Here is a 72089-nt window from a genome sequence, read left to right as displayed (position 1 = left end):
CGAAGCTACAACACCTGCCCCGTGAATCCAAGGGCGTCCCAGCAAGCAGGAATAGGCAGGACGAATGTTCATTACATGAAAGGTAGTGTCGAAGACTTGAGGTCCTATCTTGATAGGGAGAACCACTTCACCATGGACAACACTTTTCGCACCATCGTAAGCACGTACCACAATGTCACTAGGCTTCAATTCAATGCTCTTGCAGTCAAGTTTATCGAGCACGGCTTTTGGCAGCACATTCAAAGAAGAGCCATTATCGATCAATACATGAGACAAGGTGATCCCCTTACACTCAATGGAGATATGCAGAGCTTTATTGTGATTCTTCCCTGTTGGTGTCAGGTCAGCATTGGAAAAGCCTAGGCCATTGTCAACAGTCAGGTGAGCAACATAGTTCTCGAACTGATCGACGGAGGTCTCCTGAGGTACATGAGCAGTCTTCAAGAATTTTATCAAGGCATGGGCATGAGATTCAGAAGATAACAGCAAGGATAACATCGAGATCTTAGACGGGGTATGCCCCAACTGTTCTACCACATCGAAATCACTCTTGCGGATGATTTTCAGCACTTCTTCCATTTCCTGTTTGGCAACATCCTCAGTAGTAACTTCAACCGGTGCCTCCGACTGAGAAGGGCTGACTGGTTCCTTTCCTCGGTTTTCGGGAACTTGAGGTGAGATCTCTGGAGAGAATATCCTTCCGCTTCGGGTAACTTTACTAGTCCCAACAATGTCATTAGGATTAGCAGAATTATCAACTTGTTTTACGCCATGGATGTAAACATCACCTCCATAATTCCACGGAACGGCTTTGCTTGAGGAATACGGTACTGGGCCAGGCGCAGTAATGATCAGGGGAGCGACCTTGGGCTCAGCAGTAATCTTCACAGGTACTCTGGGAGCAATAATCCTCACCGGACCTTTGGATCTTGCAATCACAGATATTTCTTCAACAGTGTTTCCCACCTTAGGAATCCTTTCAAAGAGAATTGTACGATCATCTATCAGCCGTTGAATACCAGTTCTCAACTTCAAGCAATCCTTGGGTCGGGATATGCAGAGATCGCAATTTTCCGCACAACCTGGAAATAAACCAGCTTGCAACAACTTCTTCTTGATGGCCAGGAGAGGAGACGTTAAATCAGCTACATTAGAAATGTGAGGATTGTTATCCACGGCATTAACAGTCTTATCATGGTTAGGCATAGGTGCAGTGATGACATTAGGAGTCTCCGGAGGCTCAAATTCAATTTCTCCAGCTTCGATCATATCCTGAATCTTATTCTTCAATGACCAGCAATCGTTTGTATCATGTCCGGGGCTATCGGAGTGATACGCACACCTGGCATTGGGATTATAACGAGAAGAAGCAGTGTTGGGTTTCATAGGAGGATCTCTGAGGGTGATCAGATCTGCCTTTAGCATACTTTGCAGTGCTTGTGCCAAGGTCATATTGATCCTGGTAAACTGCCTTCTTGGCTTGTCTTGTTTGGGCTGGAAGTTTTGAGATGGCGGTGCTGCAATCGTAACCGCTCCAATGGTATGGTCACGATTTTTCTTGTTACGACCCTTTTGACCGTACACAGCATTTGATTCATTCCTCCCCTGATAGGACCTTTTGGTGCTGGCAGAGGTAGCCGCCTGTATCTTTCCACTTCGGATGCCGCTTTCAACACGTTCACCTGTCAATATAAGCTCAGTGAAACCGGATGAAGAACTTCCCAGTAGATGGCTGTAGAATGGGCCAGTCAGAGTGCCCATGAACATGTCCACTAATTCTCGATCAGTCATGGGGGGTTTGACTCTGCCAGCCAAATCTCTCCACTTTTGAGCATATTCTTTGAAACTCTCTTTAGATCCCATAGTCATACTCTGCAATTGTAGCCGAGTAGGCGCTAGTTCAGAATTATACTGGTACTGTTTATAGAAAGCTGTTGCTAAATCAGTCCAGGTGCGGATGTCAGAGCTCTCGAGCTGATAATACCATTCCAACTATGTGCCAGACAGGCTCTCTTGGAAGAAGTGGATCCATAGCTTCCTATCAGTGGTGTGCGGCTGAATCTTTCTCACATAAGCCCTTAGATGCATCTGAGGACAGGATGCACCATCGTACTTAGTGAAAGTGGGGATCTTGAATTTGCGAGGGATGGTCACATCGGAGACCAAACCCAGACTTTCGAAATCCAGACCGGGCGCCTTCTGACCCTCCATGGCTAGCATACGTTCTTCCAGCAGCTTGTACTTATCATCTTTTGGAGAGTACTGTTCATTTTCATAATCTTCATCGTCGTCCTCAGGGTTGAAGAGATCGACATTCTCCTCTTCTGAATCATTCTCTGCCTCCTCTTCTAGACCATTCGGGATCCCAAACTTGACTCCCGCGGCCTGTCCTTTACGCCTTCTTCCCGGGTTAATGAAACTCACAGCTTTCTTGTCTTTCTTCTTTTCGAGCAAAAGAGCCTTCAGTTCCTCCTGCCCCTGGATAAACTCAGCATCATCTCCTGGAATTGAGCATTCTGAGCCTGGAGATCTTTGACAGTTTGTTCGAGAGCCATTTTTTTTCTGTTTTAAGAGGAAGACCGTGAGAATATGGTCTTTTGGGATACCTGTTATGCAATGTTATGTTATGCAATGCAATGTATGAAATGTTTTCAAGGACTTTTGGAATTTAACTTTGCGTAAACTACCAAAAAGAGAGGAACTTTTATTACTAATTTCTTAATCAATGTTCATTACAAAAGAAAATAGTAAAATACAATGAAAGCTTAAGTCTCCCAGGGGCGGCTTCTTTTTGGGCGAAGATATGTATTGAGTCTTCGTTCCTCATTAAGCTGGCTGGTGAGCTCTAGTACTTTCTTCCTTTCTGCATTGAACTGAACTTCGAAAGTATTCCTTTCCTCTCTCAACTGGATCCAGGATTTCTTCAACTCTTCAACATCGGTAGGCATATCTGGATAAGGAATGATCTGGGAAGTACCTCCTTCGACCCCTGATTCAACAATCAATGGTCCCACCGCGAGATAGGGCATGACAAATTCACGAGCTCTTGCGCGTACCCATCTGAGGTAAGGCTCCATAGGAATGGAGTTTTTCTGTCCTAAAGTGCTTCTTTTCACCATGCCCCAAGCTCGTACAAACCTTTGACGGAGACCTTGATAGTCATTGTCATAGTCAAACACTGTACCTTGAATAATCATTTCATGTGGACCATCTCTTCGAGCATACCCAAACTGGCGTAGGGCTAAAGCCGGGTTATAAGTAATACCTCCTCTTATCCCTATGAGTGGTACATTAGGGAATTCTCCATAACGGTCGATGAGGATAACATTTTCTCTGAGATTAGAACACCAACGGATGTCTGAATGGGAGAGTGCCATTATCTTTTGAGACCATTTCAAATTCTGATCATTCTTCAAGACTGATTGAGGAATGTGCGAAATAAACCACCTAGACAATAAGGGTACGCAGCACATGAGAGTCCCTTGCCTTTTCATAGTACGAGTGTGAAGGGAATGCAAGATGTCTCCAAGCAAGGTAGGCACAGGGTTATGAGTGAGAAATATCTTAATAGCATTCATGTCTATGAATTGGTCTGGATTAGGGAATAACACCAAACCATAGATTAGTAACGCTAGAACATCTTCAAAAGCATGGACCTTCATAACTTTTAGGAATTCTCGGGCCTTATTTGTCAGGAATTTGGCAAGTAAACCCTTAACTCCACTCCTTGTTACCCAATTAGTTTCAATGTCAGACTTTGTCATGTGTAAAGTTGCGGCAACTTCTTCAGACTTCGGAACCTTTTCTAAACCACTGAACGGTAGTTGATCAAGGATAGGTATCCCAAGCAACTTGGAGAATTCTTCTAATGTGGGTACCAACTGATAATCTGGGAAAGTAAAGCAATGGTGTTTAGGATCGAAGAACTGGAACAGAACTCTCATCATATCTTCCTTGAAACCAGTGGTAACCAAATTGAGGATAGAACCATGTTTCTTGATGAACTGAGCATGATCGGGAAGTTCTGACACTAAATCCTTGAGTTGAGGAGAGATTGCTACAAGATTAATCCGGATAGTCTTCCTGGAAGCCATAACCTGTTTAACAGAGCAAAGCTAAATCCCTAAGCCCTTGAAATGGCTAGTACAATGCCATGATGTTATGATGTTATGCAAATAATAAGCATAAACAAGTCACACAATCATTCCTAGGTTTTAAGGCTTGCATGAGTTCCATAGGTAATTACCCTCCCCACTGAAGTTTGGTTGGTTTAACCTGTCCTAGAATAGTAACCGGGTTCTAGAAGGATCTCAAATCATTGACCTTTCTTTAAGTCCACTTCAGTGCAACACCAAGTGGTTGACCAAAGCTTCCCTAAAGTCCAATCTCAAAGAGTGTAGTGTCGAGTATCAACCAACCTCAGTCGGAACCGAAGCCAGTTATCTCACTACTTTCTAATGGCTAGGATGAGTCAATTAGGGTTCTAAAGGTCTGGTTAATGCTTTGATGACACCACGCGAATGCCAAATTTTTCCTCAAGTAAACATGAGGAACATCAGGACATCCAAAGTGTCACATTAACCGTAGCTATCATTTTAACCATTCCAGTATACGCCGGATAGTCGCGATGATCTATTGCTACTTACCTAAGGCACACTAGATTCGGGTGTAGGATCTTTCACTCAAGAATACCCAAGCAATCCCTTAAAAGTAAATCAGACAATTTTAAATAAGTGATCTTGTTTTTTAAGGTAACCTCTCTTGTAATATCCCCAGCAGAGTCGCCAGTTCTGTCATACGGTGAACTGACTTGGGGTGTTTTGCTTTTTATCGCAATGTCGCGGATAGCAAGAGTCGCCACCGACTTTTCTTTTATCCAATAAGGAAAGGTGGAAAAGAACAGGAAAGACCTCAATAGATTTTAGGTTCGGGAGGTACATTATACAAAGGGAAGGTGTTAGCACCCTTTGTATCCATGGTTATCCATGGGCTCTTAATTGCTGGATCACTTATATTTTTGTCTGAAAAGTGTTCGTGAATTGTTTAAAAAAATGTTTCGAAAAGAGAGTTTAACTTTGTAATGATTCTCGTATGAATGTATACAAAGTATTTATCTCGTTTGATTTTGAAAACGGTTTAGAAAAATGTAACTTGGTAATGATTCTAGTATGAATGTATACCAAGTGGTGATTTTCTAGGATTTGCAAAGTGTGAGGGGTGGGAAATGTTTTAGGTTATGATCCAGCAATTGAGAGTTATACCTTCCTAAGGTCGTTATGAACGTTTCCTATCCTTATGAGGGTAAAACTGTCCTTACTATTGAGAAGTAAGTAATTTTACCCTTTGGATGTTTAAGGGTCATCGTAGGGTCATCGACAGGTCATTGAAGGCAACAGTTGTAAGGATACCTTAGCCTTCGAAGGGACGATCATCATTTAACTGTAGGCTACACCGAAGGGTCATCGAGGGACGAAATCATATATTCGAAGGCAACATCCGAGGGACTATGATTTATTTTATGATGATTTAACCGAAGGGTCTTTGCTAAGTGTATCCCTACATTCGCGGGACATGACCGTAATACCGTAATCGTGGAGTAACAAAGAGAGGTCCGATATCACTTATTTAAAGGCAAAGTTTTACATTCAATTAAGTGGCCGTAATCAAGTAGGTAATTAGATCCATGTTAAAAACAATACGTTAAGAACAATTAAGCCATTAGGGTGGATCTTTGCCATGAAATACATTAAAATCAATTGAATAATTCAGAGTGAATCTCCATAAGGGTATCCCACACATAAAGTGGAATACCTGGCCGGCCGTTTCTTCGGGAATAAGTAAGCCCTTACACAATTCAACACACGGATTAGAGCATCGAGATAAAGCATAATTGAAATTTGCACCATAAAATAAACATAACAGTCATGAATTCAGGCCAAATGATGCAGAACTATAATAAATCATGATTAGATGAACATAAGATAGAACGGCAAAGAGACCAAGCAGCCACTGTCCCGTTCGCCTCTGCTTCGCCTAGCGAAGGCCTAGCGAGTACTCGCTACCGGCTCGCTTAGCGATGTGCTAGCGAGCGGCTGCTGGTTTTGAATTTTAGAACAGTATAATCTCAGCATGCTGCAAGCCTTGTGGTATTCAACTACAGAAATAACATGGTCGCACATTCGGGATAGGCATGCATATTTAAACTCACATGCAAAATCTAACTACATATCCAAAAATTCGATCATGATGCATTATGTATTTAGAGATAACAACTTGGAAACATGGAACAATAGTGACGCGCAAACCTGTTGCAGCTGAATTGTAACACTGAACTGGCGGATTGCTTCTGGTATCGGGCGGAGCTGGGCGGCGGTAGCTTCGGAGCGAAAGAGCGGCCTTCAGGGTTTCTTTACTCGGGAGCTTTCAAGTTGATCTCCAGGGTTTCTATGCCAGGGTTTCCGTCCGTCTTCGTCTGTCCATTTTCGTGGCTGAAGCTTGGCTATTTATAGTGATTATGATGACCTAATGGGCTCAGAATGAAGCCCAGAAATTCTGATATTCGCAAGCTTCACTAGGCGAAGGAATTGCTCGCCTAGCGAGCAAGCTATTTTGGGCTTTTACTGGATCTGATGCTTCGCTGGGGCGAGTGTCATGATGAAATGTTCGCTAGGCGAAGGAATTGCTCGCCTAGCGAGCAAGCTAGTTCGGGCCATTTTCTGGATTGGGCCTGTTGTGAGCTGGGCTTTTGTTCCTTTAATGTCAGTGCCTTGTAGAATAAGTCGGAGTGCCTTGGAAAGTGCCTTGTAATATCAACGGGCAAATTTTGGGGTATGACACCTTCGATTGTGTGAGAATCAGTTACCTCAGCGAGAGGATTTTCATCAGCAGCCACAGTCATGTCAAAAAATTTATTCCAAACAGCAGACTTATAGGATACCTTTATTGTGCCGATCCTGGAGTGAAACTTTTGCCCACGAAATTTGTCATGAATGTAGGCGTAGAACACACGGACCAGGTCTTCGCTGTATTTGGCATTGCATTCCAGGAATTTAACAATGCCGTGATGCTGTAGCAGAGACATGATTTCTGCGAGATGCATGCGTTCTGCGGTGAGTTTGTAGAAGGCATGTTGCCTCACAACTCCTCTTTTTCCGATGTCCTTGTTGAAGGTATCGACAAGAGTCGGTGGAACTAGTGATACATCAGTAATGGGTAAGGAGACAGAGGATGATTCCCTTGATCTCTTACCGGTAGGTCTGCGGGATGAGGAAGCCATGGGTGACGATTTTGAAGCTTTTTGTAGAAGTAGAGATTTTGAGAGGATTTTGATAGTGATTTGCAAGAAGGAGGTTTGCCCTTTTTATAAATGAGGATTTAGGGTTTTGGGAAGAGGAGAGGCCAAGAGACAATAGGCACTAGGTAGATGCAACTCACAATGTAGTGGGAAGTTTGAAATGTAAATGCACACTTAATGAGAGTTTGAATGTAAATGCATGGGAAGTTTGAAGGTTTTTTGCAGAGAAAAACTGAGTTTTCGTGCGATGCGTCGACCATACCTCTGCATGCATCGACGCATACTGTTTGATTTTTGAAAATTTTTTGAAGTGTGCGTCGACCATTCCCCTGTTATGGTCGACTCATACAGGAAAATTTTGCAGTTTTTCACTGTTATGCACATATGCTCACATGTTTGATGCATAAATAGAATGCCACACAACAATAAACATCCAAACAGATATGGTATACGAAACAAGACATATACATACAATATTATCATGTAATACAACTGTTTAGCCATGAAGTTTGCGAGAGAGAAAAAGGTAAAGGAACAATATCACCTCGATGCCGGAGTAACTTGATGAGCTATATAATTGTGCTTGCAACAACATTAACTTGTTAGAAGTACAAGATTATAGTGTTAAATGAAATAAGATAAAGCAAGCAATTTATAACGCCCGTTCAAAAATGTCGAGAATACCAAGTTCTCGGCAAATATGAAAGAAAGGCTCAGTAGCTAGCGGCTTTGTGAAGATATCCGCTAGTTGATTTTCAGTATTAACATGTTCGAATATAACATCACCTTTCTCTACATGATCCCGAAGAAAGTGGTGTCGAATTTCGATATGTTTGGTGCGAGAATGCAACACAAGATTTTTGGTAAGATTAATGGCACTTGTGTTGTCACAGAAAATGGAAATACGTTCGAGTTTGAGGTTAAAATCCAATAGTTGTTGCTTAATCCATAGGATTTGAGCACAACAACTACCGGCGGCAACGTATTCCGCTTCGGCGGTTGACAAGGCAACTGAAACTTGTTTCTTGCTATGCCAACTGACCAAGGGATTTGAAAATAAGTGACAAGTGTCACTAGTGCTTTTCCTATCCGATTTGCAACCGGAAAAATCGGAATCAGAGAAGCCTACCAATGAGCAATCATTACCTTTGAAATACCATAGTCCATACTTCGGAGTACCAGATAGGTATCGAAGTATTCGTTTGACAGCTTTTAGATGGGATTCCTTGGGACATGATTGATATCTTGCGCACATACACACGCTAAACATAATGTCGGGACGAGAAGCAGTAAGATAGAGAAGTGATCCAATCATACCTCTATACCTTTTTACCTCGATGTCCTTACCGTTTTCATCTTTATTCAAGTTTGTGCATGTTGGCATGGGAGTGTCAATGGCCTTGGCTTTTGCCATGTCAAATCTCTTGATAAGGTCCAAACAATACTTTGTTTGACTCACGAATGTTCCTTCATTGAGTTGTTTAATTTGCAAACCGAGAAAGTATGTGAGCTCCCCCATCATACTCATCTCGAATTCACCCTGCATAAGATCCGAAAACTCTCTCACGAGATTCATGTTAGTAAACCCAAAAATAATATCGTCAACATAAATTTGTACTAATATCAAGTGCTTTCCTTGACGTTTAATGAAGAGTGTTGTGTCAACCTTTCCTCTTGAGTAACCTTGATCAAGCAAAAATTTACTTAGTCGCTCATACCAAGCTCTAGGAGCTTGTTTGAGACCATATAAAGCTCTTTTTAGTTTGTAAACATGATCGGGATACTCATGAGATTCAAAACCTGGAGGTTGTGCGACGTAGACCTCTTCATTTATGTGACCGTTAAGGAACGCACTCTTAACATCCATTTGGAATAGTTTAAAGTCTTTCGCACAAGCGAATGCAAGGAGAAGGCGTATAGCCTCGAGTCGGGCAACCGGCGCATAAGTTTCCTCATAGTCGATGCCTTCCTCTTGGTTATACCCTTGCGCGACTAAACGCGCCTTGTTACGGGTTATTACCCCGTTTTCGTCCAACTTGTTCCTAAACACCCATCGGGTGCCAATTACTCGATGACCTCGCGGAGAAGGGACAAGGTCCCAAACCTCATTTCTAGTGAACTGATTTAGTTCCTCCTGCATTGACAAAAACCAATGTTCATCGAGTAGGGCTTCTTTAGGGTTTTTAGGTTCAATTTGTGAAACGAAAGCGAAGTGATAACAGAAATTACTTAGCTTCGATCGAGTTGTAACACCCTTTGATATATCTTCGAGAATGTTGTCAATTGGATGGTCTTTGGGAGACTTCCAAGCTTGAGGGAGATCATCGTTTGAAGGCGGATGAGCTACCTCGGTTTCCTCATGATGTACATCTTTATCCTCCTCAACTTTGACTTTGTCGGGTTGATCAATCCCCGGCTCGCCACCCTTGAGTATGTCTTCCGTAGATGTACCTGCACCATGAACAACACTACCCTTTCCGACGTTTCTCGGATAGGATTCATCAAAAGGGACATGTACAGACTCTTCCACAACAAGTAATCGTTTATTATATATTCTATATGCTTTACTCGATTGAGAGTATCCAAGGAAGATACCTTCGTCGGCCTTGGAATCGAATTTGCCCAAGTTTTCCTTTCCATTATTTAATACAAAACATTTGCAACCGAAAACATGTAAGTGAGAAACATTTGGCTTTCGCCCTTTTAAAAGCTCATACGGTGTTTTATTTAGAATGGGGCGAATGAGCACCCTATTCAAAAACATAACATGCCGTACTAATGGCGTCGGCCCAAAAATATTTCGGTAAACCACTTTCGTTAATCATTGTTCTTCCCAATTCTTCCAAAATTCGATTTTTACGCTCCACAACCCCATTTTGTTGAGGAGTACGTGGAGCGGAGAAGTTATGATCAATACCATGGTTACCGCAATATTCTTCAAATAAATGGTTTTCGAACTCATCCCCATGGTCGATTCTAATTGAAACACTGTTTGTATTTAATTTATTTTGGGAAAGCTTAGCAAACCTTTCAAAGGCGGCGAACGTATCGCTCTTGCTTACTAAAAAGATAGTCCAACAAAATCTAGAAAAGTCGTCCACTATTACGAAACCGTAATAATTTCCTCCTAGACTTTTAATCCTAGATGGCTCAAATAAGTCCATATGAAGAAGTTCGAGAGGTCTCGTTGTTGAAACGATATTTTTGGATTTAAAGGAGATCCTCGTTTGCTTCCCTTTTTGACAAGCATCACAAAGGTGATCCTTGGTGAACTTTATTTTTGGGAGACCTAAGACTAGATCTTTTGAGACTACTTTATTTAGTAAGTCAAAATTAACATGTGCTAAACGCCTATGCCATAACCATGAATCTTCACTCATTGTTACAAGGCATTTGTCACTTGTTAACGATACTTCATTCAAGTCTAACATATAGATATTATTCACCCGCAGGCCATTAAACATACTCTTCTTATCATCATTATGTACAATTTTGCAACAACCTTTTGAAAAAGATACATTGTATCCTTTGTCACATAATTGACTGATGCTAAGTAGATTGTGTTTAAGACCTTCGACAAGCAATACATCAGAAATAGTAGTGAAAGAAGGGTTACCTACACTACCTTTACCAAGTATTACTCCACGGTTGTTGTCACCATAGGTTACATATCCTTTCTTCTTAGCCACGAAGTCAATGAAGAGAGATATGTCTCCTGACATGTGCCTTGAGCATCCACTGTCGAGAACCCATCTTCTCTCGGTGGTCTCGAGGCATTGTACCTATGGAAATGCAATTAACACGAGAAGGTACCCAATGGCTTATTGGGTCCTGAATGGTGAGTAACGAAATGGTTGCATTTGGGCAACCATTGATAAATGCCTTTAGGAACTAAGAATCTCCTAAACCTGCATTTAGCAATGGAGTGGCCTTTCTTGCAACAATAAAGACAAGAGAAATTTACATTTTGATTGCCTTTGCTATCTTCATCCTTTATAACATATTTATATTTTTGATATGGATTAACCATACTTTTTCGAAAGTTTGATTTATCGATAGCAAAGGTAATCTTGGGCTCAAGAGCCTTGTCAAGTTTGGCCTTTAGGTTTCTTACTTCACCTTGCCAAATATAACAAGTATCACACCAAAAGTTGATCATCCTACTTCTAAGGTCCTCACAACCTGCTTTTGTGCTTTCTACTATAGAAGCTTTAAATGCCTCAAGTTTCCTTTCGGATTCTCGAATTTTTTGTTCCAAATGAGTAAAAAAATTGTTATTTGAGGCAAGCCTTTTAAAGGCCTCTTTAGCTTCACAGTGTAAAGTTTCAAATGCAGTTTGTAATTCATAATGAGACATACTGGAGGATTTTTCATATTTAGCATGTCGTACCTGTTTCTTTTTGTTCTTTTGATGAGTAGATAGGAAAAGGTTTGCAACTTCATCTTCATCACTAGAACTTTCATCATCGGAGGAGTCGCTATCGCTTTCCCAAGCTATGTATGCTCTCCTTGGTTTTGATGATTTCTTGTGTGATTTGTATGATTCCTTTTCCTTTGTCTTCTTGTTCATCGGACAGTCCGATTTGTAATGACCGGGCTTTCCACAAGTATAGCACGACCCTCTAATCATTTTACCTTTTGAGTCATCATTTTTAGAGTACCTAGATTGTTTTCGGAAGTTTACCAAGTTCTTCTCGGAATGTTGGATGCCGTTCTTTCTCATGTAACGATTGTAACGTTTAACGAACAGCCCCATATCTTCGCTCTTGTCCTCTTCTTCTTTGTCGCTCGAGGAATAATCACTTTGCTCTTTTGCTTGAGACTTCGAGGAGGAAGTCTTTAGAGCTATAGATTTCTTTTCACTCACCTTTGCTTTGTCCTTCTTTTCTTTCTTTTCGTGTTGTTCTAGGCTCAATAGTACTTGTTCGTGCTCTTGTAGTTTGCCAAATAATGTTGTCAAGTCTAATATGGTAAGATCATTTGCTTCTTTGATGGCGGTCACTTTCGGCTGCCATTCCCTGTTAAGACATCTCAAGATCTTATTAGTAGCAACATCATTGGAAACCGGCCTACCAAGTGAATGTAATCGATTGATGAGATGAGTAAATCTCTTCTGCATGTCAGCAATGGTTTCCCATTGCTCCATGAAAAAGAGATCAAACTCTTGTGTTAGTGTGTTGATTCTTGCCAACTTAACATCGTTCGTCCCCTCATGGGCAATTTGTAGTGAATCCCACATGGCCTTAGCAGTAGGACAATAGGATACACGATAGTATTCATCTACACCTAATGAGGAGATTAGGATATTTTTGGCTTTCCAATCATAGTTGTATTTTCTTTCATCATCATCGGTCCATTGTGCTTCGGGCTTTGGCACTAATTCATCATTCTCATTGGTCATGGTTATTTCAATTGGACCATTGAGAATAACGTTCCATATTTTTCTATCTATGGAATTTATGTGCACCCGCATACAGTCTTTCCAATAACTATAATTTTCACCATTGAAAACGGGAGCTCTATTATAAGCCCCTTTAGGTTCGTTAGCCATTTTCTATCAAAGTTATATTTTGAAGCACAGAGTGAACCGGAGCTCCTGATACCACTTGTTAGACTATGGCACGGATCTAGAAGGGGGGTTGAATAGATCCCAATTAAAAATTGAGTCGACACTACCAATTTAAAAAATTTGGTTTTAAAATTTGGTTTTAAGTGCGGAAGCGGCCGAGGAAAATATAGTCTAAAACGAACTGTTATTGGAAAACCGGATATGCGTCAAGCCTATGGATTAGTGATAATGTAGAATATGAATCACCACACTAGTCACACTATCAATGATTTGTTTCACTTACTAGAATTCTTAGTTCCAATGATTCAAAGATCAAACCAAACTAGATACACAACTAAGATAATTTTGGTTTAGGCAAATTATCAAACACTTGGTGTGCAAAAACACTCCAAGTGATATTTATATTGAGTAAGAGATTTCAATTAGTCTAGTACAATATTTTGTTGTACTTTGAATTCAAAAACAGAGTTTTAACTTCTTACTCAATTAATATCAAGGTATGATAAAAGTGCTTATACAAAAATCACTTAATTTTTAAGCTAAAAACAAATATGCAGAAAATTAGAGAAGGCAAAGATTTGATGAGGAAGTTCCCCCGCCGTCCTCGCGTCGGGGTACGTTTGCCCTTAATTCTAAAACTAGAATTGAGATGATTTAATAGATATCACCTGTTGAATTTAACCGTTTATACAAGGATTGCAAAGCAAATATGCAACAGAATCCTCAAGACGTTGAATGTTGCTTTCACTCCTTGTTCCTTGATTCAAGGTGAATCAAGTCCTTCGATTGTTGTTGATAGACCTCCGATTCTAGCCCCTTTGTTGAATAACCCTCAGTTCTTCAAACCCTCGGCCCGACTGATCTCAACTACAACGAATCGAACCCGAAATCTTCCCTTCAATATCACTGAATCCGCTACTAGATTGACAAAGACTTCCTCTTCTCAATCACCTTCGCTCAGCTGAAAATTGATGAAGAATTCGTCCAAAAACCCCCAAACACAAACCAGTCTTGGAGGACAAAACCCTAACGGTTTTATTCAAGAAAAAACCTGTCACAAGCTTCAACCCGGACCGGATTCCCCAATCACGGTTTCGAACCTTATCACCTTTAACGAATCACAAAGCACTTCAAAAATGGTTGTGTGTAGTTGATGTGTTGTGAGATGTTGAAGATGAAGATGAAGAATCTTGGTCACCTATTTCACTTTTTCTTGTTCTTTGAACACTTGAATCAAATTGTCAAAATGTTAGTTGATACAAGTAACTAAACTTCTATTTATAGTAACCAACCAACCAACCCAATTAACAGCTTTTCAAACAGAGTGGGAAACATTAAAAACTGAAATTGCGCACGAACGGTCGACCATAGCAGGACTATGCATCGACGCATAGCCTGCAGTTTTGGACAGACTGAAAAATACATCAGTATGCGTCGACCATAGGTCGACGCAAGCCTTTTGTGCGCTGACTCGTGGTTCATGCGCTGACCCCTGCGGTCGACGCAAGCCTTTTGTGCCCTGACCCGTGGGAAATGCATTGTTTTATGCGCCGACCCTACGGTCGACTCAAACCCTGCAAATCTGCAAAAATTCAGATTTTTGTGGTTTTCATGCATTTTGTCATGACCACATTTTATCCACATATGTTGTATGAAATATAACAGTCTAGATGAGCGTAGAAAAGGATATGATAAGTGATATGTTGCATTTGTTTTGTAGAAGTGGAATCGACAATGCCGATTCATCCATGGTGGTAATTTGTCATCATCGAAACCTATGATCGTATGTTGTATGACAGTTTGCCCTTACAAAGGAAACTAGGAATGAATCTCCTAAGCTCAAAAAATGGATACCTCTAGTTAGGTTAATTTTTGACATTTTGTTTGAAAGCAAGTTGGTGCAGAAGCTTATGGAAGCAGGAATGACAAAGGAAGTGGAATTTGAAATTGGGAAGAATTCAATGGACGTAATCAGAAGAATATGGGCATTATCACTGAAATGATAAGCGATATTGCTGAAATTCCCAAGGAAGCTATCTACAACAAGAGGATCCCTTTGGAAAACTTCCCAATCTTCCGAAACCCAGATCCTCTGAATGTTGTCATAGGCTACCTTGATGGCTGTCAAGAAAGTGTTGTTATCACATCCTTTGAAACTACGTCTAAGAAAAAAAGGAAGATTGCTAAGAAGCACTCTAAGAGGATGGCTAAGAAGTTCAAGGCTTCTGGTTCTTCTAGAAAGGCTCTGGAAAATTTTGTTGAAGAACCCAATGCTATTGTTGCTTCTCCTTCTGCAGAAACTATCCCTAGTAAGTCTGCTCCTTCTGATGCGCAATTTCATTCTATTGTTAACAGTTCATCCATTCCCTCTACCACTCTTATTTCACCTACCCCCAATCCATATATTTTTGAACCAGTTCACTCTGAACTTATACATGGTTCTGAGCAAGTTCACTTCCAAACTTTTTCTGCTCCCAAAACTATTGATTCAAATGTTACCATTCCACTATGTCATACCCCAAAATTTGCCCGTTGATATCACAAAGCATTTTTCAAGGCACTCCGACTTATTCTGCAAGGCACTGATCTTAAAAGAACAAAGGCCCAACTCACGAGTGGCCCAATCCAGAAAAGGCCCAAATTGGCCTGCTCGCTAGGCGAGCAATTCCTTCGCCTAGCGAACCCCTCGTCATGACACTCGCCCCAGCGAAGCGCCAGATCCAGTAAAAGCCCAAAATAGCTTGCTCGCTAGGCGAGCAACTCCTTCGCCTAGCGAAGCCTGCGAATATCAGAATTTCTGGGCTTCATTCTGAGCCCATTAGGTCACAACCAGAGCATTATAAATAGCCAAGCTTCAGTAATGAAAGGAGGGGGAAGACGGACGGAAACCCTGGCATAGAAACCCTGGAGAGTAACTCAGAGCATTCCGAGTAAAGAAACCCTGAAGGCCGCTCATCCGCTCCGAAGCTACCGCCGCCCAACTCAACCCGATACCAAAAGTGACTTGCCAATTCAGCATTACCACTCCATTGCAAACAGGTTTGCGCATCACTACTATTTTATGCTTTTAATTGGTAATCTCTATATCCATAAAGCATCATGATTGGAGTTTCGAATATGTAATTTGATTTCACATGCTAATTTAAATATGCTTGAATATCATGAATGTTTGTCCATGTTGTTCCTGTAATCAAATGCCATACAAGTTCAGGTTTTCGGAGGTCATGCTGTTGCCAAACTCCAAACCCGTGGCCGCTCGCTAGCACATCGCTAAGCGAGCCTGTAGCGAGCATTCGCTGAGCCTTCGCTAGGCGAAGCAGAGGCGAACGGGACAGTGGCTGCTTTGTCTCTTTGCTGTTCTATCTTATGTTTATCTAATCATGATTTATTATAATTCTGCATCATTTGGCCTGAGTTCATGACTGTTATGTTTATTTTTATGATGCAATTGTCAAATCATACTTTATCTCAATGCTCTAACCCGTGTGTTGAATGGTGTAAAGGCTTACATATTCTCGAAGAAGCGGCCGGCTAAGTATTCCACTTTATTTGTGGGATACCCTTTGTGGAGTTTCACCCTAAATTACCTAATTAATTTTAATGTATTAATTTTAATGTGGAAATCCACCCTCAATTACTTAGCTGATTTTAATGTATTGATTTCATCGATTTTAATATGGCCCTAATTACCTACTTGATCACGGCTATATAATTAATTGTAAAACTTTGCCGTTAAACATGCGATCTCGGACCTCTCTTTGTTACCCTACGATTACGGTATTACGGTCATGCCCCGCGAATATGGGGACACACTTAGCAAAGACCCTTCGGTTAAATCATCATAGTCCCTCGGATGTTGCCTTCGAAAATACGATTTTGTCCCTCGATGACCCTTCGGTGTAACCTACGGTTAAATGATGATAGTCCCTTCGAATGCTAAGGTATCCTCACAACTGTTGCCTTCAATGACCAATCGATGACCCTACGATGTCCCTTTACATCCAAAGGATAAAACTACTTACTTCTCAATAGTAAGGACAGTTTTACCCTCATAAGGATAGGAAATGCCCGGAAAGACCTCGGACAGGTATAACCCTTAATTGCTCATTCATAACCTAAAATACTTTTCACACCTCACACATTTCCAAACTATTTTTCTAAACTATTTTCAAAACTAAATGAGATAACCACTTTGTATACATTCATGCAAGAATCATTACAAAGTTAAATTCTCCTTTTCAAAACATTTTCTACACATTTTTCAAACACTTGTTCAAACGAGAAAAACATAAATGATTGAGCAATTAAGAGCCCATGGATAACTATGGATACAAAGGGTGCTAACACCTTCCCTTTGTATAACGTACCTCCCGAACCTAAGAATCTAAATTAAGGTCTTTCCTGTTCTTTTCCACCTTTCCTTATGGGATAAAAGAAAAGTCGGTGGCGACTCTTGCTAACCGCGACATTGCGATTAAGAACACATTAAAGTCAGTTCACCGTATGACACACTACCTTCATCATCACCATCTAAAATACTTACATCCATTCCCATACCAACAACTTAATCACAACCTTCAACCTCCTTTCTATCCCTACTCACTCAACCAGAAAACCCTTCATCACCAACTCTTTATGAAAACCATCAACCAACATTCACCAGTCACTATAAATCTCATGACTTTGATTCTGAGTCAGATGTTGAGATGATTGCCATCCCTGGAAGAAGTCCTCATCTTTATTCTGACCAAACACCATACCAAACCAACATCCTTCCCAAACCTCTGGATGAATTGTTTTTACAATTTGAAAGTGAGGATGTTGTTAGACTAAACATTCTCATTAAAGTTTGCACCTATAACGTAAACCTCTCTGAAGTGTGTACTATGTATAACAACTTTAGAAAATGGATTGACGTAAAGTCTAGGGATTTGAAATTTTTGTGCCTGAAGGATGCTCAAAGGAACTTCCAGGCCATATTCTCTGGTACTATTGAACCCTTGCTTCAGAAGGTTCCTCCAACGATTATCCTCCATGCACCAGAAGTGATTCCTCTTCCTCAACCTGAACAGTTGACTCTGGCTACTTCTGATAAGACTCTTGAAGTTGGAAATGGTTATGGATTTAAGAAGATATTGGTTTCTAAGGAAATCATTCTGATGACTTTAAAACATCTGAAGGCTAAGAATCTTGCGATCATAGAAAGGTTGGACAAACAAGATGAGATGTCTAAGACTCAATATGGAACAAACACGAAGATTGAAGGGATGCTCGAAGTAATCTTGTCAAGACTGTCACCCCCTTCTTAAACCCTAGTGTTTTAAAACCTTATGTTTTTTAAGTTTCAGTCTCTATCATTTTTATACTTAATGATCATTTTAATGAAATGGAAATTGTGTTTGGTTTTTAACTTTGTCTTTATTCTTTCTTTTTTATTTATGACAAAAGAGGAGAAGAGTGATTCATTTTGATATACCTAATTTTGACTCTGACACCCAAACATGTCTTTAACATTATTTTTGACATTGATAACTTTTCTGGGAACTTTGAATAAGTTCATCATGTTGCAAGTTGATCAATCTTTTTAGGAGTTAAGACATTTGTCAGAAGGCATTAACCAAGTTATTTTGAGTTCAAGTTAACCCGACATATTCATGATCTTAACTCAGTTCAAGTGAACTAGTCTTATATGAGTTCTGAACTAGGAGAAGTTCTGAATAAGGCATATACAAGTTTTAATAACAATCAGGCATACAACCAAGCATATGAAAGCTCTGACAAATCATGCTTTGATACAAGGCTGATGACTAGACTTTCTGATACTCAAACAAAGCCATTTATGAATTGAAATACTTCTTTAACCATGCCTCTGCATTTTGGAAAGTCATTACTTTCATGGTAACTAGGTTACTGCATTTTGGAAAGTTATTTCTTTCATGCTGATTGAGATATTTTATATGTGTTAAGGTTATTTTAACTCTTAAATTCAGGGGGAGATTTCAAACCTAACTCTGAAATTCTAAGTTGAAAAATATTTTTAATAGTATAAAATCCAAGGATTTCTTACAAAACTCACTCTGATTTTTTTATGTGATTAAACAAAGTAAAAAAATTTCATCAAAATACATAGTTTTGTCATCATCAAAAAGGGGGAGATTGTAAGAACAATATTTTGTTCTTCATCTGGCCTTTAGTTTTGAAAATAACAATACATTGGTTCTTATAGAATAATTTTGTACCCTAATGGTTTTGTCTAGTGTGTAACTTTTTCTATCAGGTTTTGATTCTGAAGAATTGGCGTGTGATATCATCAAATTCTGGACTTAACACACTCTGACTCTGAAGAGATACAAAAGTGCTTTACAAGATGATGTCAAGTACTAAAACGCTCTTAGACAACGATTTTGAACGACGTTTCTGCTAAAGCTTCTGACTGTGACTCTGATAGAAGAGCCTCTGAAGGATTGTCAAACCTTCAAGATTATACACTCTCAAGTTCTGAAGACTCTGAAGAACAAGATCTGAAGACTCTGAAGATCAGGTTCTGAGGAACTGTGTCAAGACTTTAAAGACCAAATTTCTAAAGATTCTCTCAACCAATCTCTTGATCCTTCATACATGCTTCAACTTCATTTATTCAGAAGCCTAAGAAGATTAGAAGATAAGATCAAAAGGTTTTGCATAAGGAAAATAATACATAGTACAAGATCAAATATTCCTTCCACTATGTTGATTTTGTGGGCTAATGACTGTACTCTTGTACCATTTTTCCTCCCATTATGCAAACTGTTATGAAAGGCTACAACTACATTTTGTTATTCCAATTCTCCTCTCTAACATTTCTTTTCATTCCCTATACTAAGGAGACTTGGAAGATTGGACAAGCTGCTCATTCACTTTGCTAATTCACGCTGCTATTCATTACGCTATTACACAACTCTTTTGTTCAACTATATATTATTGTGAATAGAAAATAGAAACACACATAGAGCTTTAGTATGTTATTGTGTGAGGAATTCATAGTACTAAACTTGTATTATTCTGCTTTCTTAGAAGCAATCTTGTAAACACATTCTTGTAATCTAATTTTGTTTGAGTTGTATTCCTTGAGTGACTAGGGTTTAGTCAGATAGACTCAAGAAGACAAAGACAAGTAGTCTTTATGTGTTTGTAATTAGTATCGGTTATAGTGAATTAAGTCCTTGTTAAGAAGGAAAAATCACCTTGGCGGGTGGACTGAAGGTAGCTTAGTTAATAGGGAACCAATATAAAAAATGATTGTGTTATTTTTCTTGTTCGTGTTTACTATTTGATTGTGTTGGTTTAAAAAAGCTTTCATATTTAGAAACCCAATTCAAAACCCTATTTTCGTGTGTTTCTTTCCACCTTCGCTCATAGCCTTTGAGGTGCTGACGAGCGTCAGCTGCCTGACGGGTAGACCGTAATGGTCCTCAGGCAGTTTTGTGGGGTGAGCGTTATGGTGATGATGTGTGAGATGGGGTGATAGGCGACGAACGTCACCTTTGTGACGAGTAACCCATCACGCTACCAGAATGAGTATCATTCTCTCAATTGCTTGGAATTTAGTGTTAGTTTCAATTTTTGTGGTTGTCCCGTGAATAGGCTAATGTTTGGCGCATGTTTGGAGATATTTTGGTGTTGTTTATTATTGATTGTTAAATTAATTAATTTTTGTGTAAACTATGATTTTATGGTGATAATTATGGTGACATTGCATGTTTTTTAGAATCATGCATCATGGTGTACAGACTTCGGTCCAGTTTTGGTGTGCTTTGGTCCGATGGTAGTGATTTTGGAGCGAGTATCTAGTTGTAAATGGGAACTGGTGAAGCCTTATTAAAGGTGTTATTAGAGATTTGGTGTGCTTTGGTTCTGAGGTGGTTGTGTTGTAGCATGCATGTAGACTCATGGTGTTAAGTACATTGCATTCATTGTTTGCATATGTCATTGAATGATTATGTTGATACTGGTGGCTGAGAATACTTATGTGGTTAACGTGAATGACTCGTGTTAATTTGATTTGTTGATGTTTTCTTTGGATACCCTTGCATACTCTTGCACCTTTAAATATTTAGAGTGTATTCTCACCCCTTTGTTGTTTGTGTGGTTCTGTGCTCCTTTTTGGAGTACAGACAAACGAGTAAATAAGTAGTTGCTTAGAAGTTGAAGGATGGCGTTAAGGCTATTCTTCCTTTTCCCGTTTTATGCGATATTTAGATTCTATTGCTCTTATTTATAACACTGGGCGGACAAACGTTATATTTTATTGCCTATTTTTAATTCGATGTTGTTGATGTTGAAGGAATTTTTCCATAACCAAGTTACATGCTTAAAAAAAGTGTTATGAGACTTAATCGTTTGTTGAGTTCCTTTATCTGGTTTATTTTCCACTACGATGAGCCTATGTAAAGGAGAAAATATGATGATAAATGTCCAGATTATTACATGTTTATCTAACTCGTGTTATAAAGCAAGTTTTTGTTCTATTGGCGTGACACTCTATGTGTATGGTTGTTTTAACTTCGCATTATTACACATTATTTCGCATCATAAGTGCACACATTGTAAAAGAATAGGTCACTTAGAACCTTTTTGTTTAGATAAGTTGAAAACATCTGAAGGAAACAACCTTAGATCTTTTATATCTAATGCAACTAGGCCCAGGAAAATATGGGCATCAAAGGTGAAACCTTAGTGTTTTGCTGGTATGCTTTGCAGCTTGGAGTTTTTCGACGATTATTAGCAAAGCAGTGCAAATCAAAAGTATACAATATTTATAAAGTCTCTTATACGAGCTTGAACGATGATGGGAAATATCGACAGTTATGATAAAAGCAAAGTATTTGAGAATATCTAAAATTTTATGATCCTTAATGATCAATTTAATGAATATAACTATAATGCACTTCTTCATTTTGCGGGTTCTACAAACTCTCGTATCCAACAATGTGTGGAGAAGGATACACCATATATATTGGGTGTTTTCCCTCTTGGGAAATATTTATCAAGACTTCTTGGTAAAAGAGGTATACATTATTTTAAGGTTAAAATAATCGAGAAATCTTGATTAAACCCTTAAAATGATGATTATTTCTTTCTTATCTAAATATATTATTTTATAACCCAAAAGATGATTGTTCTAATGTTTCATAGCAAGAGATGCAAATAAAACCAAGCAGGAGTGGCGAACAAAAAGCCCAAAATAGGATATGTTGAATTAGGCCAAAATTATCTATTGATACTTGCATCCAATCTATTAGTTGATTTGAAATCTCAGAAATTCGAACATTGGCGATCACCAAAATGACTAGTTTGGCGAGTAATTACGACCACAAATACTTTCAAAGGCTAACTCTCAAATTTTTTATTTCTAATCAATTAGCACAAGGGCCCAATCGATTAGACAAAAGCTATAAATAGGGGTAACCTTATCATTCTTCTCATCTCATCATTCTTTCACGTGTGCATTGCATTAGAAACACATTAGTTCTCTCACTCATCATTATCACATCAAAATGGGTCCAAAAATAACTTGTTCTTCCAAATCTTCATCCTCATACTTCTCCAAAGATTTCTCCTCGCAGGCTCAAGAAACCAACTTAAACCTCTACTACTCCAATAAAGAACTCTTTTCTTCTCACTATCTAGATGAAGATCTCTTCAAGAATTGCTCATTCGTTGAAGCATCACTGCTGCAAGGTTGAGGACATTTTTCTTTGAAAAACCTCAAGAGAGGTACCATAAATTATTAAAATATTTTACTCAAACCTCTCCTACACTAATGGAATTATCGCCTCTGAAGTCAAGAAACATCTCATCACCCTATCTCTTAAAGAATTCCCTTAAGTATGCAGCATACCCTTCATAGATTAAGATTATGATCAAATAGATCTTGAAGGTAACAAATTTAACTTTGACACTCTTGTCCAATCTCTCATCACTGATCGCACCTTCATAATTCCAACTCCCTTCAATGTTAGACTCATTCACCTAAACAATAGATTGATTCACTACACAATGAGTCGCGTGTTATTCTAAAGGAGGGGTAACTGTAACACCATCCAAAAATCAGACATCCATTCTATCTAGTTTTTAGAAAACCAAGTCATGAAAAATTGGGCATGGGCTGTCCTTCACCATATGCTAGACAACAAAAGGAAAAATAACACATCACCCTATGCCGAAGTAATCACCAAAGTCCTAAACTACTGCGACTTTGATTTTGGAGAAGAAAAACCTATATATGTACACACAAAGATATGTCACGCAGTCATAAGCAAAATGGGATATGCAATCCAAGAAGGAGAATTTGTTCCTTATCAACCGAGAAAGGCAAGGGAGCAAAGAAAAGCTCATTCGTCGAACACCCCCAATGAAATTAGTGATGAGTAAAGGAAAATGAATGCAAAAATAAACAAGCTCATTGAGAAAATGGCGAGAAACAACCTTATATCTCCAACCGTTTCTAGCGAGGATGATGATATTGAGATGTATTAAGTGTTTCTTAGATGATCCTTGTTATGCAATCTTTTTATTATGCAATTTTCTACCTTGATTTTTTGAATCAGTAATATCCTTTTTGTATCTCTTTATAATGTGATTGTTTGTTTCCCTTCTTTATATGCCTAAATTACCCTTGTTTGCATATTTATTTTTCGTAATGCATTTTTACTTGCCTTTTTTATTTTGAAAAAAAGGGAGAAGTATACTCTTAGAGGGAGTAATGTTTACTCTCTATTTAACTCAGGGGTATGAGAGATGTGTTGTCATCACTAGGGAGAATGTAGAACCTAGTTTTGCTGGTGATGTACTTTTAACAAGGACATCAACTTTTGATGATGACAACTAATGTCTATTGACAAGTCAAGCATAAACGGTTAACCGGATGAAGATGCAAACTAACTATTAGGATTTAATGGACTTGACTATTTGATAATGACAATCAAATGGAATGTAACTAAAGCCTCGTCCCAATCTACTCAAGCAAGTGTCTACAAAAGAGAAAGCATTTGGCATAGTCTTGAAGCATAAAGAAACCCTTCTAAATTAGTAGTGACTGAACCAATTGTAAATCATAAGGATTTTATCGTAAAAGTGCATGGCTAAAGCACACAAACGCACACTAAAATATATTTTCAAATAATTTTTACCAAAGAAAATATTTTCAAAAATCTTGAAGTTGTGCCAAATGAATTAGGAGCTATCAAATAGTTATAGGCAAATTTTTGACTTATCTAGTCGATTAACACTTTTGTCTAATAAGTTAGCTCATTTCAAAATTGAATCTCAAGCGATTAGGATAGTGCCTTAATGATGTACAATGGCTAGATATCTTTTCCTTCCTTTTTAAAACTTATAATCGATTATATTTGAAACTTCTAATCGAATGTAAACATGAGGCAATCGATTAGATTGTCATAAGACACATTTATTTGAAATTCCTTTTTGAGCCAACCTCTAGCCAATAAATAAAGGTCCCTTCCCTAATTTTGTTTCATCCAAAATCATGTTTTGACATCTCTCTCTCTCTCTTCTCTCTCTCTCTGTGTGTGTGTGTGTTGTGTGTGTGTGTGTGTGTGTTCAAAGAGACATCATCGACTACCTTTTATTAGTATGCAACCTAGTTTCCCTTCCTATCGTTGGACTTTTTGCTATGAGTCTCAGATAACGGTTCCTTCTGACTCGTCGTGCCTTCTTGCTCGGGGTGTTGTTGTGCTTGTTAAGAATTTGGATTAGTACCCTCCCTCGGATCCATATTTTTCATTGACCTATTAATATCCAAATTCTTGCCTGAAGGAGGAGTTGGAAGGGTATTCTTCAATAATATTTTCTTCCTCTTGATTATTTCATGAATGAAACTCATGTTATCTACAAATAAAATGAATACAATAGTTAATGAAAGTATTAATGCAACAATGAAGATATATATAAAATTGAATACCCTCTTCTCACCAAATATATCCCTAATTTCTTTTTCATCGGCTACATCCATTAGCATTTGTGTTTCAATGTACATCCTTTTTTGTTGAGACACCGGTACATCTGAAGGATCAACCCCTTCTATGAAATCCAAGCTCTCTCAAAATTCAAAAAGGTTGGTCTTTAGGCCCTCTTCTTACGATTACGATTCCAATACTTTAGGAATTTGCCCTCACATTTAGATGGCCCTGAACTAGGGGACAGATCGAAGTGCACTTCATAAGAACACATAAACTTGAATGTGCCTCATGACTATGAGGAACGACTAAAAAATACATATCTTTGAAGTTTTGAAAGCTATAAAAAAAACTTTAAACATTTTCTTTACTTCATGGAATAAAAGCAACCATTTCCCCCGCTCTGCCTCAGAAAAGTATGTTGCATGTTGAAAAGGTGGAAGTATACCTTAAGAATCGATATCTCATTCCTATACTCATGCCAATATTCAAATACCTTTACATATGCCCACTACACTAGGTGCAACATAAAAGAAGTTATATTTTTGTGATTTAAAACCCCCACTTCAAAGTCGCTGAAGAGAAGTATAATCTACATCCTGGAAAAAATAACTTGTGAAGAGGCAACGGAAATTCGTTGAAGGAGTTGTACAATCTCTTATAAAACTTTATGTGAGAGATAGACCGATCAAAAGACGAGTCAATGTCCCAATGACCATTTTCTAACCCATGTGCCTCGTTAAAGACAGAGGTCGTACTTAGTATTTCTCTTTCCACCCATGGATACTTATCTGCATCGAAAGGAAACTTGAGATCTTATTATTCCTTTTGAACCATCTCATATCATTATTAACAAAAATAAAATCACAACTGCGAGTTATAGAGCATGCCCGAGATTCAAGGTACTTCCTAACCTTGTCATCCCTTGGTTCTTGACCATTTAGAGTCCTAAAGGCTTTAATATAACCACGAGCCCTCGAGTCACCTCGATAATTCTCAACTATTTTCGGGTTCACCACGGGTACTTCAAAGAAAATGAAACCACCACCAACATTTGTAATGTCAAGCCTAAATGAATTAGCCCCTAGTCATCCTCCATGGGCACCTTCAGATCCTCGTCATCCTAGTACCCCTAAATTCATTACCATCATCGCTAGAAATATGTATAGAATCAAAGTTATCATTAATCTGGGTATAATTCATAAGGGTATGTATCATCGCTAAAAGAACCACATCCAACACTTATGGGTCAATCACTCCACTGTGTGAGGAAGTATCACTTATATCATCCCCACTAGATAGGTCCACAAATTTTTTATTTGGGTTTCCTAAATTGGTCACTATTAAAGAGGAAAAAAATGGAGCGATAATAATGGAATAAAAGGGGAAATATTACCTTAGAAAAACTTCAAAGATGGAAGCGAATGAGACGTGGAGGAAATCACCCAGAAACTTAGAAGATCATTGTGGAATGCGAAATCGAGGAAAAATAGACAAATGAACAGAGAAAAGTGTCATCTAAACTCAAGGATGAACAACATGAAATTGATGACAAGAAGGGCATTTGAGCAAAGAGACGGAAAATAGTTCGTGGAAAGAGACTTCCTTTATATAAGGAGACAAAGAGGATGAATCTACAACTCATAACAAAAGGAAAGTTTTATAGATAAAATTAACGTGAAGTTCAAGCTCGAGATTCCAATATCACTTAAGTGCTTTAAACTCCAACTCCACACCCTACCCTAGAGACCTAGAGCCAGGAGTATAAGTAACATTGTGAAATATTTTAGTGGCAAGACTAGTGTTTAATATGTTGTTCTTAATGTCGCCTACTCCTACTCATTTAACTTTTCTGCTTCCCCTCCCGTAGACCAAAATCTTACCCCAGAAGCACAAGACAGTAATAAGGGGCAATCCGATAATCTGAATTCTCATTTCACTAAATGATGACAAGGACTTGGGAGAGCAGTTGCTTCTAACTGATCAAAGGCCTAAAATAATATACTTAATTATAAGCGTACGACCCATAACGCCTTCAAGTATGAAAAATAATCGGATAGAACCACATTAGAGAGTTAGACATGTGATCCTAGCCGCCCAAGCATCATCTACCATTCGATCTAGTCGAACGATTTTCTACATCACACGTCGAATTAGATAGAGGTAATTTTAACTATTTTTCATATATAAATCCTTTCACACGCTATTTACAAGTATTGTCTTACTTTCACTCTAAAAAAATTACATGTTCATTAATTTTAATATTAGAGTATTAACCTTGCACATTCACCTCATTCTGATGTATTTAAAACATTCATCGCTGCATCGAAATAACTCATTCTTCCTAAGACCTCATATTTGTTATTACTCTACCAAACACCTTTTTTAAAATTCAATATTTAACTTATGTATACAAAAAAGTGATTAAGCAATTGAGGGGTTTATTGTATACCAAATAAGTTCTCCAAAAAAAGATGAAAATATGGTTAAAAGATTAAAAAAAAAACCTACCATATATACCAAATATATTCTTATCAAAAGATTAATAAACGCATTATCTTAGAATTTATTTTCTATATATTTATCATTTATAGATAAATAATTTCCTAAAACAAAACAAAATAATTGCTAAAAAATATTTTTATTTTATATTGTTTAGTTCCATTGAATAGAAAATGAGAAAAATAAATTAATACGAGCAACATTGTTTGAAGCACATTACTTCGTTATACACAGCATCAAATATAAAGATGTTTAACGAGCGCTATGAAATAGAAAAATACATCGGTTACACCTTAGCTATAGCTAGATATACAATTGCGATAGTGTAGCAAAAACTCAGAATCAGCCTTACCAATGTATCACGTTACATATAAAAAATTTAAATTTGTATTACTGCTATACAATTTTTTGTTTATAATGGTGACAATGACGTGGAACCTCGTGCATTCATAACAATTTCCACTAGCCCAACACCAGGGGCTTCAAATTTACGGAAAACTAAAATAATTTTACCTATGTGTATTTATCCCACCAACCAGAAGTGTATCTATATTTTTTCTTGAAAAAATAGCCTTTGTTAAAAATATGTACCATAGATACGAAGTTTACATATGTTTACAACAAACTTCAAAGTTATGGTACATATTTACTTGCACATTGTTTTTAAAATTGTATAAACTGAACTTCAAGTTTAACTTATACATTTTTGTATACGATAATCTTCAAGTTTACTTTTATATTTTGCATACAGTAAACTTTGAGGGGTATTTTTGTTCAAACAGAAAAATAAGGGGTAAAAGACCATTTGTAGCTGTGCAAACACATGCTTTCAAAACCATTCAATCGTGCATCTTGGATAGAAGCCTTTATCTGCAGCAACATTGGTGGCGGCAAGTAGTTCTTTCTGAACTTTTCGCCTCTCATAAAACACCAAGCATGAAATCGACGTGCACTTCACACCACTTTCGAGAAGCCTATCACCACCTCCACAGTGGTGACATATCTGCAAATGAAGAAAAACCCAATTAACCATCACCAGAACAAAAAGAGAACACCATCAAGTAACAAACCTAAGGGTGTTTTAAGGTAGACAAGCAAGACAGATAATCGAAATAACAGAAACTATCATTTAACCTGATCTGAGACAGCAAAATTACAAAATAGATAATCTTATGCAAACCAGCTGCCTACCTATGATGCATTGATTACAATTGATGAAAAACATACAAATATACTTACAGACACGAGATGTTGCATCTCTTGCTCCAACTTCGAAGTTTTACCGATCACCGCCGTTGCAGCAGCCACCTCATTTGCAGAACATTGATCACATAAACGGGCTGATGCCTGGACCAACCCACCACAGAGTACACAATGTTTTGAGAGATAGTAAGAATCAATTCTGGTTCGATGGATGTTTGAAGTGAATGCATGCTTTACAGAAGCTTCTCTTATAGGGCGAGGCATCTCTGCAAACCACAGGTTCAGGTCGGCACCAACAAGCCCAAATAATCGCTGTAAAGCCGGTATTATTTGTTTATTAATATAATATAAATCATTTATTCTTAATGGGGAATCAATTGCCAAAACTTCCAAAGGATCCACAACCATATCAGCCAGACGGGCTCCAGGCTCTCCATGGATTACAACATAAGGTATTCTCTCCGCGTAACGTGGTTCAGCCCTTCGATCAATCCTCATTGCCTTGGTTGCCACAATTGCAGCAGGAGGAAGTGATGAGATCCTTGCACTGTAGGTACCCAAGCGAACCTCCTTTGCAAAGATAAAATCCTTTAGGGAAACTCTGCCTGAAAGAATTCTCTTCCACTGACGTTGCAAATAAGTCTTCACCTGCATGTAGCAAATAAGAAGAGATAAACATGAATTCAGATTAAACTAATACTCTAGTTTATCAGATGAAGTGTCCATATTAAGCAGTTGGAAAGCTGTTGTTTCTTTGTATTTTTCCTTCCTTGCAAACAAGGAGGGGTATTAAAAGGGGAAAATTGGATCAGAGGAATAATTATGCAGGAACTGTAGTAGGAGGGACAAATACTGGTAATGAAATGCACAAAGCACAAAGCACACGAAAAGAATGTGGAACAATTTGATATGAAATGCAACTCATCCAAACTTCACAAATTCTGGTAATGAAATGCCCCAGATTCGCACTAAGCACGTGAAAAGAATGTGGAACAACTTTTTATGAAATACAACTCATCCAAACTTCACAAAACAAACTTCGGTCACCTATAATCTTGTATGCAATTAAGTGAAAATGAATTTCCATCCTCCTTCAAGCAATGCCATAGAAACATCAAAACCTTTCAATCAAACCACTCCTCGACTTTTTACCTTCTCATTTTCATTGAACACTTGAAAGTGGAGGAAGCTTTTATTTGAATTGCTCGAGAGATCAAGCCTCAGCTTTTTGTCCATTTTATAATAATAGGATTACAATCAACATCCATTAATTATAGGGACAAGAATAAGAACCTATATCTATCTAAAATATACAATCAGAAATATATCCACAAGACAAAGGAAAATAAATCAGTGCAATACCTTGACAGTTACAAAACATGCATTAGCTTATATACCATTAGAGATATCATAATCATTTTTAAAATATTACATTCATTGTGATGGACTTATACCAGAAAGATGCAAGCATGTATACCTCTAATAAACTCTGGTGCTCAAAAAAGAGTCTCAAAGATTGCTCCATTATCTTAGCAACTGCTTCACATGTGTCCCTGCGTACTGTTTCAATACCTTTGGCATCAAAAACTGGTTCAATTTGATCAGGGCTTTCATAACTGTAGCCAACATATCGCTTTTTAGTAATGAGGAAACAACGGTGATAAACTTTCTCCATCTTCAAGGTGACAGGACTAGGATTCATAGCAGTGATAGCAGAAGCAATCTCACTCCCAATTTGGAAGGCCTCTTTGACAGTGCGTCCTTTAAGCAGGACAAACATACTGCAACAAATACACTGACTTATTAATCTGTCCTTCTAATTTCTGTCACTCAGTGACCATTACTTGATAGTTGATATAATAATAACAATTGCACAGAATATGATACAACAACGAATATCGTTTAATTGTTGCAATATGCAATTCAGTTGAATGCGTAAACACTTCGATAGAAAGAAGCAAACAAATATGTGCTGGTTGTCTAAGTAAAGCTTGATTTTGCAACTACGCGATCACTAACAATCATCTCTTTTACATGTAACGATGTCATGATGTAGGATAAAAGAGGTTTCATGTAATTTTCATGTGATCGAATGCCATTGGGGATTTATTAATGATTTTAGATTATTTTGAGATGACTATGTGGTGTTTTTCTTCTTTTAGATAGAAGAAGAATAATTAATTTAGTAATGAAAACAAAAGGGTTCACGAGCGTAAACAAACAATAGTAAAGAGGGGAGGGGGATCAGGTCAAAAGAGCAGCTTAATTCCTAGCAAGGTTGACCCAGAACGAGCATAAAAATGCCAAGAATGTCACGTGATAGAACTGGAACACCAATATATAAATTAAGATTACTATGAATAGTTCCTGTCAGCTAGTCTTAATCATAACTTTTCTTAAGTCCTAGTATGCATACTTCTGTACTGGAGAAAAAATCTAACCATATAAGAGAGGTAAGTGTGGTTAGGCACATCTCATTAACGTGCAATTTAACCTAGCTAGAGATATTGTACATGTTAGTGTTACCTATCAGTATCTCCATAAATAACTTTAGCATTCCACTTTTCTTGTAGATTTACAAATGATATAGCCTTTTCCAGGGTACAGCGTCCACATTGAACGATGCTGTCTGCAAGTTCTGCACAAGGCATGCGACCGGTAAATCCAGCAGCTGTGTAACCATATGTTACATTTGATATGAGCTTCAGAGCAAGCTGTCTTGCATTAAATATCTGAAAAGAAAATTTCACTATTTGGTAAATCTATTTACATGCATTCGAAAAAGTGTATCCTACATTGCATATATCAGACGCAACTGAATCCATGAAAAGCAGCAACATATGAAGGTAAAAATCTTTAGCATGTATTCAGTTCAGAAAATCCTCCAGACTGAAAAGAACCGTAAAATTGGTTTTATTTTATGTAAGTACTATGCACAGTAGTAAATAATATAAAATAGAAAAATGATACTTTAAGAACATAGATTCCATAAATTTATTGTCATATAAACATGGTTTCCAATTCTTTACTATCATTCTAGTAGTATTAAACAAACTGGGTGACGAAGATATTCAACTTCAAATCACATGCATACCCGTTGAAGGACTTGTTCTGAAGGAGACAACTTTTTCATTGCTTGTTTTACCATTATTCTAGTTGATAAAATTTCTTCCAATAGACGGGGAAGTATACCTCTTTGAACCTGTATGACAGTATAGTATAGTACAGTACAATACAGATTAAAGTTAGTTCATCCTTTCCACGAGTCACAGCAGCTCAATAGAAAAAAATATTGACTGAATCACCTTGGAAGGAACAAACATAACACCATTTGGAGTGAGCAAGATTTGATCTTTTAAATCCTGCAGAACATGTTGCTCTGGTGAAAATGGACTTACCCCAAGTGTGTTAGTCTTTGATGCCACAACTTTGCCAAGACATGTACAAAAGCAAAGGTTGTATGCAATTATCATTGACGGATATAAAGATTGGAAGTCAAGTACAACAACAGGATCTGAATAAAATCCCGACTCTGGTTCCATTACTAGAGGCAGGCATTCCATGGCAGGTTGAGAAGCAACCTACAACAAGAATGATTCGTTCAGCCTTTGAGAATAAGTGAATAAAACAAACAGTAAATAGACGGTTAAAGAAGCCCAGAATGACAAAAAAACAACATCGATGCCCAAACAATAATACCTTTAGCTTGACGGAAGAAAAATTTAATGATAATAATAATAATTGTTAAGCGTCCCACATCGGACAATATATGGCCAAAACATGTGTTTATAAGTGGGGGCAGTCCTCACTCTACCAGCCGATTTTGTAGGGTTGAGTTAAGCCCAACCACATTTCTTAATATGGTATCAGAGTCTCCCCCACACACTAACTAACTAGACTAACATATGCCACTACTAGACTAACCTACACCACACACTAACTAACTACATGTTAGTTATTATGACATGGCACTCTAGAATATACACTAATACTCCCCCACAAGTTCAAGGTGGCTGCAAAGTCAGACTTGAGGCAGACAGGTTGAGCTTGCTTCTGAGCTCCAGAAATCTTGAACTTGAGAGAGGCTTCGTGAGGATGTCAGTTTTTTGGTCAAGACCTGGAATATGGCAAATAGCGAGAGTCTTGTTGAGGACCCTTTCTCTCACAAAGAAGAGGTCAATCTCCATGTGTTTGGTTCTTGCATGAAGAACAGGGTTATGTCACAGAAAATAGCTGGAGTTATAAATGGAACCTTCAACTCTGCTAGTAGTGTCTGAACCCACAAAACCTCTGTTGTTGTTTGTGCTAAACTGCGATATTCTGCCTCTGCACTAGAACGAGCAACAACAATTTGCTTTTTGGACCACCAAGAAATCAAATTAGGACCTAAGTACACTGCTGACCCGGAAGTGGATCTTCTATCATCGGGATCAGCAGCCCAGTCCGCATCACAATAGGCCTGAAGAGGGAAGGGTTGAGCAGGGGAAGCAGGGGTGAATAATAACCCAGAGGAAAAAGTGCCTTTAAGATAACGCAGAATGCGTTTAACAGCAAGTCAATGAAAACCAAGGGGTGTGCCATGAACTGACACACTTTATTAACTGCATAGCAGATCTCAGGACGAGTAATAGTGGCATACTGCAGGGCCCCTACAATGGACCTGTAGTGGGAGGGATCAGAGAAGGCAGCGGAACCAGTTTTGATGAGTTTGGTAGTGGAAGCCATAGGAGTAGCAACAGGATTGAAATCACACATGTTAGTTTTGATAAGCAAATCTCTGAGATATTTGGATTGAGTGAGAAGCATATTGCCATTAGGCAACTTTGTTACTTCAAGGCCAAGAAAATAACCTAAGTCCCCAAGTTGCTTGAGAGCAAACACATGATTAAGCTTTTGAGTGACCTGCTGAATGAGAGCAGTAGAGTTATCTGTGATGATTATATCATTAACATAAACCAACATGTAGACAACAACACTCTGGCGTTTGTAGATAAACAGAGAAGTGTCACACTTGCTGTTCAGAAAACCAAAGGACAGAAGGGTTGTTTTGAGTCTCTTAAACCACTGTCTTGGGGCCTGCTTGAGGCCATACAAGGCCTTGTGTAGGTGACATACCAAGGATGAGTTGTTTGATGTAAATCCAGGAGGTTGCATCATATAAACCTCTTCGTCAAGGAAACCATTAAGAAACACATCATTGATGTCCAACTGCTGTACAGGCCATTTGTAAGTGAGAGCCAATGTGAGAATAATTCGAATGTTACAGGTTTGATAACAGAGGAAAAAGTTTCATTAAAGTCAAACCCATGGACTTGATGAAACCCCTTTGCAACAAGCCTAGCTTTGTATTTATTTACTGAACCATCAGCATTTTCCTTGACACGAAAAATCCACTTGCATCCTATAGCTTTTCTGTTAGGAGACAGTGGTACCAATGACCAGGTTTTGTTTCTTTCTAAGGCATCATACTCCTCTTGCATAGCAGCAAACCACTTAGGATCTTGGAGTGCTACCTTAACACTTTTAGGCTCAGAATGAAGAAGGAAAATAAAAGGATTAAGGCGAGGTAAAGGGACGCCAGTCTTAGTTCTGGTTGTCATGGGATGCAAATTAGTAGGCAGAGGTTGAAGGGCAGGATCCCTAGGAGTAGAGATTGAAGAAGAAGATGGTGAACTAGGAGCATTGGATGGAGAATTAATCATGGAAGGAGGAGATGGAATGGAAACAGGGCCAGTAGGTGCAGAGGGAGATGACACAGGGGCAGCAGAATTGTTGCCAGGACTGGAATAGGAAGAAGAAGAGCTGGAGGCCATGGAAACCTCAGTAGGAGGAGGACCAGTAGGTAGAACAGGGGTGTTGAGAGTGACTGTGGATGAGGAGGAAGACAGAATAGAGGTTGAGGAGGAAGATTGAGTAGAGGGAAATAAATCATGATAGGGGAATCTTGATTCATTTAAAAGGACATCCTTAGAAATGAAAATTATGCCACTTGGTGAGAGACATTTGTAACCTTTGTGAGTTGTGGAGTACCCTAAAAAGAGGCACTCATGTGATCTAAAATTAAATTTCTGAGAATTATAGGGACGAAGTAAGGGAAAACAAGCACAACCAAACACCCTAAGAAACTTATAGTCAGGATTTTGGTTAAACAGGACACCATAGGGTATATTTTGATTGAGAGACATGGTTGGTAGGCGATTAATAAGATAGACAACAGTTAAGAATGCATGGTCCCAAAATTTGAGGGGAAGAGAGGCATGACTAAGAAGTGTGAGGCCAAGGTCAACAATGTGCCTATGCTTTCGCTCAACCACACCATTTTGGTGATGAGTATGGGGACAAATCAGACGGTGTATGATGCCAAGATCAGTAAGAAACTTAGTGAATGGGGGAAATTCACCACCCCAATCAGTTTGAACAGATTTAATAGGAAAGCCAAATTGCAATTCAGCCATGACTTTGAATTGTTTGAAAATAGTTAATGCCTCATATTTGATTTTAAGCATATAGATCCAAGCAAATCTTGTATATGCATCAACAAAGGTGATGTAATAGGTAAAGTTTTGTGAGGATTTGACTGGAACTGGGCCCCAAAGGTCGCTAAAAATTAATTCAAGAGGTGAGTGATACTGTGTTTAGGATTGAGAGGAATGCAATCTATGAGTTTTCCCCATACATCAGGCTGAACAGAACATGGAGTTAGCTTTTTTAGAGTAAGGAATATTACATTGAGCTAAAACAAGTTTCATAGTATTAGAATTGGGATAACCAATGCGTAAATGCCAAGTAAAATGAGAATTACATGAATTATTTTTAGATACATTTTGATTAGAAAGAGAAACCCTATCACTGGTGTTGGAACTGGAGCTGGAAACAGGAGCACTTGAGGCTAGGGTAAGACAAGCAGTTTGGTTTGTTATAGGAGACTTGAGGAGCTGAAGGTGAGGAAATTGATATAGGCCATCTTTTCCTACACGACCTTGGAGCAGAATTTCATTGGAACCCTAAGATTTGATATAACACATGTCAGAATGAAACTAAAAAAATACATTGTTATCAAGGCAAAACTTACTGACATTGATGAGATTCTTTGTGAGGAACATGCAGTAAATTATGAAGAGCTAAAGATGTATTAGGTTGAGATTGAGATGGAAAGAATGATGAGCCTGAAAAGTGAATGTGCAAACCTTGACCATTACCAATGAAGATCTGATCAGGACCTTCAAAGGGTGTGGATTGTTGTATGTTTTGAGAAGCGTCGGTGACATGGAAAGAAGCCCCTGAGTCTGAAAACCAAGAACTGCTTGGAGCTAAGCCAGTGTTTAGCAATCATAGCAATAGGAGCGAATGGTGATTGAGAAGTCGATAAAGGTGCAAGTCTTGGTTGATAACTTGGACGAGGCCAGGTGTTAGGCACAAGCTGAGCAAATTGAGGTCCACCAATAGGCTGAAAGGGACTGTAGAAATTTCGCAGATTCATAGATTGAAAATCAGCAGGTATATGAGGTTGAAATTGCTGATTAAACTTGTGGTAGCAGTTGACAGCAAGGTGTCCATACTTGAATCAAACCTGACATTGTATGTTGCTGAACCTGCCTCTTCCACGACTGCGTCCTCCACTACGACCAACTGCACGACCTCCTCTTGAGAAAAAGGTTGAATTAACGGCTTGTTCAGTATTCTTGGCATTGGAAACCTCTGTTTCAGTTTGAGGATTAGCTTGAGTGAGATTCACTGAAGCAGCTACCTCCATTTGCAAATGTTTCTTGTATTTGTTGGACCTCATTTCATGTGCTAGAAGAAGAGCTTCCACTTCTTCAAGTTGCACAGAGTCGAATTTGCTTTCAATCACAGAGATAACAGATGCGAAATCTTGAGGAAGACATTCAAGAATGACATTAATGTGTTGTTGATCTGGAACTGGATCTCCAACTGAGGCAAGCGCATCAACAAGAGCTTTGATTCAAACCAGATAATCGTCAACGGATTCATCTTCCAACGTTGTAGATCTGAGTTCCGCTCACAACTGCCTTGCTTTCGCACGTGTTAGCTTTTGAAAGTGCGCAAGAATGCGTTCCCAGAGTTCGTACGAGTGAACACATCCAAGAACACATGAGAGAATCGAAGGCGATAGTGTGGACTGGAGTCACGTCAGAAGCCACTGATCTTGCGTGATCCAGGTGCGATACGCAGGGTTCTCGCGATTGGCTGTGCGATCGTCGTCGGTGAGAAATTGGTTAGGTATGTCGCGAAGATAAACATAGTTTGGAGGTTGTTCGCACCGACGAACGGGTCTACTTGCTGACGCCATAGCAAGAAATTCTTTTCATCAAGTTTTTCCGCAATTTTTAGCTGAAACGACATGGATGCCGTCGCAGCCACGGTGGCCGGAGCTGATGTTGAAGACGCTGCCGGAATACTAGCCATGGATAGAACCGAAGCTCTATGATACCGTGTGTGTGTGCGCGCGTGTGTGTGTGTGCGTGCGTGTGTGTATGAGAGAGAGAGAGAGAGAGAGAGAGAGAGTTATATCTTAGGATATGAAAAAATCAGCACTATAGAATAATTAAGGTCAGCCTTAATTTAATAGAATAAGAAAAGTTCAGCACTATAGAATAATTAAGGTCATCTTTAAATGTAGAGCTTGAATGATTCAACTCTTGAATGTTCAACTCCTCTTGTATAAATAGAGCATCATGCTCCATTCCAATTCAATATAAAAAAACAAAATTAGTTTCTCTCTTTTCTCTTTTAGCTTTCTATCTCTTCTCTCTCATATCTCACTCTAATATGGTATCAGAGCTTCGGTTCTATCCATGGGAGCGACTCCGGTAAGTACAGCTCCGGCCACCGCAGCATCTATGTCATTCCAACTCAAAATCACAGAAAAACTTGATGAGAAGAATTTCCTACCTTGGCGCCAACAAGTAGATCCTTTCGTTAACGCGAATAATCTTCAAAAACTACCTTTACCTTCGTGACATACCGAATCAATATCTAACTGATGAAGATCGTGCAGCTGCTCGTGAGAATTCTGCGTATCGCACCTGGATTACGCAAGATCAGTGGCTTATGACGTGGCTTCAATCCACGCTTTCACCTTCGATTCTTTCACATGTTCTTGGATGTGTTCATTCCTACGAGCTCTGGGAACGTATTCTTGCGCATTTTCAAAAGCTTACACGTGCGAAAGCAAGACAACTACGAGCGGAACTCAGATCTACAACACTTGAAGAAAAATCTGTTGGTGATTACCTGGTTCGCATCAAAGTTCTTGTTGATGTGCTTGCTTCAGTCGGAGATCCAGTTCCAGATCAGCAACACATTGATGTGATTCTTGAAGGTCTTCCTCAAGACTTTGCCTCTGTTATTTCAGTCATTGAAAGCAAGTTTGATTCAGTAGAACTTGAAGAAGTTGAAGCTCTTCTTCTGGCTCATGACATGAGATTCAACAAGTATAAGAAACACTCTCAAATGTAGGTGGCTGCCACAGTGAATCTCACTCAAGCTAATTCTCAACCTGAAACTGATAACTCCAATAACAAGAACACTGAACAAACTGTGAATTCAACCTTTAATCCAACCTATTCAAGAGGAGGTCGTGCATCTGCCCGTGGTGGTGGACGCGGCCGTGGGAGAGGTAGGTTCAGCAACATTCAATGTCAAGTTTGCTTCAAATATGGTCACCTTGCTGCTAACTACTATCAAAGGTTCAATCAACAGTTTCAACCTAACATACCTGCTGATTTTCAAACAATGAACCTACAAAATTTCAATAATACGTATCAATCAATTGGTGGACCTCAGTTTGCTCAGCCCATGGTTAACACTTGGTCAAGCCCAAGCTATCAACCAAGACTTGCTCCTCTCCCTGTTCCTCAGTCACAGATCACTCCCAATGCTATGATTGCTAACACAACTTCAGTTCCAAGCAGTGCCTGGTTCCCAGACTCAGGAGCTTTTTATCATGTTACCAATGCCTCTCAAAACATACAGCCGACCACACCTTTTGAAGGTCCTGATCAGATCTTCATTGGTAATGGTCAAGGTTTGCACATTCACTCTTCAGGATCTTCTTATTTTCCCTCTCATTCTAAACCCAACACTCCATTAGCTCTTCATAATTTACTGCTTGTTCCTTCTATTACAAAGAACCTGATAAATGTCAGCAAATTTTGTCTTGATAATAGAGTTTTCTTTGAGTTTCATGCTGATATGTGTTATGTCAAATCTCAGGCTATCAATGAAATTCTGCTCCAAGGTCGTGTAGGAAGTGATGGCCTGTACCAATTTTCCCACCTTCAGCTTCTTAAGTCTCCTTCAAGAAGTCAAGTCTCATGTCTCACCTTAGACTCTAATGCTCCTGTTTCAAGATCTGATTCCAGCACTAGTGATAAGGTTTCAGTTTCTAATCAAAATGTATCAGCTAATAACTCATATAATTCTCAACATACTTGGCATTTACGCCTTGGTCATCCAAATCCTAATACTATGAGACTTGTTTTAACTCAATGTAATATTCCTTATTCTAATAAAGCTGAATCTGTCTTTTGTTCTGCCTGCTATATGGAAAAGGCACATAGGCTGCACTCCCCTCAATCACAAACTCAGTATCACTCTCCTCTTGAATTAATTTTCAGTGACCTATGGGGTCCTGCCCCAGTCAAATCCTCTCAAAACTTTACCTACTACATCACCTTTGTTGATGCATACACTAGATTTACTTGGATCTATTTGCTTAAAAATAAATCTGAAGCCTTAACTATCTTTAAACAATTCAAAGTCATGGCTGAATTACAATTTAGATTTCCTATTAAATCTGTCCAAACTGATTGGGGTGGTGAATTTCGCCCATTTACAAAATTTCTTTCTGATCTTGGCATTATTCATCGTCTAATTTGCCCTCACACTCATCACCAAAATGGTGTAGTGGAGAGGAAGCATAGACACATTGTTGATCTTGGTTTAACTCTCTTGAGTCATGCCTCTTTACCTCTCAAGTTTTGGGATCATGCCTTTTTAACTGCTGTCTACCTAATAAATAGGTTACCAACCATGTCTCTCAATCAACATATACCATATGTTGTCCTTTTCAATCAAAATCCTGATTATAAATTCCTCAAAGTCTTTGGGTGTGCTTGTTTTCCTCTCCTTCGCCCATACAACTCTCAGAAATTTGACTTTAGATCCCATGAATGCCTTTTTCTAGGGTACTCTACAGCTCACAAAGGTTACAAATGTCTCTCCCCGAGTGGTAGAATATTCATCTCTAAAGATGTCCTTTTCAATGAGTCCAAATTTCCTTACAATGATATTTTTTTTTCCTAATGTTTCTCTCCCCTCATCAACCATTCCATCCTCTTCTTCATCTAAAGTAACCCTTAACACACAAGCTCTCCCTAATGTTTTTCCCGTTCCTACTGCTTCCACTACCTCACACTCCTCTTCTTCTTCTCAATTCAATTCCAGCCACACACCTACTGCCTCTGTGTCAGCCAACCCTATAACACAAACAGCCATCACTAATCCTACTCCTTCACCCTCTTCAAATGCCAACAATCAGCCCACTACTACCACTTCACCATCCTCCTCCTCTATTTCTGCTCCTAGGGATCCTAACCTTCAGCCTCTCCCCACCAATACTCATCCTATGACTACTAGAACTAAATCTGGTGTACCCTTACCTCGTCTAAATCCTTCCATTTTTCTTGTCAATTCTGAGCCTAAGAGTGTTAAAACCGCTCTCCAAGATCCTAAGTGGTTTGCTGCTATGCAAGATGAGTATGGTGCCTTGATAAGGAACAACACTTGGTCTTTGGTACCACTGCCTGCTAACAGGAAAGCAATAGGCTGCAAGTGGATTTTTCGTGTAAAGGAAAATGCTGATGGGACAGTAAATAAGTACAAAGCTAGGCTTGTTGCTAAGGGGTTCCATCAAGTCCATGGATTTGACTTTAATGAAACTTTCTCCCCTGTTATTAAACCGGTCACAATTAAAATTATTTTGACTCTTGCTCTCACTTATAATTGGCCTCTGCAGCAATTGGATATAAACAATGCCTTTTTGAATGGCATTCTTGAAGAGGAGGTCTATATGATGCAACCCCCTGGATTTACTGCCCCTAATTCATCTCTGGTTTGTCACTTGCACAAGGCCTTGTATGGCCTCAAACAGGCCCCAAAGCAATGGTTTGAAAGACTCAAAACCACTCTTTTATCCTTTGGATTTCTGAACAGCAAGTGTGATACTTCATTGTTCATCTACAAGCATCACAGTGCTGTCATTTATATGCTAGTTTATGTTGATGATATAATCATCACAGGAAACTCTCCTCCTCTCATCAAGCAAATTACTCAACAACTAAATCATGTGTTTTCTCTCAAACAACTTGGTGACTTGGATTATTTTCTGGGCCTTGAGGTGAAGAAACTGTCCAATGGTAATCTCCTTCTCACTCAATCTAAGTACCTAAGGGACTTGCTAATCAAAACTGATATGGAGAATTCCAATCCAGTTGCTACTCCTATGGCATCCACCACCAAACTCATCAAAATAGGGTCTGCTGCCTTGTCTGATGCCTCTCACTACAGGTCCATTGTAGGGGCCCTGCAGTATGCAACAATTACACGCCCAGAAATCTGTTATGCTGTTAACAAAGTATGTCAGTTCATGGCACACCCCTTGGAGTCCCATCGGCTAGCTGTCAAGCGTATTCTACGCTACCTAAAAGGCACTATCACCTCGGGTTTATTGTTCACTCCTGCCTCCACTGTTTCGTTCTCTCTGCAGGCCTACTGTGATGCTGACTGGGCTGCTGACCCAGATGATAGAAGATCCACCTCTGGGTCAACTGTGTACTTAGGCTCTAATTTGATCTCTTGGTGGTCTAAAAAGCAAACTGTTGTTGCTCGTTCTAATGCTGAGGCAGAATATTGCAGCTTGGCGCACACCACAGTTGAAGTTTTATGGGTTCAAACTTTGCTAGCTGAACTAAAAATTCCCTTGACAACTCCAGCCATCTATTGTGACAACCAGAGCACAGTTGCTATGGCTCATAACCCTGTTCTTCATGCGAGAACAAAGCATATGGAAATTGATCTCTTTTTTGTAAGAGAAAAGGTCCTTAATAAGTCTCTCATTGTCTGCCACATTCCTGGTGTTGACCAGACGGCTGACATCCTCACCAAGCCTCTCTCAAGTTCAAGATTTATGGAGCTCAGCAGCAAGCTCAACCTGTCTGCCTCAAGTCAGCCTTTGCAGCCACCTTGAGCTTGTAGGGGAGTATTAGAGTTATATCTTAGGATATGAAAAAATCAGCACTATAGAATAATTAAGGCCAGCCTTAATTTAATAGAATAAGAAAAGTTCAGCACTATAGAATAATTAAGGTCATCCTTAAATGTAGAGCTTGAATGATTCAACTCTTGAATGTTCAACTCCTCTTGTATAAATAGAGCATCATGCTCCATTCCAATTCAATATAAAAAAACAGAATTAGTTTCTCTCTTTTCTCTTTTAGCTTTCTATCTCTTCTCTCTCATATCTCACTCTAATAGAGAGAGAGAGAGAAGATCTGAATTCTGTCTGTTATCGTATTGATTCTATTTGTTATGTATTTCTGTTACAGTGAATAGGATATATATATAAGTATCCTAACCTGTGCCACTACTAGACTAACCTACACCACACACACTAACTAACTACACGTTAGTTATGATGACATGGCACTCTAGAATATACACTAATAAGATGTTCAGTCCTGGGCGTGAGGGTGTGCGTTAAGAGTCCCACATCGGACAATATATGGCTTGAACATGTGTTTATAATTGGGGGCAATCCTCACTCTACCAGCCGATTTTGTAGGGTTGAGTTAGGTCCAACCACATTGCTTAACAATAATAATAATAATGGTTTCCGTTATCGGGTCACCCACCATTTATTTCCACGCTCCAGATGTCCAGTCCTGGACGTGAGGGGGTGTGTTAAGAGTCTCACATCAGACAATATATGGCCTGAACATATCCAGATATTCAGTCCTTGGCGTGAGGGGGTGTGTTAAGAATCCCACATCGGACAATATATGGCATGAACATGTGTTTATAAGTGGGGGCAATCCTCACTCTACCAGCCGGTTTTGTAGGATTGAGTTAGGCCCAACCAAATTTTTTAACAATAATAATAATAATAATAATAATAATAATAATAATAATAATAATAAAAACCTGTTTCAATGGGTTAATAGAAACAAATAAAAATCCCATAGAGTTACCCATTCATCACACCCAATCCTCTATCTCAACTCAAATAACACATCTAGAGAAGAATTATAAAAAAAAGGTGAGAAAATGAGAGATCCCTTAAACACGGTATAGTATATGATAGTAGTAATAGTAGACGTGATATGTTATCACAGCAGTACTAAAAATTTAAATCCCCCTAATCAAGGCTGCTGCTTTTGTTTTCTGATCATTTTCTTCCTTGTGTTAGAGACAACAAGTTTATCATGTAAATTAGTTAAAGAAAAGAATCTAAAAGAAATTAATAAATAAAACACAACGATATACAATACTAATAATGTGATACTGTGAAAACTGCATATCAAAATGAAATCTTTCTAGGAGGGCGAGGTGAACAACAGGATAAGAATATTGAGTAGTACTAAACTCATTGTTGTCTAGACATCCAGAATAATATTATGGTATGTAACTTTACTGTGCTTGGTATGATGGATCACATTGTAGTTTTCTACAGATAAAGGACAGGATGTGAGAATATTGAGAGAACCTGTTGTTTTCCAGGCGAGATAGCAACATAGTTTTGTGTGTGGGCCAACCTCAAAAACATGGATTCAACACGGTATTGGGAGCCTCGAGAAAGAACAGAAAAAAAGTCTATTCCAAAGACGCGAGCAAGTTCTGATGTTCGATTAACCTGAAAAATAAAAATAAACAAGAAATAACTAAGGCCTAAAAATTCAATGAACAATAAAGAAATGTAAATGTTACTTACATTTGGACCCAAAACATGACAATAAAGATTAATTAAGGAAACCAGAGTTGTAGATTCACAATATACAATAACATATCAACACTGAGACCTAAGTAATGTAAGAAAGGTTTTGACCAAATGGTAAATTGTCCAACAGTTAAGAGGTAGTGGGAAACCAAAGCTGGTGTTATCATCCATTAACTTCAAAGAAAGAAGCTTAAAATAACATGAAAAATATCAAAAGTAAGTGTAAATAAATGAAAATATGTTGAGATTTCAATGCACCTAGAGTACAGCCAAAACAAGCAGCCAATATATGTGCTACTGTACCATGTCAAGTTGATTTAATATCTCAAGGTTCAGCTTTGCTTTATCCACAATGTATTTGATACACTGATATCTTGCTTGTCCTGGACCACTTGAAAACCATTTTGTCAGCACATTGTGGTTGAGTGAAGGAACTTTTCGCCTCAATACAGCTTCAGCAACAGCTTCAACTGAATACAAATTTAGCTTGACTTCTCCACGAATCAATCTCCATAAGTTAAGGACAATTCTTCCACCTACATGAACTCCACTAGCATGTGTCCTTCCCCATTCATCCTCAATTATTGAACTTTCTTGTACACAACAATCTTGACTAGGAGGATCCAGGATGTCCGGTTCCAAGATACTCCTTTCAGACATTTTGATGTCTTGAGAATTAACCCAAGAATTAGATGGTGTGCGAGACAAATCATTAAGTAATCCCAAACCAAGGTGTGAAGCCCTTTCTGCTAAAAAACCAAGAGAACTCCCTTGAATATCCCAGCCCATCAATATATCAGGATCAGATGAAGACACAATCTTCGTAAATTCTTTAAACAAGTGCTTCTCATCAGTGAAGTTCAGTACTTTGCAGTCTGATAGACCATCAAGACTTCTGCAAACCAATCAAGAATAAACATCAACGGTGAGTCTGAAAACATAGAATGAGTATGTAAGAAATATGTATACTATACCAATGGATAAAATTTCCCCTCAATAAAGAACCAACCAAGAAAGAAAATGAGTAACTGGTGAAATAAGGAGACATTACAATACCTCTGACAAGGTACATATTTACTATGCAAAAGAACTACAACTTCAATAGCAGCATCACAATCGTTTTGAAAACCAAGAGCTACAATATTTACCCCATCAAATTGAGGATCAGGTAAAAGGTCTCCTCTAGATTCTGCGAGAATCTACCAATATTGCAATCAAGTCAGACCGGTGTGAGTGCCAAGATTATAGAGATGTTAACTAAAAACAACAGCAAAATTTATTTAAAATTTTTAGATGTAGTTAAAACATAACACAAGCTAAAAATGTACTATTCAATAACAAGCCATAAAAGCAAAATAGATGCCCAATTCATAGAGCAAAAATGATGCTGAAAAGTGATCACTTGTTGCAAGAACAAGTCTGAGAAGGTAACAGACAGTGATAGGTATCTTGGGGTTTCAATTAATTATCATTAAAAAATAATGTATAAGAATTTGGAAGTGGAGAACTATAACTACAGAAAACTGATTTTAATTAAATATCACCACAAAGCATCTAACAACAATATAAAAAGCTAATAACTAATATTATAGAAATCATTAACCAGAAAAGAAATCAACAATACAGTTTGCTATCGAGTTATCAACATCATTACTTTTGAAGCACAGCTGGTAATAGAGGCTGATGATTTGATGTTTTGTGTGTGCATGAGAGAGAAAGAGACTGTCAGTCACCCAATATTAAGAATCTAATTCTAAGAAAATGTGAGGAAAAAATAATTATATACCTAAAATAAGCTCCTCAAATCAGAATCAGAAATTCAAATCTCTGGCGTCAAAGAAATCCAGAAGCCAATGTCACATATTTTCTGTAAATTAAATTAAATCATGACAATACTATGCCCAATACCTCTATACTGACTAATGCCAATTGCTGTCCACGGCCAACACTTGCAGGGTCTTGAAATCCAATTTGGCTAAGAGGGGTAAAACTTGATTTCTCCTCCCGGCCTGATATCTGAGAAATATCTTGCGAGCCATCCAGGCATGCTTTTATTCTTTCTGTTTGTCCTTCACTAATGCATGGAAGCTTCTTTTCCGTGTCAGCATCTTGATACAGCTCATGCCTAAGAGGAGATCCAGAAGTGCATATAGACATGTCCTTATCCTCTCCGCCAGGTTCTTGGCACATTTGATCAGGAGTATGCATGAGAAGAGGTCCAGAAGTGCATTTAGGTACATCCTGATCCTCTGGATTTAAGCACGAGTATACCCAGGATAGAGAATATTAGTATAACCAGATTCAGGTATCACCTTGCCATAATCATAGACATGAAGGTATGTTTCTGTTAGTCTTGTTGTTACAGACTTTTAGTTCTATGAGGTATGCATCTTCATGTGTTATTATATTAAGTTATTTTGAACAGAAAACCTTGTAAAACAAGCTCACTTTAATTACCAAAATTCAGAGCAGAGTCTTAACAAGATATGAATACCATTCTTCATGTTTGGGTCTATCTCTTTCTGTTAATAATAATCAAAGTTTTGCTAAAACTTACCAATGAATCACTCGTATAGCAATTCAAATTTTCAAATCACTTTTCTAAAACTTAAAATACCTTTCCCTTCAGATATGAAGACTAGCTTTTTTTATTTCTTCAGTGAATTTACTTGAGTAAGTGAAATGGGTAAAAACAAATCATTGATCAGCTATGAAATGCATGTACATTAGTAAATACCTCTCTCATCACAAAATAGCCATCTCTGCACAGAACCGGCAGAAGGAGGCAAAATATTAGGCGTTAATAGGTATAGGTGAGAGCCATCATTTTGATAGTAAGTAGAAATGCTCTTTGTCCCAGAGGATCTGGGAGTTTTAATAGTAACACAGTTGTTCCTAGGTTCCATCTGTTTCTGGGAATTCCTTGCAGAAATAGGAAGAAAAACATCCACAGCATTCCCTTCAAGAAATTAACACAAGCTTATGAGAAGTTTCATCAAACATCCAGTAAGATCAGACCAGAGGATATGGACGAAGCATAACAAGCCAAAATTAACAATCAAGTCATATCCTACTAGATGGGGTCAATTACACAGGCATATAACATCAAGTCTGTTAAGGAATTTCACTATTCCACAAAATGCCTTACTTCCTGGATAAATCAAATAACCAGAATTCATTTGGATTATAACACATCTAAAAATGTGTATATGATGGAGATGAACATTCAAAAATATAAGTCTCTTGGGACCAATAGGACAGAGACAAGGAATAAAATAATAGCAGTTTGTAAAGTTCTGCTCGCCTGGGATTTTCAGTCAGATCTCTATCTCTTGACATTTATTATACCTGTTGATATTTGTAAATACATAGTGTTAGAATATTTGTATATAGAATAGTCCCACATCGACTATATCATGTAATTAGTTGTAATCTCTCTATATATAATAAAGTCTCCGTAGTGCTTTTAAAACACACGGTTTAACCTAAATGTCTCTTAGTCTCTCCTAATTCAATATGGTATCTAGAGCCTACTAAGAGACAACTTTTTGCCGTGCTTTACCCGGTTGACCCACTGTCTTCCGGTGATAATTTTTTTTCTTCTCAAATCGTGTCATCATTCCGGTTTGCCTCTAACTTCTCCGGTTTTGCTTCTAACTTCTCCGGTTTTGCCTCTAACTTCTCAAAATTCTCAGGTAAAACCACCCTACAACCCTGATTGTGTTTGTTTAAGCCATGGGAGATGTTGATGCCATCTCGTTTACTAAAGTTCCGCTTATCCCATGTGAAAAACTAACCGGATCAGCCAACTACAACGTATGGGCTCGTGCTGTCGATATGTGGTTTCATGGTCAGGGATATGAAGATCACCTAACCACAAAATTGGTTGATGTTGCCGACGCAAAACTCACTAAATGGAAGAAAACGGATGTCTCTCTCTGTACTGTGTTATGGTTTTCCATCGCACCCAACCTCCAAGCGCAGTATCAAGCCTTCTCCACTTGCAATGAGGTTTGGGAAAAGGCTAAGAAAGTCTTCTCCAACGACGTTCATTGTCTATACAGCGTCATCCTCAAACTCAACACACTGAAGTTGCAAAATATGGATATGCAAGCCTATCTGAGTAAGCTTGATGCCTTGAAAGCGAGTTTCGAAACTCTCATGCCTTATGCAAAAGATGCAACAGCTCATTCTGAACAACAAAGTAAATTTTTCATGGTCATGGCACTTAAGGGACTACCACCAGAACTCGAGTCCGTTCGTAATCAGATTTTATCAGGTACTATTGTTCCTAACTACGATGCAGTTAGTGAACAACTGTTGCGCTTGGCTACACCTCATGCATTTGGTCCGGTTTCCCCTCCATCTATTGTTGCTCCAACACCAGGTGACACTGCTGCCCTTGCATCTCTTGGCAACAATCAGAATCGCCTTCGAGGAGGGTCATCCAACTCCAAACCTCGTCCCAAGTGTGACCATTGTAACCGGCTTGGACATACTATCGACCGTTGCTGGAAGTTACATGGCAGACCTCCACGCCAGGTAAATGCAGCTCAAATTGATAATCCAGATACTATGCAAACTTTACCTTCTCTTCAGAGCCCTACGCCAAGCTACGAGGATTTTCTCAAGTGGTGTCAGAATAATCAGACCTCTGGTTCCACGGCTTCGGTTGCACACACTGGTAATTCATCTGTTTGCTTCTCTCAATCATCTCCTATTGGTCCTTGGGTCCTCGATTCTGGTGCGTCTGATCATGTTACCGGTAATAAAGGTCTTTTTTCTTCCCTCTCTACCTCTGGTTTCTTACCGGGTATAACTTCCGCAAATGGTTCTCAAACCCGATCCCAAGGGATTGGTACTGTTCAAATTTTACCGTCTCTCTCTGTGTCTTCTGTCCTATATGTACCTAATTGCCCATTTAATTTACTGTCAGTCAGTCGTTTAACTCGTTCTCTAAATTGTTCTATCACCTTTACTAATAGTAATGTTACTTTGCAGGATCGGAGTTCGGGACAGACGATTGGCGTCGGATGTGAGTCTCAGGGCCTCTACTACTTCTATATGTCATCAACCACATGCTCCACCACAGATTCTCCACTCATTATACATGCACAGTTAGGTCATCCAGATCTTCCCAAGCTACAAAAGTTGGTGCCTAGTCTATCTAAATTGTCCACTTTACATTGCGAGTCTTGTCAGTTAGGGAAACATACTCGTAGTCACTTTCCTGATCGAGTCAATAAACGGGCTGCGTCCCCTTTTGCTTTAGTTCACTCCGATGTTTGGGGTCCCTCGCGTACCGTGTCGACTTTTGAGTCTAGATATTTTGTAACTTTTATCGATGATTTTTCACGTTGCACATGGTTATTTTTAATGAAGAACAGATCTGAATTGTTTTCTATTTTTGAACAATTTTATCGAGAAATAAGAACCCAATTTGGTTTGTCTATTCGTACCTTAAGAAGTGACAATGCACGTGAATATTTATCCCAACAGTTTCAAACTTTTATGTCATCCAATGGTATTCTGCACCAAACATCTTGCCCTCATACACCCCAACAAAACGGGGTAGCCGAACGCAAAAATCGGCATCTTGTAGAAACCACTCGGACCCTACTAATCCATGGTAATGTTCCTCTCCGTTTTTGGGGGGATGCGGTGCTTACAGCATGTTACCTCATAAATCGCATGCCCTCATCTGTCCTTAATAATAAAATCTCTCATTCAATCCTGTTTCCAAATTTTCCTCTCCACCCAATTCCTCCTCGAGTATTCGGGTCAACGTGTTTTGTACACAATCTCTCCCCTGGTCTTGATAAACTAGCAGCTCGATCACTAAAGTGTGTCTTTCTTGGTTATCATCGTTCCCAAAAGGGTTATCGTTGTTATTCTCATACTCTACAACGATACCTCATATCGGCCGATGTTACCTTCTTCGAGTCTGTTCCATATTTCGGGTCCAACCCAATATCTCCGGAACCTCTTCAAGAAAGTACTTCCACACCTTTTCCGGCAGTTATTAATGTCCCGCCTACCATTATTCCCCACCAGTCTATGGCTCCTGACCCCCCTACGTCTCGACCACTTCAAACATATCAGCGTCGTCGTCCAACGTCTGTCGTCCCCGTCCCTGAGGTCATACCTGTCCCTGAGGTCATTGCAGACTCTCCTCCGACGCCTCCGCCATCACCGGATCCGATCCTGCAACCTGAGTCCGATCTTCCGATTGCCCTTCGAAAAGGTATACGTCAAACACGAAATCCGTCTCCACATTATATTGATTTATGTTATCATCGTCTTTCCCCTTTGCAGTATACTTGTTTGTCTTCTTTGTCTTCTGTTTCTATTCCTAAAACTCCAGGTGAAGCATTATCTCACCCTGAGTGGAGGCAAGCAATGATTGATGAAATGTGTGCTCTTCAAAGCAGTGGTACCTGGGAACTGGTTCCTCTACCCCCTAGGAAATCTTTAGTAGGTTGTCGTTGGCTTTATACAGTGAAGGTTGGTCCAGATGGTAAGATTGATCGATTTAAAGCTCGCTTGGTAGCCAAAGGATACACTCAGATTTTTGGATTGGATTATAGTGATACCTTCTCGCCTGTAGCCAAGATGGCATCTGTTAGACTTCTTCTAGCCATTGCAGCCATTCGGCATTGGCCTCTTCATCAACTTGACATCAAAAATGCCTTTTTACATGGTGATCTTGAAGAGGAAGTATATATGGAGCAACCACCTGGATTTGTTGCTCAGGGGGAGTCATTGAATATGGTGTGTAGGTTACACAGGTCTCTTTATGGTCTTAAGCAATCTCCGAGAGCTTGGTTCGGCAGATTCAGCACTGTAGTACAACAGTTTGGTATGGTCCGTAGTGAAGCTGACCATTCTGTTTTTTATCGTCACTCAGCCCAAGGGTGTATTTATCTTATTGTGTACGTAGATGATATTGTCATAACCGGTAGTGATCAGCAGGGTATACTCCAGTTAAAACAACATCTCTCGAATCAATTTCAGACAAAAGACCTTGGTAAATTCCGCTATTTCTTGGGTATTGAGGTAGCCCAATCTAAAGATGGTTTGGTGATTTCTCAGCGGAAATATGCTATGGATATTTTGGAAGAAACAGGTTTGTTGAATGCCAAACCAGCTGATACTCCTATGGATCCAAGTGTCAAACTACTACCCAATCAGGGGGAGCCTCTATCTGACTCAGGAAGGTATAGGAGATTGGTTGGAAAGTTGAATTATCTCACAGTCACACGTCCAGACATTTCTTTTGCGGTTAGTGTGGTAAGTCAATTCTTAAATTCCCCTTGTCAAGAACACATGGATGCTGTTATCCGGATTATGAGATACATCAAATGTGCTCCAGGAAAAGGTTTAGTGTATGAAGATAAAGGACATACTCAGATAAGTGGATACTCTGATGCTGATTGGGCAGGGTCACCCATTGATAGACGATCCACCTCTGGGTATTGTGTACTTGTTGGAGGAAACCTTATATCCTGGAAAAGTAAGAAACAAAACGTAGTTGCAAGATCAAGCGCCGAGGCAGAGTATAGGGCCATGGCAATGGCAACATGTGAACTTATTTGGTTAAAGCAGTTGCTCAAGGAACTTCAAATTGAAGAAGCAAGACCAATGACACTTATTTGTGATAATCAAGCTGCATTGCACATTGCTTCAAATCCAGTCTTCCATGAGAGGACCAAACATATTGAGATAGACTGTCATTTTGTTAGAGAGAAGATCGAGTCAGGTGACATCGTCACAAGCTTTGTCAATTCTAATGATCAATTGGCAAACGTGTTTACAAAATCTCTGAGAAGTCCCCGAACTAATTATATATGTAACAAGCTTGGTGCATTTGACTTATATGCTCAAGCTTGAGGGGGAGTGTTGATATTTGTAAATACATAGTGTTAGAATATTTGTATATAGAATAGTCCCACATCGACTATATCATGTAATTAGTTGTAATCTCTCTATATATAATAAAGTCTCCGTAGTGCTTTTAAAACACACGGTTTAACCTAAATGTCTCTTAGTCTCTCCTAATTCAATAATACCATTTCTACAGAAAATGTGGTTGCTTCTACATAGCCACTTTCATGCCAGACCCATGTGTTTTCCAGGAAAAGTAATGCCAAAGGCAGCCAGCCGGCAGTGAAAAGAAAAAATTTCTATCAAATTTTCTTCAAAAAGTTAAAATCAAATTATTAAGTACATAGTAATTCCAAATAAATCAGCACTGAATCTGAGAAAGGGATGTCTTTTATAAATGTTTCTTAAATGATTGGACCTCTGGACACCTCAACATAAAAGCATCATATTTGTTTCTTTCGAACTTTTGTTTACTGGCTATTCCTCAAAATGGCAAGTTTTGTATCCACAAAAAATATTAATAAAGGTTGACTGACAGCTAGTTAATACACAAGCTAGTACAAAAGAGGCTCTATTGTTTAAAAAAAACATGAGTGAATCATATATTTACTAAAATTTCTGTAACAAAAAACATATCCAAAACCCGTTCAAATTTGAATGTATATAACAAGCATAGAGACAAAGTTTCAAAAAGGAGGGGTGGAGAGTTGGGTTGAAGAGGGTATAGTTAAAACCTGGCATTTCATCATCCTCATCCAAATGTAAACTGGTATCAAAGAAGGTTGGCAAGGACAAATTACTTTCAAGATTCTTGTCAATCGAAGAGCTATTGCCTACGGTTATTTCAGTTAATTTCATGTGATTACTTTTCAGGTCATCAACAATGGGTTCTGAGCCAACAGTCTCCCACAGCAAATTTTTATCCAGCTTTTGATCATCAGCCTTTTCACTTAGCAATACTCTTGTGTCACTCACAGCACTTTTTCCCACGGCATGCTCATAAGACTTCATCTGATCATGCGGCACAAAACATATGCTACCACGAGAAATTTTATCCATGCAGTTACTTTTTCGCGGAACTTCATCATCAACTAATGCGTTCTGTCTACTACCTAAAGCAGTATAATCAGTTTGCTGACACCTCTCAGGAGCTCTGACTTTGTGATCAACATCAGTTCTCAACTGAGTGCCTAGAGAGGAATTAGGGGTATAAGCATCAGAAGCTACGTGGTTTGCATAAATTGTTTCATCCTTAGGGTTTTTCTCCCTCCAAGCCACAGATTTGTCCGTGGAATAAATAAAATGTGAAGTTTCAAGCAGGCCTTGCCCTTCATGCATTGGAGAAGAACTTTGATTTGTGGAGTTCAACAACACTATACTTGCGTCTAGACACTCCCTTTCATGTTGACCAAAACATTCATCTTTTGACATATTCAAAAAACCATCACTACCAGATGGAAGCGATTGTTTCCCACACACTAAATAATCAGGACCTCTCGCTTCATGATCAGAATTTTTCTGGAGTTCTGTTTCTACTTCATCAGTTTGCATTGCTTCCAATTCAATTTGTTTTGGCCAAAGGCATGTTTTTGGTCCCCCATGCCTGTCCAAAATAAGCTTCTTTGCATTTCCAGGTTCCTGGTCATCATGTTCAACTCGATAGGATCGCTTTCGTCTCATCAAGTCCCGTAACGAACAGTTAACCAAACTATGAACTTCTTTTGAATCTGAAGTGCCTTCGTCGACATTTCTTTTAATACAAGTACTACTTTTAACCTCATTTCTGATTAAGTGATCAGAGAGAGCAAAATCTTTGCTATCATTATTAACCTTCCCGGTCATGGAAAAAGGCAAAGATCCCCATTTTCTATTCCTTTTGTCTGCAGTAACTGTACTTGTGTCGGCATTCTGCAGTAAATTGTGCTCAGAAACTCTTTTGTATTCACTGTTTACCTCAACTGCATTAGAGATTCCAGCCAAACTAGCACGTGGACTTGGGAATTCATCATCATTAGAACCATCAACTTGGGGTATAATGATGTCTGGTGAAGCTTCAACAGGACCAATGTGATCAATGGAACGAGAAGGCTTTTTCTTTGGTTGCTCTAACTCAAACATATCATCAATTGAATCTAGAATATCCTGACACTCCTGCTGGGACTCATTCTCAAAAGCTATATTTGCTTTCTCCAGCATCTTATCAACTGTTGCAGCAGGAAGCAAGGGACTCAAGGCTGTTTCACAAGCAAGTTCGTCATCAGAGTTTATATCCTCTGCCGCTTGAGAAGTCGCAAGCCACTTAAGAAGATTTTGTGCTTCCATATCAGCATCCTAGAAAGCAGGAAACACAAAATTGGACCATAAAATTTCAATAGACCAAATCATGTAAAAGAATATCAAAGGTTGAATAGTGTCATGGTTAATCTAAATTCTAAACCCTTTGTCTCTATTTCTGGGATTAGTTTTTAGGAAAATGAGAATAGCTTTATATATAAGTGAGAGCGTTGTTTTCTATTTCGTTAACAGTTTCCTTTTTTTTTTTTTGAAATGGCTTAACAGGTTCTTATTTATCGATAAATTTATATTATTTTGAATAATTTGCGATATATATCATCCATGGATGTAGTTAACAAAAATAAAATATACATTAATTATTAATACCCTACTCTATTCCTGAAGAAGGTTATCAAGTTTAAAAAATGTTAAGAATTTTAACTAAAAAAGTATCTTATTCTTATTGTATATAGAAGAAAAGTACTGGAAAAAGCTATTGCCTTAATGTCCAACATTCCGATATTTCCAGCTGATTGCATTTCACCAATTTTCAACAACTTTGGACTTGTGTCAGTCCCTTCCTTAAGAAGTTTGGCATTTTTACACAGTGATGCTGGTGGCGATGCTGAGCCTATTATGTCTGTTTCTCTGCAACATTTCAAGGCTTGTTAGGCCTTCATATATAAAATAAGATATCGTAAATTTTCTATCAGCAATGGTTGTACATGAACCTGAGTTCCTTCTCTAAAGGAGTGCAAAATAAAGTGGTTTCAGCTTCACTGCACAATTGAATAAGTTTTTTCTCAGAATCAAGACCAGACGAGAGAAGTTTCATGACATCTTCTGGAAGTGGTTTACCAGGATCAGAAGGCATAGTATTAGTAGCCTCGTGAACCCCCGACCGTTTCCGCTGTTCCTGAAACATTACAGGACAAGTGGACAGCTAATTTCGAAAAACCCGAACATTGACAGCATAACATAGAAAAGTAGATTAATAGGTTACCTCCCATATTGGTACAAGTGACTGAACCATGTTTACATTTGATCTTGTTTGTGAGAGAGATGAAAACATTTTAAACTGCTGATTAAGAATATCTGCAGAACAGATATGCCGTTATCAGAAGAATAACAGTAGTAGATGACACCATTATTTGTATTTTGTGTGTCAGTATGGCCATAAGACTCGACGAACCATCTACAGAAGCATCTCCTTCAAGCTCGCAGATGCTTTGACGCTTAGGACAGTGAGCCTTATCACTTGACGAAGTACCAAATTCATTAGGGAGTGGCCACATCCAGTCGAATGAGATCATAGAAGACATCCACAGCTTTGACTCTAAACATGCTTCGGCACCTAGATCTGCCTAATGAAAAGATTATGATATCAAATATAGGGAACATAATATCAAACCGTACATAATGGCAGTCAAACTTAAAAAACGAAGTTAGGGAAATTTCAAACTCAGAAAACATGCAAGTCGACTCACCATTTTGTGCTGGCTATTGAAGTCTAATTTCTTGTGAATAGAATCCGGCATGGGATGGCGGAACCTCATCTTTGACAAGTGTAAATGACCCATGCCATACAAGTTGTAATCGACCTAACATAACAAAATAAAGTTTATCGACCGGCGGCACTAGGCAAAACTAAGCAAACATGTGGTAAAGAATTTTCTATTCAGGCAATAAGGCAATCAAATGAGAGAACACTGTTGGACAAACACAGTGCGTTTTCAAAAATAAAGAAGACAACAGCGACGGCACAAAATTTATTAAACATTACCGGGGAAAAATGACACACTATTATGTACAAAAAGTTTTATTAACAACAGGTGCACAGTAAAATGAGCACAAAATTATAAGGCAGTGGCAACTTAAATGTATCACAATTCATAAATAACATATCAGCCAAGCTCAAAGCAATATCTGGATTGTTCCAAGCCAAGCCCAATCATAGAAATAATAGGAAAAAGAAAACACCAAAGTTAAATTGAACAAATTTTGTGGCTGAATGCAGCCAGAGTAAATTCAGGGTGTCGATAATACCATGTGAAGAACAGTGACTGATTTAAACAGAAAATCTTTTCTATCATGCTTAGTTGCACATAAACTATAACAGGTTTCAGTTATACCAAACCATCATATGAAAGTGCATACCAGAAACTGAAGAATAAAGGGAATATGTGATTCGTGAGGCTGTAAACTTTTATCAAGAACAGCACCAGCCTGAAAAGAAAATATCATGGTGAAAACTTATTCTCTGTAACATAACATCAAATGAAGATGTACCAATTTCAAAATAGATTTTCTAATTATCAACAAAATTTGTAGTATTCAGAACAAAATGATGAGGAGTTACAACATGAGTACTACCAAGAGAAGATTTGCTGCACGAGAGATATCTTGAGGATAATATCTATAAGAACCAGTCAAGGCCTACCCTTTTTTGGTAAGACGTATTCCCATAATTTAAACATACTATCATCATAGGTTATACATAAAAGTGGCATGTGCAACTGTGCATGTAAAAACATATTGCAAAGAGAATAAAAAATTGTATAAAACATCTGGATACAGGTAAATCTTTACAAAAAACTCTTCAAATGAGCAATATCCATAAAATTTCCTTGCTCGTACAAGGCTGCATCCATGTACATGTTGTCTCGATGAACCAGCACTGCCTTTAAGCTGTAAAAGTTCAAGAATTGGCATTGCATCTTTAATATAAGAAAGTTTATCTATTTATGCATAAAGACAATTATAAAATAGAGGGCGCAAAACCCTTTCTAACTCATCAAAAAATACCTTCAAAGCTTTCTCGAGAGAATCAGCTACAATATAGGTGTATGCATCACCTGTACGACATCCAGGAAAAAATATTCTTAGCAATGAGTAATTAAACCAAAATTTGACATATATTTCGAGCGTAGATACAGAACACTGAACCAAACTTAAATCAATCAAAAACATCATGAATATGATAAAAATGGGTCTGAACAGTAATGCAGCAAATAGATGAACAGATTCGTTAGAAAAAACATTGACAATGACATATGACTTGACAATGAAGTAACTCGTCAGAATCGTTAGAATTTAGAAAAATCAAATCAAGCAAATTCAAATAAAAAGATTTAAACAAATACTTGATACATGAAAAGCGGGGACCATGGCATATGACTTGTTGTTACCTTCTCGATCTAGTTGAAGCGGTATATCTGAACACGGCACATATAAATAAGGTAAAGCCTACAAAGAATAACACAGATGAACAGATTAAATATAATCTTAACACAACTTGAAAGATAATAAAATAATAACAATTTTGTATCATTCAAAAAGCTTAAACTCTCTTATTTCATTTATTACCAATGTTCTAAACAATGATGAACATCAAGGTTTTTGATGTATATGCTACTGCATCGAGACTACAACTTTCTAGAATAAACTTAGATGCGGTAATGACAACAATTTACTAAGATTTAAGTAAACAGAAAGCATAATTGAAGGTGTTAAATAATAGTCGCGTCGCATAAAGGCTTTCGCGATTTCGGACGGACCAGTGTTGTGACACTAATTGCAGTCGTCCCGGTGTGAATTAATCATAAACTTTTTCTTTATCATAGAAACTGTGAATAATAATAGTATCAGTATCCGTCTTGTCATGGCCGTTTTAGCATACTGTTTTTTAAAACCTTATACTTAACTATCCACTCCAATTAGTTTAAATGAGAAACAAAATTTGAAATGGAAATTTACTCCATGTATGTGCAAGCAAGTTTTCTGGCCAGCAGGAGTAGAACCATACACTCTTATCACAGGAACTTCGTTCACTTTTCCACCTGATTATTTTTAGCAAAACAAAGAAAATACCAAACGAGAAAGAAGAAGAAAAATCAGCGAACGGTGAATCGGAATACTGCAAAACGCGGAATGAAGCATATAAATAGGTGTCGTTTTGTTCTTCTAAGAGTTTGATTGGTTAGGGTTTGGTTATACCTTGGAAGGTGCTGTAAGAGATATCAATGGCGGAGATTGGCGGTGCCATGTAATGGTCTATGGAGACGATCCGGACGGTGAAAACCTCTGAATTGGACTGTGAATCTGACATATTTTGCTCCGGTACGAATCACGGTGAAGGCGGTGATGGAATTGAAAATGGTGGAAGTTTTGGCGCTAGGTAGTTAGAGCTTTTAATTACAAAAGCTTCTCAAATACGCTTTCGAGTCTGTTCTAAGTTCTAAAAATTTCTAAGAACTTTTTTTAAATATAAGTTTTGAATTTCTTTATTTCGGAACTATTTTAAAGAAGAGATTAAAGTTTTTTCTCTGAATTTCTTGCAAATTTTGGATTAAATATATTTTTATTGAATTTTTAAAAAATTAGATAAAACAAGTTTTGTATATTAAATTTTTAATTATAAAGAAAATCTGATAATAGATGGTTTAGCAATATGAAAATATAATTTAACTTAATTCGATTTTATAAAATTAATTTATAGTAGTTCATAAATAAATATTCAAATTATATATTTGTTAACTTATTCAAATAAAAAATTAATTTATCATATATTATTATAATTTTTTTAAAATTAAAAATATATCAGTAAATTTTTTTTTAATATTCAATCCAGAATTTTAGAAACACTATTTTTTCAATAATCTTTTATATTTATTTATATGTTTCCAATAGTATAAACTATCATTTAATTTTAAAATATTACTCACTTTTCAATTTAATTCAAATATATAAAAACGATACTACTAAAATTATTAAAAATTAATATGAGGAATTTTATATATTTTAAAAACTAAAATGAAGTATTTTAAATATTTTAAGAAAATCTCCATAAAATAGCTAATATAGTTCTATAAAAAAGTGATTTTTTTCCTACAGATTGAAGAAACATTTTATACAATGACAAAGTGAATTGCATCGCTTTTGTAAGATCAAATTTTAGGGAAAACACATTAAGATTATAAATTAAGATAAAAAATATATATACATCACTAAATTTATTTAATTATAAATTTTTAAATACCAAATTTATAAATTGACTACAAGTACAAATTTATAAATTTAAAACTTGACATTAATATCAATCTGAAATTAAATTTTCTGTCATATATTCGAAGGATTAATGACTGTTCAATCATGATCTGAAAATTTAGAAAAATACAAATTTTAATTTTATCATTCATAATTTATTTCATAATGATCTGATCTTGATCTTGATTGAACGGTCATTAATAATAATTCATATAATTAATGCAAACTATAGATCCAAATAATCATATGGAGACACTATTGGGAATCCCTTTGCCACTTAATCCATTTTCACCAGTAGGATAAAGCAAAGTGTATGGAACTTTAACTTCTCCAACTCTATTTTTCAAACTAACATCACCATTCATAGCTACAATTCTCTCTTCAATTTCCTTCAACTTCTTTCCAAATTTCTCAAATGCTTCCAATGCCTCTGCATCATTTGTCCAATTCTCAGCATCTCTTTGTCCAAGATACACCTCATCAGAAGAATGTGTAGACAATATTTCTATAAGCGAAATGCCAACGAGTGTCTGCAATTCCGCTGTGATTGTTTTCAAGAAGGCCTTATCAGGATTCGCCACGAGTTCGTCATAATCTCCGGTTCCTTTCACAGGCATGAATTTTCGACTTATCGTTGGACGGTTTGGTAAGTAACCTGCATAAGGATACTGTCCGAAGTTTACAGCCGCGTGTAGCGCGGAAGCAATCCATATAATGATTGTGCAAGTGTCAATCAACTCTTTAACTGTTTGCATCTTCGGCCACCACGCCTCGTCTTTCTTGTCGCCGTGGCCTTTTTCGACTAATTCCTTCCACCAAGATTGTAGTTCTACATCTTTTTTCACTGTTTCATCGGTCTTGTAGTAGAAGGAACAATAGTCTTGAACCCATGTGCTGATGGCAAACCAAATCTCTAGCCCGTCGACCGCGTAAGGGTAATCGTTGATCAATAATCGAAGACCGTGCGGTGACGTTGAATCTTCAACAGCCATTCCTCTGAAAGAATCAACAAGGTTTGAGCTCATTGCCATAAAAAAATAGTGTGAAGTTTACAAATAGTATGATTTGTTTACCTTTTGATAAGATCTACCGGTAGTGCTTGTTCGGGGAAAGTCCAATCTTTATAAACCGCGGATGACATCTCCATCGAATACTTGGCTGGAAAAACTGTGGCCTCTAGAATGCCACCTGCATTGATGAGGATTTGTCGTGCGAGTGCATTTATATTCATTGTGTCGCGGAAGTGAGGGTGCAATAGTTTATGAATCGGGTGAAGCACGCTAAGTTGCCTGTTTGCAGATATAACGAATGGCTCAATCGCCGCATGAGTATGCAACCTGTTATATACGGGGAAAATTAGTAACAAGTTAAGTCTCCGCGCGAGAGTAGTTCTGTCAAAAAAAAAAGTACTTATACCAGTGGCTGATAAGTTGGTGATAGCCGGAGTCGTTTACAGCTACATAAGCTTTAGCCAACTGCCAGACGGAATTTCCAACGCCATTTTCTGCAGGAATGTAGACTTCACTAGTCGCGCCCAGTTGATCGTCTTCGGGATGTGGCAAACTCAGTTCGATGGCCAATGGCTTCAAAGTTCCGTTGTTTTGCAAGAATAGGATCGTCCTGCTAGCGTAAGTCTTCGTAGAAGTTGAGTTTATTCTTCTCAAGTATGGCATTAGCGCGTCGTGGTGATCCAATATAAACAGCTTCTTTTGCGCAATTGCCTGTGAATATAATGGATCATACCATTAGATTAAAAAATGAATTGAGTTTAACTGCAAAATATCGTACCAAGCTTGAAAATTACCTCGTCAATTGTGAGTCCATCCAGGTTGTTCTCAATGTGTTCTTTCTTTATTGTACTAGATTGATCGCCGTAGATTTTAGGATCGAGATTCGATGTTGGTGGGAATTTCTGCAGGGAACAGATTATGACAGGATTAACACCAGCCAGCATTTCTCTAGCGAATTCCTCATCGGTTCTCCATGCAGATTTATCCTCTGCTCCAAATCATTAATAGTTCCATTACAATACAATAACGGTTTACAAAATGCAAGACTTTTATTGATTACAGTACATAAGGATCTTATATATGTAGCACCGTCACTTCAGAATGAACGTATGTCTATCTGGTGTCAGACACTAACACATGTAGTTACATTTATACATTTCTAACTTGTTAAATAAATTATCAACGTTATATTAGATTTGGTGTCTGTGTCAGAACTTCATAGGTGAAGAAGATACACACGTGATAAAAAAATACCTTTAATCACTTGAGGAACGGGATATTTGAGCAATCTTTCACCGTCCGTTCGAAGAATTTCCTTGAGCATCTCCGCAGGGATTTTATCTCTAATCCCCTTAAGAACACCCTCGGGTACCTTAATTCCACCCTCATAGAGTTTAAGTACATCTTCAAAGGTATCAAACTCATTAGGAGTATTGTCAAATAGAGATTCGAGTTCGGGTTGGATAACTTGAGCAATAGCTTTCAATGCATAAGCCAGAAAGTCTGCCAATTTGATATGACCGAATCTTTCATCTCTCGGAACATAGATGTCTAAGCTCATCGCAAGCTTCAATCGACTCTCACTATTAGCATCTGAAAACACCATCATCAAAAATGTCTTTCAATCACATCTTACTGAACTATAACAAAACGTGATTGAACGCAAGTCCAAAAGAAACGAACCTGACTTGGCGGGCGGTCTACTAGTCCTTCCCCTCCGAGGGTAAGGATATTCGCTAGACCCTCCAAGAACCGGTCGAACATAGTCTGAACCTTTATCAGGATCAGCCAAATCATTGTAGTATGCATAATCATAAACTCTATCCCATTCTTCCAGTTGCACATTACTTCCATTCCCTCTTAAAGTCTCTAGTTCCTCTTCTCTATACTTAACAAGTCCCTTCGGCGTTTCACTTAGAAGATACGTCTGCAACACATCAACAACATTCGCACAATCAATATTGAACATATCAATACTCAACAAGCAAATAGAAATATTAATTACAGTATTAATTTACAGTTACCTTGTTCGCGAAGAAAACGCGATACTTTTCGTATTTTCGTGTAGGGTATACCCAAGAGTTGCAGATGAAATGAATAACACCTTGGCCTGGAAAATTTTCTAGTGTCAAGCTTTTTAAGTAGAATTCACTATGATGATTATTCTTGATTAGAAATGCTCCTGGAGTTCCGATATCATCGACATCGTCCGAATCGAATGTAACTTTGAATGTCGATTCGCCTGCTGTCAATGATGTGTTTGTGGTAATCCAGTCCTCCAAATATGCATGCTTCCCAAGTTTTCCTCTCATGCCATTGCCTTCAAAATTCATGATTTTTCAGCATAATATATTTACATTACAGTAAATATTTTTGAATATAAGTAAATAAATGTTGAATAAAAAAATTCAAAACTTTAGATTAAAAAAAGTACTAATTCATATAAGAAAAATTAATGAATACTACTGAAGAAGAAGGTACTCAGATATTTTATTAGTTTGTCCTATGCATTTATTACTTGCAAGCAATGCCTCAGAATTTTCACATGCTGTGTTTATTTTTTTGAGCTACTCTATAATTTGGAATATGAAAATTTTGTAAAGTAATCTTACTTGTTCATGTTTAATTTCATGGTATTTAAAATTATTTTTACATTTTATTTAAATAATTTTTATTAGTTTTTTTTTGCATGACTAGAATTATCTCTTCTCCAACAAAAAAGAGTGTGAGAGAGAATCAAAAGAAAGAACAAATCTATTGGAGAGGATTTAACTCACTTTTTGCATATTAATTAACCATGAATTAGTCACTAATCATTTTTACCACAATACTAATAAACAACATAAAAAAAAATAAAGATTAATAACTATGAGGATGAGAATACTAACCATGATCAAGTTTAACATCACTTACAAGTCGAAGAGAAACCTTCTTCCCCAAAAGTTCATGAATATTATCAATGATAGAAGCACTTAAATCATCAAAATCCAACACATTTTTCTTCATCAAAACCACTTTTCCTCTCACCATGTTCTTGTTCTCATCATGGCCACTCAGAACATCCATAATCTTATCAAACATCTTTTCTTCTTTTTCAGAAGCACAACAATAAGCACTTTTTTCTCAAGAGTTTTACTCTAACAAAGAATATAAAGAAATTCAAAATATAGTTACTATATATGAAATGTATGAAATGTGAAGGAAGTTGAGTATTTATAGAAGAAAAGAAAAATAGATTGACTTATAATTTTACCAATTAAAATAATCTACTTACACGTATAGGAAACTTGCACATGTCAATTGGACACATATGTGTAATTAATGATTGTAAAAAGACATATCTCCTATATATATTTTGATTGATTTTGATTTTTGATTTTTTTTAGTCATAAATATTGCTTCAAGACTAAGATTGCGGTGAATCTAATATTCCATGTTCACATTTATTATTTATTAATATTTACAACCAAAAAATAGAATTAAATTACGGTAGAGTAAGTTTTTTTATAAATATATCTAATAAAATTTCACTGCATAGATATTTATGTAGATTTTAAAGGAAAGTTATTTAATCAAATCTTCTTTAAATTTCACTGCATAGATATTTTGTAAGTTTTTTACTTTTTTTCCTCGTGTAACATTATCAGAAATCTCATTGTGTGGATACTTTTTGTACACGTATATTTCTACTATTTAAGAACTAATGATACATATCATCATAATAGTAGAAGAATATGATTAGAATTTAGAGACATTATTAGTATAAGATAAGAGTTGGATAAAGAGTTTGTCATATCTCATGATTGATATAGTTGCATTATTTTATATATTTATAGATAAATCAAATGATAAGTAAATATGATAAAATTGTTATTTGTTATTTGAGTTAGATTTCCATTTTTTAATAGTGACTTGACAACTGGCGCCCTTATGGAAAACTTCACATTAACTTTTTTGTTTTGTTTGGATATTGAATTTTAAAAGGTAAAACATGCAATTTTATTTTTAAAAGGGATTGAACTCGTAATCTTTGAAAACTTTGTTAATCTAAAGATCACGGGTTCAACACCTTGTTATGACCAAAAAATTTGCTGGAAAAAAATAAAAATCGGTCATATGTGCGCCGTTTGTCAAATCACTATTTTTTAACGAAAATCTAATCCATATTTTTAATAATAATTATTTTATATTTTATACATGTTATATTTCAATAGTATTTTTATCTTTTAATAATATGTAATAAAAAGTATTATTTATATAATATTAGATAAATCTAGTACCTATTAAAAATAATCTAAGACATGATTTTTAGTAATATTTTCATAGTAAAAAAATATTTTATAAAAATTATTTAAAAAATTTATTTAAAATATTAAAATTCATATTTGGTCCATATTATAGACTTTTTCTAAAACATTTATAATTTTTATTTAATTTAAATACACTCTTTTATCACTTTTTAAAAAATTTAATGTTTTATTATTATTTTTATTTTATTTTTTCATTTTTTGTTTAACAATTTATGAATTTTTTTAATTCTTAATTAATTGACAATTTAATTTAAGAGATTAATTACTATGCACTGTCAGTGTAAAAATATTTACACTGTCGATTCATCACCATCACCCGTTTGTATTACTTTATAAGTTTTTAAAATAAAAGTCAAACTTATTTTAATATCCAACGGATAGGATTAACTGACAGTGTAAAATCTTTTTACACCGTCCGTGTATATCAATTAAATCCTTAATTTAATAGATGTGTGACATCACTTTGACGTTACTTAAATTAACTTTGTCATATTTATAATTAAAATTAAAAATTAATTTTATGATATTATATAATCATAATATGAATTGTTACATTTAAAAAAAATCAAAAATATTTATTTAAAAAAATCATTTTTTAAATCATATATAATTTATTTTTTTAGAAATTAATTACATTCAATTCAACCCCATTGTTGGGAAGTGTCTTTGTTAGCGTTAGCCGCTGCTACATATTTAGTACCGTCCGTTCAATCGCCCATCTCTACAAATAAATCGGCCATTGAAGTTTTGCCCTAAATTCAGTCGCCCATCTCTGCAACCATATTGCAGTTGATTATAGTACCATGACAGTTACTCTTAATAACCAATGTGATGTCCCTATGGTGGCCTATGTCACTCTATGCCAATCTACTTTCCAACGCCACCCTTGTTTTACTAAAATATATATGTATGTATATTTATATTTTTGTTAATTAGGGATATAAATATTAGTTTAATTATGTATATGATAACATTATATGTGTAGCCTTTATCAAGTTCAAATAAAATAAAATTTTGTGGAATCTCTATAACATAGAATAATTATATAATAATGTGAATGTTAGATTTTGTGGCTCGAGTACAATATAAAAAAAGCAAGGATTGATGCATGATCGTTTCGATGTAGTGAAAAATAACCAAAAGTTCTCACATTTTTATGAACGAGTTGTGGATCTATGTGCTTGCATGTAATAAATATCAGCATCTAGAGTTTTGATGACGACAACGCATGACAATATTCCGATGATAATCAAAGCATCTTATAAGAGAACTCGAGATAAAGTACTTATACAATCAAATACTATCTAGCAAAATCTTGAAGTTACTCTGATGAAAGGTGTGAAAGCTGACCAGGTCATGTTTGTTGGTCCGTCTGAGTGAACCGAGTAGTGTAAAAGTAAGGTAGTAGTTTAAGAGTACTAAGGCAAATCACACGCATACTTAAAACCTATTTTTTAATCTATCAAATATCTTTAAAATATTTTCAAACCTGAGGCAAGTGATTAAGATAATGTCAGCATTCTTTTTGAAGTATTTTTAAACTAACCAATCGATTGGAACCTTAAAACAATCGATTGGAAGTTATTTTTGAACTAGCCAATTGTTTGGAAGAATTTTTGAACTAACTAATCGATTAGACCTTAATCTAATTTATCAGAAGAGGCTCAAACGATTAACCAATCGATTAGGATAGTGTCTTAATGACCGGTAATAACTCCATATCCAAACTTTCCATGTTGGATTTGCTAATTGATTAAAAATGAGTTGTCTAATCTATTAGAGCTTTATTCTAATCGATTAGAACATTATTTGGCTCATGGATCATTTCATTTTTCAAATTTTCCTTCTCCTATATAAAGGAGGATCGCCTCCTCTTCGTTTCTCACCAATTCTCGAAGTTTTATATTTTCTTTGAAATTTATCTCTCTATTTTTCTCCCTCTCTGTAGAAACATTTTTATTTGCTTACCTTAGTGCTTTTGAGTGAACACTAATTACGAGGAAGAAATTGTTTGAGTGAAGTTCCTTTGTTATTACTTTCAAGAGTGTGATACCCTTGAAGAATGAAGTTTGGCTCTTGAGATTAACCAGTCTTAAAATCTATGTTTCGTTCTTGAGATTAGCCTGAAAAATCTATATTTTGATTGTTATTTTAGATTGGGGTAAAAGATTATTGTTTGATCGGGGATAAGCTATTGTAAAGATCAACTTGTATCAAAAAAATTGTGGGCATAATCTCTAAAAGCTCAAAGATTTATTCAAAATCTCAAGAAGACCTCCCTGGTGCAATCTTTTTAACCCTGTCATTTTACTTTTCTAAAATTTACTTTCATTCTTTAATTTCCTATTGCAATTACCCACATAGACTTATTAATATTATCTTAAACGAGAAAATATTAAAATTAATCACGAATTTTGAATACCACAATTACCCCCCCCCCCCTTATCCACACCTTATGCTTGAATTCACTTGTCCAACACAGGTGTGGATAAAGAAGTTAGTTCATGGGAATAGAATTTATTTGGAACATGGAATATATATGCCCATTTATTAGAAAATCTATGAAAATAGTGGACGATATGGTCAGAAAGAATATTATTTTCACGTACCAACAAGAAAGTAAGTGGACGGGTAAAAAGGCAAAAAAAAAATAGCCAACTCGGGTTTTAAGCTTTGGTACACCATCAAAGTTATATCAAGAAATGGGGTGGGTATTGTCCTAGACAATGAGTGAAATAAAGATATTATGGATATGAAAAGAGTATGATATCAGATCATATCCTTGAATTATGTAGTGGGACAAGGCACATTAATTGTTATTAGTGCTCACACGCCTCAAGTTGGGTTAGAATGACACCTTAAAGTAAAATTTAAGGAGGATTTTGAAGGCTTATTTAAAGATATGCGTAAGAAGAATAGGTTTTTCTAGGAGATATAAATGGACACTTATGAAGCATAACAAAGGGCTCTGAAAGCATGCATGATGAGGGTATGGTCTATAAGAGGTAAATGAGGAGAGTAAATTCATCTTAAATTTTTCATAAGTTTTTAATCTTACTATAGCTAATACATGCTTTAGGAAAAAAAGATGATCATCTTATTACATATAAGAGTGAGATGGCATATTCTGAAATAGATTTCTTTCTTATTAGGAAGTCAAATATGAAGATTTACTTGGATTATAAAGTTATATCGGGAGACAACTTAACTACCCAACATAGAGTATTGGTTATTGTCATACCCCAAAATTTGCCCATTAATATTTCAAGACATTTTTCAGGGCACTCCGACTCATTTTTATGGCACTGATCTTAAAGGAACAAAGGCCCAGCTCACGAGTGGCCCAATCCAGAAAATGGCCCAAACTGGCCTGCTCGCTAGGCGAGCAAATCCTTCGCCTAGCGAACGTTCGCTGCACGCTCGCCTAGCGAACGTTCGCTACACGCTCGCCTAGCGAAGCTGGCAGATAACAGAAAATTCTGGGCTTCACTCTGAGCCCATTAGGTCATGAAAAAAAGGCATTATAAATACCACGACTCCAGTCAGAAAAAGAGAGGACGAAAAAGGACGAAAGGAGAACCCTAGCAAGCAAACCCTAGCGCTACAGACGGAAAACCCTGGAGGCTAACCCTGAGAATTCCGAGTAACCCTAAAGGAAACCCTGAAGGAAAAGCCGGCGGCAGCAAGGTCACTTCCGCTCAATTCGATCCGATCGGCCAATTCAAGGTTACAATTCGATTACAAACAGGTTGGCATTGCTATTACTACCTTATGTTCTTAATTTGCACATGGTATCATGATTGAATTTATGAAACTATCTTAAGTTTTACATATGAATTTAAGTATGCATGAACATCTGAATGTCTAACCACATAATCTCTGTAATGAATGCTATAAGGTGGGAAGCTTGCTGCCATTATATCGTTATTAAAACCGGAATCCGCAGCCGCTCGCTAGCACATCGCGAAGCGAGCATGCAACGAGTGTTTGCTAAGACTTCGCTAGGCGAAGCAGGAGCGAACGCAACAGCAGCCGACTTTTCTGTTCTGACTTTTGCCCACCTGTCATGTTTTTATCATAGCCATGCATTGTTTATCTGACCCTACTGCTGTTCTGGTTTCTTTTGTGGTGTAATTCTCGATTGCACCCTGATTTGGTATTCTGACATGTTTGCTGAGTTTTGCAAAGGTTCACACATCGCCGGGAAAGCTAGCTAGATAGGTATTCCACTTTATTTGTGGGATACCCTTTGTGGAGTTTCACCCTAAATTACCTAATTAATTTTAATGTATTAATTTTAATGTGGAGATCCACCCTCAATTACTTAGCTGATTTTAATGTATTGATTTTAATGTGGAGATTCATCCTAATTGCCTAATTGATTGTAAAATACGGCCTTTAAATATGTGATCTTGGACCTCTCTTTGCTGCCCTACGGTATTACGGTATAACGGTCGTGTCCCGCGAATGTAGGAATACACTTAGCAAAGACCCTTCGGTTAAATCATCATAAAATAAATCATGGTCCCTCAGATGTTGCCTTCGAAAATACGATTTTGTCCCTCGATGACCCTTCGGTGTAGCCTACGGTTAAATGATGATCGTCCCTTCGAATGCTAAGGTATCCTTACAATTGTTGCCTTCAATGACCTATCGATGACCCTACAATGACCCTTTTACATCCAAAGGATAAAACTACTTACTTCTCAATAGTAAGGACAGTTTTACCCTCATAAGGATAGGAAATGCCCATAACGACCTTAGGAAGGTATAACTCTCAATTACTGGATCATAACCTAAAACATTTTCCACCCCTCACACTTTACAAGTCCTAGAAAATCACCACTTGGTATACATTCATACTAGAATCATTACCAAGTTATATTTTTCTAAACTGTTTTTTCAAAATCAAACGAGATAAATACTTTGTATACATTCATACGAGAATCATTACAAAGTTAAACTCTCTTTTCGAAACATTTTTAAACAATTCACCAACACTTTTCAGACAAAAATATAACTGATCCAGCAATTAAGAGCCCATGGATAACCATGGATACAAAGGGTGCTAATACCTTCCCTTTGTATAATATACCTCCCGAACCCAAAATCTATTGAGGTCTTTCCTGTTCTTTTCCACCTTTCCTTATTGGATAAAAGAAAAGTCGGTGGCGACTCTTGCTATCCGCGACATTGCGATAAAAAGCAAAATACCCCAAGTCAGTTCACCGTATGACAGAACTGGCGACTCTGCTGGGGACGATTACAAGAGAGGTTACCTTAAAAAAACAAGATCACTTATTTAAAATTGTCTGATTTACCTTTAAGGGATTGCTTGGGTATTCTTGAGTGAAAGATCCTACACCCGGATCTAGTGTACCTTAGGTAAGTAGCAATAGATCATCGCGACTATCCGGCGTATACTGGAATGGTTAAAATGATGGCTACGGTTAATGTGACACTTTGGATGTCCTGATGTTCCTCATGTTTACTTGAGGAAAATTTTGGCATCTGCGTGGTGTCATTAAAGCATTAACCAGACCTTTAGAACCCTAATTGACTCATCCTGGCCATTAGAAAGTAGTGAGATAACTGACTTCGGTTCCGACTGGGGTTGGTTGAGACTCGATACTACACTCCTTGAGATTGGACTTTAGGGAAGCTTCGGTCAACCACTTGGTGTTGCACTGAAGTGGACTTGAAGGAAGGTCAATGATTGGAGATCCTTTTAGAACCCGGTTACTATTCTAGGACAGGTTGAACCAACCGAACTTCAGTAGGAAGGGTACTTACCTATGGAACTCATGCAAGCCTTAAAACTTAGGAGTGATTGTTGTGTGACTTGTTTGTGTTTGTTTACATAACATCATAACATAATAACATCATAACATCATAATATCATGACATTATAACCATTTCAAGGACTTAGGGATTTAACTTTGCTCTGTTTTGTAAAGCTATGGCTCCCAGGAAGACCATCCGGATTAATCTTGTAGCAATCTCTCCTCAACTCAAGAACTTAGTGTCAGAACTTTCCGATCATGCGCAGTTCATCAAGAGACATGGTTCTCTTCTCAATTTAGTTACCACTGGGTTCAAAGAAGATATGATGAGGGTTTTATTCCAGTTCTTCGACCCTAAACATCATTGCTTCATATTCCCAGATTATCAGTTGGTACCCACATTGGAAGAATTCTCCAGACTGCTTGGGATACCTATCCTTGATCAACTACCGTTCAGTGGTTTAGAAAAGGTTCCGAAGTCTGAAGAAGTTGCCGCAGCTTTACACATGACGAAGTCCGACATTGAAGCTAATTGGGTAACAAGGAGTAGAGTTAAGGGTTTACTTGCCAAATTCCTGACAAATAAGGCCCGAGAATTCTTAAAAGTTATGAATGTCCGTGCTTTCGAAGACATCCTGGCATTGCTAATCTATGGCTTGGTGTTATTCCCTAATCCAGACCAATTCATAGACATGAATGCTATTAAGATATTTCTCACTCATAACCCTGTACCTACCTTGCTGGGAGACATTTTGCATTCCCTCCACACTCGTACCATGAAGAAGCAAGGGACTCTCATGTGCTGCATACCTTTGTTGTCTAGGTGGTTTATTTCGCACCTTCCTCAATCGGTCTTGAAGAACGAGCAGAATTTGAAATGGTCTCAAAGGATAATGTCGCTCTCCCACCTAGACATTTGTTGGTGTCCTCAGTTCAAGGAAAATGTTACCATCATTGACCGTTGTGGCGAGTTCCCTAATGTACCACTCCTAGGAATAAGAGGAGGTATTACTTATAATCCTGCTTTAGCTCTGCGACAGTTTGGTTGTGCTCGAAGAGATGGTCCACATGAAATGATCATCGAAGGCATTGTGTTCGACTATGACAATGACTCTCAAGGTCTCCGTCAAAGATTTGTACGAGCTTGGGGCATGGTGAATAGAAGTACTTTAGGACATAAAAATTCTATTCCTATGGAGCCTTATCTCAGATGGGTACGCGCCAGAGCTCGTGAACTTGTCATGCCATATCTTGCAATCGGACCTCAGATTGTCGAACCTGAAGCTGAAGGAGGTGCTCCTCAGATCATTCCTTATCCAGATATGCCTACCAATGTTGAGGAACTAAAGAGATCATGGATCCAATTGAGAGAAGAAAGGGATACTTTCGAGACTCAGTTCGTCGCAGAAAGGAAGAAAGTGTTAGAACTTACCAGTCAGCTTAATGAGGAACGAAGACTCAATGCGTATCTTCGCCCAAAAAGAAGCCGCCCCTGGGAGACTTGAGCTTTCATTGTATTTTTATTATTATTCCTTTTGTAATGAACATTGGTCAAAGAAATTAGCAATAAACATTTCTCTCTTGTTGGTGATTTACGCAAAGTTAAATTCCAAAAGTCCTTGAAAACATTTCATACATTGCATAGCATAACATAACACTGCATAACAGGTATTCTACAAGTTCAATGTTCTCACGGTCTTCCTTCTAAACAGAAAAATGGATCTCGAACAAACTGTCAAAGATCTCCAGACTCAGAATGCTCAATTCAAGGAGATGATGCTAAGCTTATCCAAGGGGCAGGAGGAACTGAAGGCTCTTTTGCTCGAAAAGAAGAAAGACAAGAAAGCTGTGAGTTTCATTAACCCGGGAAGAAGGCGTAAAGGACAGGCCGCAGGAGTCAAGTTTGGGATCCCGAATGGTCCAGAAAGGAGACAGAGAATGATTCAGAAGAGGAGAATGTCGATCTCTTCAACCCTGAGGACGACGATGAAGATTATGAAAATGAACAGTACTCTCCAAGAGATGATAAGTACAAGTTGCTGGAAGAACGTATGCTAGCTATGGAGGGTCAGAAGGCGCCCGGTCTGGATTTTGAAAGTTTGGGTCTGGTCTCCGATGTGACCATTCCTCGCAAATTCAAAATCCCCACTTTCACTAAGTACGATGGTGCGTCCTGTCCTCAGATGCATCTGAGAGCTTATGTGAGAAAGATTCAGCCGCATACCACTGACAGGAAGCTAT

General features: G+C 37.7%; 2 protein-coding genes across 3 annotated transcripts; both read right to left on the bottom strand.

Annotated features, from left to right (window-relative positions):
- Positions 1 to 27587: 27587 nt before the first annotated feature.
- LOC127132365 (DNA polymerase zeta catalytic subunit) lies at positions 27588 to 57943 on the bottom strand. 2 transcript variants are annotated; one of them, XM_051061308.1, is made up of 25 exons: positions 57696 to 57943; positions 57456 to 57538; positions 56888 to 56945; positions 56505 to 56554; positions 56275 to 56387; positions 56073 to 56115; positions 55857 to 55925; positions 55187 to 55300; positions 54892 to 55063; positions 54703 to 54794; positions 54431 to 54615; positions 54200 to 54347; positions 52160 to 53756; positions 46279 to 46500; positions 45450 to 45790; positions 44598 to 44740; positions 43845 to 44436; positions 43311 to 43457; positions 31831 to 32106; positions 31620 to 31727; positions 31052 to 31257; positions 30003 to 30306; positions 28931 to 29173; positions 28562 to 28837; positions 27588 to 28325 (listed from the first exon to the last, which is right to left on the bottom strand). In XM_051061308.1, exons 1-25 carry the CDS (start codon positions 57805 to 57807, stop codon positions 28152 to 28154), a joined length of 5868 nt encoding a protein of 1955 aa, XP_050917265.1. In that variant the 5' UTR covers positions 57808 to 57943; the 3' UTR covers positions 27588 to 28151. The 2 variants fall into 2 exon arrangements, with proteins under 2 accessions (XP_050917265.1, XP_050917264.1); XM_051061307.1 differs by having other exon boundaries at positions 28562 to 29173.
- A 749-nt stretch (positions 57944 to 58692) lies between these two features.
- On the bottom strand, positions 58693 to 62945 carry LOC127132364 (probable linoleate 9S-lipoxygenase 5). The gene is made up of 8 exons (XM_051061306.1): positions 62644 to 62945; positions 61780 to 62075; positions 61439 to 61682; positions 61010 to 61348; positions 60550 to 60743; positions 60162 to 60466; positions 59819 to 60082; positions 58693 to 59741 (listed from the first exon to the last, which is right to left on the bottom strand). Exons 1-8 carry the CDS (start codon positions 62834 to 62836, stop codon positions 58988 to 58990), a joined length of 2589 nt encoding a protein of 862 aa, XP_050917263.1. The 5' UTR covers positions 62837 to 62945; the 3' UTR covers positions 58693 to 58987.
- Positions 62946 to 72089: the final 9144 nt, after the last annotated feature.

The sequence above is a fragment of the Lathyrus oleraceus genome, chromosome 3 (assembly GCF_024323335.1).
Source record: "Lathyrus oleraceus cultivar Zhongwan6 chromosome 3, CAAS_Psat_ZW6_1.0, whole genome shotgun sequence".
Lineage (NCBI taxonomy): Eukaryota > Viridiplantae > Streptophyta > Magnoliopsida > Fabales > Fabaceae > Lathyrus > Lathyrus oleraceus.
The sequence above is the reverse complement of the archived record's forward strand: the minus strand, read 5'-3'. Positions and strand labels throughout refer to the sequence as shown.

Excerpts from the sequence above, each read along its gene's own strand:
- LOC127132365 (XM_051061307.1), bottom strand. The coding sequence starts at position 57,807 with ATGTCAGATTCACAGTCCAATTCAGAGGTTTTCACCGTCCGGATCGTC. Across the intron at positions 44,437-44,597 it reads AAATATGTACCTTGTCAGAG|AAGTCTTGATGGTCTATCAG; the intron begins GTATTGTAATGT and ends ATTGGTTTGCAG. Across the intron at positions 29,174-30,002 it reads AGCACCAGAGTTTATTAGAG|GTGAAGACTTATTTGCAACG; the intron begins GTATACATGCTT and ends TGCTACATGCAG.
- LOC127132364 (XM_051061306.1), bottom strand. The coding sequence starts at position 62,836 with ATGTTTGATAAGATTATGGATGTTCTGAGTGGCCATGATGAGAACAAG. Across the intron at positions 61,683-61,779 it reads GCGTTTTCTTCGCGAACAAG|ACGTATCTTCTAAGTGAAAC; the intron begins GTAACTGTAAAT and ends GATGTGTTGCAG. Across the intron at positions 59,742-59,818 it reads CCGGTAGATCTTATCAAAAG|AGGAATGGCTGTTGAAGATT; the intron begins GTAAACAAATCA and ends TGATTCTTTCAG.